We start from the raw sequence: 68,865 nt of genomic DNA on the forward strand, positions 1-68,865 counted from the left end.
GGACCAGGATGACACAGTGGCCAGAGTCTGTGGCTAAAAGAACATCATTAAAAACCTTCAGTAGTGCAGTTTCTGTGCTGTGCTGAGTTTTAAAACCTGACTGGAACACCTCAAAGATTTTCTGTTCATCTAAAAACACATTCAACTGACTAAAAACAACTTTTTCTAAAATCTTTGAGATAAAAGGGAGTTTTGAAATCGGCCTAAAATTTGAGAGGACAGAAATGTCCAGACCAGGCTTCTTGATTAAAGGCTGCACCACGGCATGCTTAAAACCATCAGGGACCGTACCATTTATCAGACTGCTGTTTATAATATTGAGCACATCTGGAGCTACTGTTGGAAAAACCTCTTTAAAGAGACAGGGTAGAAGGAGATCCTTAGGGGAACCAGAGGGCTTCATATGACCAACAATGTTCTTTAACAGAGGCAGACCAACAGGCTCAAATTGGTCTAATACAGCAGGGGGTGTGATCGGGTTTGATGGGTTAGATCACATATGTCAAAGTCAAGGCCCGCGGGCCAAATCCGGCCCGCGAATGAATTATCTATGGCCCCCGGGATGATATTTGATTAGTATTAGAACCGGCCCGCAGGCCGTAGCCACCCGCTGGTGTTTTGCATGCACCAATACTACATTTCCCACAATGCAACGGTAACCCGCAAACTCACTGCAGCGCAGCAAGCGGACTTCGGCTTCATCATTCATTAGCAGTCAGAGCAGTTGTCAACTTTCAGCTACCTCCTCCCCAAAAATTGGCTAAACGAAGGTGGATGCTGAGAACAGGGGGTTTCAAGCTCGGTGGGAGGCAGAATACATGTTCACTGAGGTAAATGGCAAACCTGTGTGTCTTCTGTGTGGAGAAAGTTTGGCTGTAATGAAAGAATACAATTTAAGAAGGCACCATGAAACGTCTAAGAAACACACAGACAAAGACAAGAATATGGACACGGAACAAAGGCTACAGAAGAAGAATGTACAGGACATGTGATGTTTCTTTGAAGGCAGTTTGTTCTTGTCTGTGTGCCTGCCGAAAAATGTTTTCCCGATTATTCATTTAATCATTAAATAATACACTGTGTTAGGTCTTGGTTCAATAGGCTACGTGCAATCATTTCAATATGTTTTAATAAACATTGAATCAGTCCGGCCCTCAGCTTATAGCCAATTTCTTCTTTTGGCCCTCTGTGTATTTGACTTTGACATCCCTGGGTTAGATAAAGGGGGGTGTATGAGGGCTCTGGTGCTCTCAACCTTGCTAATAAAAAAGTGCAAAAATGTCTCGCATAATTCATCTGAAGCTTCCAAGCAGGCTGTTTTGGGAGCATTGATAACATTGTTGATGGTTTTAAACAGAACACGGGGATTATTACAGTTGGAAGCAATAATGTCAGAGAAATATTTAGTTCTCTCAGTTTTTACAGTTTTCTGATAATTGCGCCAGCTGTCTTTTAAAATTTGAAAAGACACCTGTAGCCTGTCCTTTTTCCACTTTCTCTCCGCTTTTCTACATTCACGCCTGGCTGCGCGTGTGACGTCATTCAGCCAGGGCTCAGGACTAGGTTTTGCATGCCTAGTTTTCACCGGAGCCACAGAGTCTAAAATAGACAGGCATTTAGAATTAAAACAAGAAAAGAGTGCCTCTACGTCTGCGGTACAAGGATCAGCAGTGGAGGTTTGACTGAATGAAGCGGAGAATTGAGAAGCAGTGGAGGATGTAACAACCCGGTGGCGCTGCGCAGGAGTGCACGGCTTTTTGACCATAGGACATGGGAGCAGAAAGTCAAAGACTACAGGCATATGATCTGAAAACGATGCATCGTACACCTCTAAGTTTGCAACAGAAAAACCATGAGTCAGCACTAAGTCCAGAGTGTGTCCATGCTCTTGAGTGGGACCAACGACACGCTGTACAAGATTAAAAGAGTCAATGATATTTAAAAAGTCTTTGGCCAGTGGTTTGTCCGGACAGCAGACATGAATATTAAAATCACCAAGAATTAAAACACGATCAGTCAAGATGACTCCAAGGTTCCTCACAGTCGTAGTGGAGGCCAGAGTAATTCCATCCAGAGAGAAAGTATTATCTGATAAACTAGTTCTGAGATGTTTAGGTCCAAAAACAATGACCTCAGTCTTGTCCGAGATTAATGGTAAAAAGTTGGAGGACATCCAGTCCCTTATGTCCTTTAGACATGCCTGTAGTCTGACTAGCGACTCTGTTTCTTCAGGCTTCATGGATAAATACAGCTGGGTATCATCAGCATAACAGTGAAAGTTTATGCCGTGCTTCTGGATGATGTTTCCTAGAGGGAGCATGTAGAGGGTGAACAGGATCGGTCCGAGCACAGAACCCTGTGGAACACCGTGGTTAACCCTTGTACCTGTGGAAGAAACATCGTTAGCATGAACAAATTGAAATCTGTCAGATAAATATGATTTAAACCAGCGCAGTGCTGTTCCTGTAATCCTGATCTCATGTTCTAATCTGTGTAGCAGGATCTACGGTGTCGAAGGCAGCACTGAGATCCAGTAGAACGAGTACAGATACGAGACCCCGGTCCGATGCCATGAGGAGGTCATTGGTGACTTTAAGCAGTGCTGTTTCTGTGCTGTGATGGGCTGTGAATCCAGACTGGAAAGCATCGAGCAGACTGTTCCTATGCAGGTGGTCATTTAGCTGACTTACAACAGCTCTTTCGAGTATTTTGGAGATAAAGGTGAGGTTGGAGATCGGTCTGTAGTTTCCTAAGACGTCCGGGTCCAGTGAAGGTTTTTTAAGTATCGGAATGATCACAGCAGTTTTAAAAGCCTGCGGTACATATCCTGTTTCCAGAGTTGATCTGTCCTAATATAGACTGTCCAATCAGAGGGATAGCATCCTTAAAGAGCCGTGAAGGGATCGGATCCAGAAGACAGGTAGTAGGTTTAGACTTGCAGATGCTGGTGGTCAGCTCAGGGAGGCCGATGGGCACGAAGCAGTCCAGAGTTAGATCAGGATCCGTTTCCAGAAGTGGCGGTGTATCCTCAGCGGTCACAGAGAGATTGTGCTTGATTTGTCCTCTAATAGTGGTGATTTTAGTGGTGAATATCAACATCATTATGAGTCAAACTATTAATTGAAATACGTTTTCAGCTGTAATTCTACACAAAACTAAGAAAGCAACGGCCTACACAGGACTACATAACAACTAATTGTTCTTGGTTCAAATTCATATTAGAAGCTATTGTGGCTTTTGAGGTTCCTCCCTCGCCTGCCGTTCTGACGGAGCTGAAATGTTGCTGTGGGATCCGAGAGGGTTTTCTGACCAGGGAGCTTGAGTGTTTGATGTCCAACCTGGTTTTGACGCAGTGACATGTGGGGCTAGCACAGGCGCCAATGTCCTCTAGTCCATCTCCCTAGGAGAATGGTTCACGACATGAAGGACACCTATTTTTATTATCCAGAGCACAGGCAGTTTCTCCGCTTCGCCTTCCAAGGCCAAGCATACCAGTTTGCCGTCTTGCATTTCGGCCTGTCCTTGGCTCCTCGCATCTTCAGATGCATGAAGGCCACTTTGGCGCCGTTGGGTCTGAGGAGTAAAGATTCTTCCCTACCTCAACGACTGGTTTATTTGTGCCCCTTCATTTCAGGAGACGGAGGAGGCAACATGCACATCAATGTCTTGGAGCTCAGGACTGTCTAGTTGGCATTTCCTGCCCATTCTAAGGGACAGGCATGTGCTCATTTGGACAGACAGCGTTGGTACAGTCAGTGGTGTATCATATCAACCACCAATATTGCATCTGTCAGCCCAACATGCCTTCAGTGGTAAGCAGTGGGGTCTGGGTTGACACTGTGGCCAAATGTGGCTTTACTACTGAAGGTTCTTCCCCCTAGTTATGCTAACATGGCTATAGAGCTGGATGCATACCATCCACCTCCATTTGGATCAGAGGCGGAGGAGCCAATCTACTGTGTCTGGGTCGTGCACTGAAGCATCGATGTGACACTGAGTTTTTGACGCTCAGAGCAACTGTTTGTCTGCTGCAGTGGCACACATGAGGCATGCCCTGTCCAAGCAGCGGCCCTTCCACTGGATTGTGGAGGTCATTGAACAGGCTTACACTATGGCTGGCGTTGGCTTCTACACAATGAGGGACAGGTGGGTGTGGTTCCTTGTGAAACGACACGACAAGGACGAAATTATCTTCCTTGTCAGATCATTGTTTGTCACTGCCTGTGCCGTGCTCACCGTCAATACCTGGTTGTCTTCCATCGTGCCCGTCCTCCCCTAGATTATCTCTCATTGGTTTGTTGGTTTTGATTTTCCTTTTCTTTTGTACTTTGTGGTTTTTGAGCAGTTCTGGACTTGGTTTTAGTTTAGTTATTCTTACCTTCTGGACAGAATTGGCTTTCAATGAAGCTCACCTTTTGTTTAAACTTCACTTTTTGTCTGCGTTTAGGTCCTATTTTGCATTGCTCAAGTGTGAATGGAACTGTCTGCTAGGCTGAAACTCGGTATAGGTGAACAATAACATAGCCTACCAACTCATCAGCAACTAGGCTGCTTCACTCATTTGTTAGCCGTTCAGCCCTTTTGGCAGTTTATCTGACATCGTAATGCTACGCGATGATAGGTAGCGGGGGAGTGGTCATAAGCAAATCAATGAAAAGTGAAGGCTGGCACATGTGGGTGCTCGGCAATCTCTGTGGATGCTCTGACTCCGAAACACCCATAGAATCGGCACCTATGACGCCCATAGTAATGCATAATTTTAAGTCTGTATATAATTAAAATAAGTGGATAAAAAAATCAACCAATCATTGACTCGCTCTTGGAGCCAGCCCCTAGTGGCTGTAGTGTGAACTGCAAATATGTCTGCATTGGCTTCAAGTCTGAGCCCTGGGGGTTGCCACGTTGGTTGTTAAGAGACAGTTGGAGAGGAGGGATCACAGAAAGAGATAAATAAGCTATGCTACAAAGAGTTTTAAGCCCTGATGATGGAGGCTCAGGCTGGAGTGGCGCTCTGCTTCCCACAACTCCTCAATGCCTCCTGCAGGAAGACGATAATTCCCTGGCCTGAAGCTGTGCTGCTAAACATCGTGCTGTCGCTGGTCTCTCTGATGACTGTATCTCTCAATCTGCTCGTCATCATCTCAGTCTCCCACTTCAGGCAGAGATTACCTTCTTAGCTGAAATTTATGTCTTTATTTGATCAGCAATACTCTGATATATAAAAACTGTAAAGTTTCTACTGCTGTAGCTGCACCAGTGACATATTTTTATTCATATAGACATGATTAATGGGTAATTGATGCTTCTTGTTCTCCCTGCAGGCGGCTCCACACTCCCACTAACATCCTCCTCCTCTCTCTGGCTGTCTCAGACTTTCTCGTGGGCCTCCTGCTGATGCCGATAGAAATCTTTAGAAAAACCACTTGCTGGATTCTCAGTGATATCACGTGCTCTCTATACTATTATCTGAGCGGCAATATTGTCTGTGCTTCTATAGGAAACATCGTTCTCATATCAGCTGACCGCTATGTGGCTATCTGTGACCCTTTGCATTACTCCACCAGAGTTACTGTGACAAGAGTCAAACTGTGTGTCTGTCTGTGTTGGCTCTGTGCTGCTCTCTACAGCCTTTTCTACACAAAGGATGTCCTGATTCAACCAGGCAGGACTAAATCCTGCCATGGAGAGTGTGTGTTAGTCATTGATCACATTGCAGGAACTGTTGACCTGTTCTTATCCTTCATTTTTCCAGTGACCATCATCATAGTTCTGTATCTTAGAGTCTTTTTGGTGGCTGTGTCTCAGGCTCGTACCATGCGCTCTCACGTTACAGCTGTCAGTCTGCAGGTTTCAGTGACAACAAAGAAGTCTGAGCTGAAAGCAGCCAGGACTCTGGGTGTTCTTGTGGTTGTGTATCTAATGTGTTTCTGCCCAATTTACTGTTATGCTCTTGCTGTGGACAGTGTGGTCAATACTTCATTTGTATATTTTATGGTCTTTCTGTTTTACTTTAACTCATGTCTGAACCCTGTGATCTATGCACTGTTCTACCGCTGGTTCAGAAAAGCTGTTAAACTCATTGTGACTCTGCTAATTCTGCAGCCGGGCTCCTGTGAGGCCAACATATTGTAGAGAGGCTGAAGAGTGACAGAGACAGTGCCTGCGTCACAGCAACATGCTGCAATGGCACCATAAAACCAAAACAATCACTCTCTTTGAGCAGAGGTTGTGAAGAATCCTGCATCTTTACAGTTTGCTTCTCAAAGTATTTAACTTTGATTAAAGATGTGTCTGTTCTGACTGAATATTTCTGCATCAGATTGTGGAAGTGGACAGCCTGACTTCTGCTTCACTTAGTGCTGTACTGATGGGTCGAAGCCAGTGTTAATTTTGTTGACGAATCATTTTCGTCATAGTTTTCGTTAACGACCTTTTTTTGCTGATAAAAATGAGACGATAACTAAATAAAAACTAACGCACGGTGCCAAAAACGAAGACGAAATGTATTGACACTTTCGTCAACGAATAAAAACGAGACGAAATTATTGATGGAGACGAGATCCAATCAGAGGAAATTTTGTTTGTGGAAGGAGGGACGAATCAGGAGACGGCGGCAGAGAGCCAATCAGAAGTAATCTCTCTGCGTAAGGACGTTACCCCGCGATGCTGGAAGAAGGCGTCCTCATGCATGGTCACACAACACAGGAGAAGAACAGACACACAGACACGTTTGATGTCAAGACAAACAAGATGGTTCAAACCGTGCGGAGCGACTATCAGCGGTAAAAACACAACAAACCTGAAGCGACGTTTGCAGACGAGTCATCTTAACTTCCGCTCAAAGATACACGTGACACAATCTATAAATGAAGACATGGCTGATGGTTTTACAGCATGCGACCTGTTTCTAAGTTGTCACTGAAGTGTTTTGATGTAGTTATGGAGGATTCATGAAGAAGGTCATGACTGAACAGTGTATTCAGCAGCTCACTGTTCATTGTTCTTTTGTGAAAATATCATAGCAATTAAATAAAGAGGTGTTTGTTTCAAATAACGTTAAAGCTGTGCCTGTTTTATTGCACAATAAAACCTTAATTATTACATTAAAAAATATATATCATAGAATTTTAGTCGACTAAATCCACGGCAGATTTAGTCGACTAAAATTCTTTGATATTTAGTCGACTAAAACTAGACTAAAAGTTAAAAAATGTTGATGACTAAAATGTGACTAAAATCAAATGACATTTTAGTCACAGGACTAAAATAAAAACTAAATCAGAAATTGCTGCCAAAATTAACACTGGTCGAAGCTGTGTCCTTATTACAGGGCCTGATCCTCTGAAGGACATATTGTAGACTGATTGTGTCAAAGTGGTGCGACGATGTTGCCCAATTTTGATGGGAATTTAAATATGGCGCAGCATTCACATTAAAACAGCTACGTTAATTGAATTGTTCTTGAAATTGGTTATTTGGTGTGTTTGTAAAATCTGTGCATGTTATTACATTCTCACACTCTTTGTCCTCCCTTCCTGTGACTCCTCTATGCAGAAGCCTTTGATTTCTCTCCTTGTAAATGAACAAAGGCCTCCCATCACTCAGCAAGGTAAAACCTCAAGTCCTATGACCTTTACATGGTGACTGCTGCTCCCCGCTAGAGGCCCTACAGCACCACAATCAAATAATGCCAGGTGTAGCTGGGCCTTGATTCAAGAACACATTCTTAACTGCTGGAAACATTAGCTGCAATCTAGAGGATGACATTTGCCGGGATTTCCCACAAGTCTTGTGATTCCAGTGGGATTCCTGTGGGATGGGAATCAAATTTTATTAATCTCATGATTGGGACAGTTGAAAATCAACGGGAGTGGGCAGGAGCGGGAATGCCATTCATAGATTAGGATTTTCTGTGTTAAACGATTTCTCAATGGTGCAACCAAAAAATATCTGGGGTCGCACCAGTGCGACCAGCTGTTAGAGGGAGATTCATTCTCTGTGACTCTGAAAGTCTACCTGTCGTCCAACAACAGACACACATCAGGCCCACATCGTGGTCTAAACCAATCAGAGACAGTGAAGGGCGGGTCAGACCGAGACAGTCTATGGAAACACAGAAGAAGAAGAAGAAGAACACGGATGGTATGCACAGAGAGCTGGATGTGGTGCGCTAAAGCTTGTTACACACTCCACAAGAATCGAGGTGATAAGAACAAAGTTCTTTGAGCCAGACATACTTCACTAGAAACATCTGCAGAACTCCAAATATGGCCCTACCACTGCAGCGCACACACACGTACGGACACAGGTTGAAGACATTCTGCTGCTGAACGTCGGCAGAAACAGTTTAGTGAACATGTTTGAAGCGCAGCAGCAGCAATATGTTACTGTTGGGGATTTCACGGTTTTGCTTGGTTGCCCAAATATCTATTTACCTGAATGAGGGATGATAACGAGCTATGTTCAAAGAGGTGGACACGTACCTTCATGATATAAACAGGTCTGACAGTAGCCTACTGTTGGACCTGTGTGATTTGAAGGCTGGTAGTTTTAAGAGTTAAAATACAAGGTTAACTGACGAACCCCCATTTAAAACGTATTTTTATTATCCACTATAGTGGAGCATGGTCTGCCAGTATGATATCTGCATACACTATAGCAGCTAAAAGGGTCTTTCCACCTTTAACAGAATGAAAAGGTTCTATCAGCTGAAGCTCAGCTTTAGAAAGAGAGGAGACACAGGAGAAACTGAGACAGAGAGGATGAAGAGAATAATGTACATTAGAAATGTGTTGAAGAACACTAAAATATGAATCTCAATCACAAATATTAAATAGAGGTGTATATAATTGTAATCATTTTTTAATACACAGGGCGGATGAGATAAGTGAGAAGCGACAGCCCGGAAATACAGAGAGATAAAGGATGTAGGGAAATAAAGAATGCTGTATTCACTGGAATCTTCAGTATGGATTTATGACATGCAGACCGGGCTGGTCTGCATGTCATGCAGCGCTAATACAGGTAATTAGCAGCTGGCAGGAGTGGGATGGAAGTGGAAGTAATTTTGAGTGGGAGCAGGATGGGATCAGGAGTCAGTTCTACTGGAGTGGGACAGGACAGGATTTATTTTTTTACTCCGGCCTAGGAGTGGGATGAGACTTTTTTTCTCTGGGAGCAAGATGGGACAGGAGCGAAAATCCACTCCCGTGTCATGCTCTACCGCAATCATGTGGTAGATGAAAAGAGTGCCTGCAGATAATCTGTGAGTCATCAACAATTTGCTGTGGCATGAAAATTAAACAGATATTTAACTTTATCGGTTCTTCCTTAAGAGACGTGTCCTGCTCAAGGTTTCTTCCTCTTAAAGGGAGTTTTTCCTTGCCACAGTGCTCTTAAGGGGGTTCAGGCTCTGGGTCTCATGCTCTGAGTTTCTGTGAAGCGCTTTGAGACAATTTCTGATTGTAAAATACGCTATATAAATAAAACTGAATTGAATTGAATTGAATTGTCCAACCTGTGTGAGGTCTGATAGGCCAGACTACATATAACTGCACATAGTCTGAGCCGTGTGGTGGACGTATGGCCAGCTAGGGTAGCTGCCATGCCTCCCTGCCCCCCATGGAAAAAAAACACCCCGTACAGTTGTCACTACAAGGGAATAAATAAGTTGAGACCAGACTCAGTTTTTTGAGCCAGGCTGTAAACAGGTTTATTTCTGCTGTTAAGCTGTTAATTTTAACATGGCAGTCTATGGGGATTGAGCCCCTAGTGGCTGCAGTGTGATTTGCAAATATGTCTGCATTGGCTTTAAGTCTGAGACCTGGAGGTTGCCACGTTGATTGTAAAGAGACAGTTGGAGAGGAGGGATCACAGAAAGAGATAAATAAGCTATGCTACAAAGAGTTCTGAGTCCTGATGATGGAGGCTCAGGCTGGAGTGGCGCTCTGCTTCCCACAACTCCTCAATGCCTCCTGCAGGAAGCCGACACTTCCCTGGACTGAAGCTGTGCTGCTGAACATCATGCTGTCGCTGGTCTCTCTGATGACTGTATCTCTCAATCTGCTCGTCATCATCTCAGTCTCCCACTTCAGGCAGAGATTACCTTCTTAGCTGAAATTTATGTCTTTATGTGATCAGCAATACTTTTTGATGTATTTGAATCATAACTGTAAAGTTTCTACTGCTGTAGCTGCACCAGTGTCATGTTTTTATTCATATAGACATGATTAATGGGTAATTGATGCTTCTCTGTCTCTTGCAGGCGGCTCCACACTCCCACTAACATCCTCCTCATCTCTCTGGCCGTCTCAGACTTTCTCGTGGGCCTCCTGCTGATGCCGATAGAAATCTTTAGAAAAACCTCCTGCTGGGTTCTCGGTGATATCATGTGCTCTCTTTACCGTTATCTGACCAGCAATGTTGTCTCTGCTTCTATAGGAAACATCATTCTCATATCAGCTGACCGCTATGTAGCTATCTGTGACCCTTTGCATTACCCCACCCGAGTTACTGTGACAAGAGTCAAACTGTGTGTCTGTCTGTGTTGGCTCTGTGCTGCTCTCTACAGCTGTTTCTACATGAACAATATCCTGATTCAACCAGGCAGGACTAAATCCTGCCATGGAGAGTGTATGTTAGTCATTGATCACATTGCAGGAACTATTGACATGTTCTTATCCTTCATTTTTCCAGTGACCATCATAATAGTTCTGTATCTGAGAGTCTTTGTGGTGGCTGTGTCTCAGGCTCGTACCATGCGCTCTCACGTTACAGCTGTCAGTCTGCAGGTTTCAGTGACAACAAAGAAGTCTGAGCTGAAAGCAGCCAGGACTCTGGGTGTTCTTGTGGTTGTGTATCTAATGTGTTTCTGCCCAATTTACTGTTACACTCTTGCTGTGGACAGCGTGATCAATACTTCATTTGCATCTTTTATGCTCTTTCTGTTCTACTTTAACTCCTGTTTGAACCCTTTGATCTATGCACTGTTCTACCGCTGGTTCAGAAAAGCTGGTAAACTCATTGTGACTCTGCTGATTCTGCAGCCGGGCTCCTGTGAGGCCAATATACTGTAGAGAGTCTGAGGAGTGACAGAGACAGTGCACTGAAATATGAAAATTATTATTTAAGTGGGAATTACAACTATATGTACAATACATATGCATATATATATATATGTGTGTGTATATGTATATATATACAGGGAAGACATTAATCTTAACCTATGACTGTCACATTAATAAATATATACACAGACACACACACATAGCATAAAAAAGGGCCAGCAGATGTCAGCAGTGTGGAGGTATTTAGGGATGACTTCACATCTATACTCTTTAGTCAATTTGAATTAAAATATTGATAATTTTCCCGCTTTGTGTGGTTTATTATTTTCTAGTGTGAAAACTGCATATTGTCCCTCTACTGATGGCTCACTGGAGGACACTCAAATCCTCCTCCCTTCTCATCCTTTTGCTGCCTGGCTGTGGGATCTGATCCCATTCTGCCTCCAGACCCGTTTGGCCAGACATCACGGCTTGGGCACAAATTTTAAACAGCAATTGAGTGTGTTGAAGTGCATGTTGTTACCCGTGCATGGTTGTAGGGGATTATTTAGTTATACATACTGTATCTATCTTTATTTATTTATTTTTGTGTTTTTAATCAGTTTATATTGAGAGGCTTTCTTTATTTATACTGGGCATTGGTTTGGGTTAGGTTGTTTATTCTTTTATAAGTATTGTTTTTTTCTTTTGTTTGTTATAAGCTGCTTTAATTGGGCATTTGGTTTTGTGTAAATTTTAGTGTGACCTGCCTATAAACTGTAATTTTGGTTAGTTTGGTTTATTACCTTTTTTGTCCTTTGTTGTGATAATTTGTCTTACCCCTCCTTTCCCCTTTGCAGCTGCTGGAGGCCGATGGTGGCATCCAGTTCACAGTCCTCCCCTGGGGTTGGATTATTCAACAAGAGTGTGTCTGCCAGGTGTGTTTGGGGTGATTTAAGTATTCTTTTTTTCTTTGCAGATCCCCCCGCTCTAGCTCCTGTCTGTAGGCTCCTAATTAGGCTTCCCTGTTCCCCTCCCAGTGTTAATGAGTGTTTTTAACATTGATTTAACCAAAGAGAAGCATTGCTTAATTAAAAACCACCTCTTGTGCACTTAAAGTGTCTTTACAAAATGAATTCCCAGAGTGGTGTTGTTGAGCTTCCATTGTGAATTATATTAGTAAGCTCCGAGAGGTGGACTGAAATCAATCCGTATGCGGATTTGCGTTGTTCAGACTCAGATTTTCCCAGTGTGAGTGGGATCTAAGATTATTGCTTCCTGTCCCATCGCACAATGCCAATAACATTAACACTACATGGTTAGGTGTAAAAAAGACAGAGAGCATCAGAGGGCCTAAGGTATCAAATAAGAGTATGAAGAAGATGTAATGTGGAGAGTCAGGGAGGAGGGACAACGGAGACAGAGAGACGCCAGAGCAGTGAGGAAGTGTGTCCACAAAGAGATAAAAGTGTGTGCATGACACGCATGACCACAGCTGCAACTCTCTCTCTCTGATGTCAACATCAGCCTGTCTGTGTGTCATCGTCACTTTCATTATCTAAAAGGCATGAAACTGCATATGCTGAGCTATATTCAAGATATTATGATATTATTATGTTACTGTCGTCAACGGAGGTCGAAGTGGTGCTTTGACCAGCAACATTAGCACTCTGCAGGCAGTCAAACACATGACGTTCTTGGTACTTAATTCCATGCTGGGTTGACAAATGTTTTAGCATGTTGCTAGTATTTGCACTATTACACAATATCATAGCATGACACTGATTGCACACGACAGAATTTTCATCCAGTTTGGTGAAATGAAGCCAGGAAACAAGGAGGACAGGACTATCAAAGTAAAACAGAAAGCACAACTAACAGCACAACTAACAGTTTCACCTCATAACAAAACAAAACTAAAAAATATAGTTCACCGTCGACTAGTTAGCATACAGCATTTACGTCAGCATACAGCATTGATGGCTCAAAGCAAGCGCAAAGTACGATGTGTCCGGGGACAGAAAAGAATTGAGGATGCTAGGCCGATGCACGGCAAAGTTATAAGGCATCTGGGTAAGATTAATATGTGTACTGATTTTTGTGCACCTACGCACAACAAAAGGGGGTGCTACAGAGCTATTTTGCCCCGCCCATTTGCAATGACTACAAAATTTTCACCACACCTACTGAGGTTTCCTGAGGCAAAGGGGCTTAAAACTGCAGAATAATAATAAACATTACTATTACAATAGGGCAGGGGTGGGCAATTATTTTATTGCGAGGGCTACATAGATTTCCATAAGAAAAGCAAAGGGCCACATTTTTTCACAAATAATAATATAAATTGGAGATCACTGGCACAGTATCTACCTTTATAAATATGCTCCTGTGACATTTTCATCATTGTAAGAATCTTTTGCTGTCATTTACTGGTTACTCCTCTGTCCTCTCTGTGTGTGTCCATGTCTACTCTGAGTGTGTGCTGGTTGTATGTTGAAACACACACACAGTGCAGAGCAGCACAGATGATGTAAAGATAATTTTACCGAAGAAAACCATTAGAGTTAAAGTAAAAGTTAAAGTAGCAAATCCCAGAGTTCTAAAAGTCGGGCAAGATCTGAGCTTTTTAAGAGCAGATGACGATGAAATATGTCAGCTGCAGCACTGCGGTAACATCGGAATGCGCCATAGGGTTTCTGTGTGCTTTACCATACATTTCAGCATAGTTGCGCAGCATTTTTAAAGTGTACACAGCGCGACCTTGTCTCTCCAGAGAGTAGATGGGATTACACAGTACAGCAACGTGGAAGAGACAGGGAGGGTTGGAAGGACGTTACCGGTAATGCCGTGCTCAACAGCTGACTTTTCCTGCCTTTGTTTAATATTGTGTACATGGTCCGTGGGCCGCATTGAAGACGCAAGCAGGCTGGGTGTGGCCCGCAGGCCGTGCTTTGCCCTGGTCTGCAATAGGGCCAATAGGGCCAGCAAATAGTAGTCCTCATGATTCCCACTTCAGTTTAAAACTACTTGGTTAGACATAGGTGAAAAAGCGTTTGGATTAAACTGGATTAAACAATAAACACATTTTATTTGGAAAAAATAAAATGTGTATCTATTCAGGGTTACAGGGATGTTGTGATGTGTATACATGTATAAAGGACAGAGTTCTGGGGCATTTATGCAACAGTGTATATCACAGGCTATGCTGCTACACAACACAAAAAATGGATAAAACTGACTGACTGAACTTAATGCAGTGAAAATACATTTAGAGGAAGGAAAGAGGAAAGGTGACACAAATCGAGAGCATCAGAGGGCCTGTAATGTACAACAAGTGTGTTGAAGACGTCATGTGTACAATGAGGGCGGCAGGACAACAGAGACAGAGAGACGTCAGAGCAGTGAGGAAGTGTGTCCACAAAGAGCTAAAAAGGTGTGTGTGACAGCGTTCTGGTCAGAGAGCTGCCACAGCTGCAGTTTTCTCCAGATCTCTGATAATGGAGGTCAGTGATGGATCAGATCTCTGTTTTCCAGAGCTCCTCAACACCACGTGCACGAAGCAGAAAATTTCTTACAGTTATGTTGTGTATTTTTACTTTCTGATGTCGTTCCTGTCTGTGTTCACTGTAGCTCTCAACATCCTGGTCATCACCTCAGTCTCTCACTTCAGGTTATATCTTGTTATGATTTTTAAACAGTGACTGCTGTTTTCTAAGTTTATTTTGCTCACTATAATGTTGTTTGTGTTCTGTTTTTTTGGCTTCCAGGCGGCTCCACACACCCACCAACCTCCTCCTCCTCTCTCTGGCTGTCTCAGACTTCACCGTGGGCCTTGTGGTCTTACCTTGTGAAACGATTAGAACAATGTCATCCTGCTGGTTTCTGGGTGATTTTATGTGTTCTTGTTTCAAATATACCACCTGCATCACTCTCTCTGCTTCAGTTGGAAACATGGTGATGATATCAGCTGACCGCTATGCAGCTATTTGTGACCCTCTGCATTATGCAACCAGAATCACTGCAGCAAGGATCAAACTGTGCATTTGTCTTTGTTGGCTTTTTTCAGGTTTGTATAGTAGTTACATACTATATATTGACTCTTCGTTGCGGAAATATCATAATATGTGCCACGGAGAATGCATAATTGTAGCTGACTACTTGACAGGAACGATTGACTTTGTTTTAGTCTTTGTTGCTCCAGTTACCACCATCATAGTTCTGTACCTCAGAGTCTTTGTGGTGGCTGTGTCTCAGGCTCGTGCCATGCGCTCTCACATTACAGCTGTCAGTCTGCAGCATTCAGGGACTCTGACATCGAGGAAGTCTGAGCTGAAAGCAGCCAGGACTGATTGTGCTGTTTTACACATTACACACATTAACCCTTTGTATTGTATAATTTAGTCATAGAATATAATGCAGTGTATAACTGCTTTCTATTATATCTTTCAGATAACCTAAAATGAAAATTTTCTTGTGGTGATATATAAAATGGAAAATGAAAAAGAAAACATTAAAGAGATGAGCTCAGAGTCAGTCAGACTCGAGGACTGAATGCAGAGTAGGATGAGGACAGGTGATCTGCTACCTTTGTCCTGTGCTAGAATGAAACTTTTACTTGTTGACATGTGTCATGTTCAGTTGTGTAACAAAAAGCAATAATAGTTTCAAATGTTTAATTTATTGTACAGTGTATTGTAAACAGGATGAAAACCATGTATTCATATAGTGTCACTGCAAGATAGCTAGCACAGTCAGTCAGGCTGAAGGCCTGAACACAAAGCAGGATGAAGATAAATTACATGCTACTGTTGTCTTATCCTAACATGAAACATTTTCTTTGTACAGTGGTTACAGCTGGTTAAGTTTTATTTCTTGTAAAAGGATCATAGTTTCAAATGTTGATGATGTTCTGTTATCAAATGAAACAGACTCACACACTTTACAGTCAATGTGCCGTTGCTTTTTTTTTCTGGACACACACAAAAAAAAACATTACTTTATTGTATCAGCTATGAGCCGGGTCCTGCTCAAGGTTTCTTTCTGTTAAGGGGGAGTTTTTCCTTTCCACTGTATGCTCTTTAGGCGGTTCAGGCTCTGGGTCTCTGTTAAGTGCCTTGAATCAGTTTTCAGTAAGAAATATATTTAAAACTCATGATAGTTAAATTTGCACATGCCTCATTAATCATCATTTAATCTTTAATCTTAATCTTTAAACTGGAGATACATGAAACATGATCCTGAGCCATAACACCACAAAAGTGTGTGCCAGTGGATAGTTCCTGGTTCATGTTTCCTTAATGAAACAAAACATATTGTGCACATTAATAACGATCTAATATCATCTTATCAAACCTACAGAACAGAAAATGAGTTGGCACCACCTCATGCTTTACTTTAAAGAAGATCTAGGCTCTGAATTGCTAGTCTAGTCAGGTGAATCATCTGCTGTAATGGAAGAAAACAAGTTAAAAGCTTAATGAGTGAAACTGTGGGAAAGTGACTTGGTTGCAGCTCTGTAGCAGGAGGGACAGGAGAGCAGGTGTTTTGCTTGAAACAGGCAAAAGGAAGAGCAGGCTTGATTTCCTGCAGGTGTTTTGTGTTAGCTGATTACCCTCTCTGGTCTGCAGCAGTATGCTGCTTGAGAGAGGAAGAAGACAAGCATCACAGAGAGGTGAGCAGCAGTGTTCAGCTGGCAGGTGGAGGTGAACCGGCAACAGCTCAAACTTCTTTGAGCCCAGTCAGAGAGGCAGGCCAGTGTACTTTTTCCGCCTCCACTGGCCGGAATCTCCATCCACAAGATGGACAGCTGCAGTTGACTCCCAGTCTTTCACGGACAGGTTCGAGGCCACTGCAGGGGCTGTTTGTGAGTGTCAAGTGTTTATTATTAAAAAAAGGGAAGGATACATCATAGTACTGAACAGAAGGTAATATTCATTTATGTATTTATGTATCTATATTGACCACTGCTAATTGAAAATGTGGTAATGTGGTTTTTTGTTTTTTTATTTTAACTAAACACCGTCTGTCCCCGCCCAACGGAGTGCATTAAGGCGTACACAGGAAGTGGGAGGAGGAAGACGGTGACAGTGGAGGTTTGAATGTGCTGGCGCCAGCGAGGATCGGCAGGAGCCGGCTAGGGAAAACTCCTCTGTCCGTGTTTGTTTGGAAATGGAGTACGAAAGAGACAAACGGAGCTCGGGTTTGGGCCGCGTCACGGTGCGCTGAGGACACACCGAGATGATACTGCGCTCGTCTCCACGGATCAAGAGTTTTGCAGAGGTAAGTGGATGGTGCAGTGGATGGTGCACTGGATGGTGCAGCGGACTGCCACGTGGAAGGCCGGGTTTGCTTGTTGTGTGTTTTCCTGGAATATACCAGTGTGAAATACCTATTTTTGTGGGACTGCTGTGGGACTAAATTATACTGACCGAGTAACCAGAACTTTAGGACGGTGTTTTGCTGTATGGACAATTTATTATTGTTTTGGTTAGGGGCCACGGTGTGTAAATATGTATAGTTTTGGTGATTTCTGGGGCATGGATATATATATATTCAGTGAGTTCAGGTTTACTGTGTTTTTCTTCTTGTCTGTATGGATAGAAAACAATAGAAAGAACCCCTTGGTGTGTTAACATCAGCTACTTTCCATAGCTGATTGTTACCAAAACTCTGTGGCGGGCGGGCGGGCGGGCACTGGACCTACTTAAAGAAAGCTGTCCCCTTACTGACCTGACCCAGAACACTGTGCCTCAGATCCTGTTCGATGGTCCAAGCAGTGTCAAAAATCATTTGAGAATTGAGGTCAAACAGGCCCTCTGTGGGAAACCCCCTCTGTACACCCACAGTGTTGGGAAGATTACCTTGGAAAAGTAATTAGTTAGAAGTTACACTGTTAAAAATGTAACAGTAGTATAACTATTTCAATTACTTTATCAAAGTAATGTAACTAATTAAATTTTAATTAGATAACTATCAAACGCCCTCCACATTTTACCCTGGTATACGGGAATACAGTGCCGTGCCTTGTGCCTGCCTGAAACACGTCAAATGATGTTTTTCAGTTAATATAGTTATTGAGGCTATTTAAAAACGCATATAGCGAACTGACTTTTTAAAAATTTCATGCTGGCAGCACGTTGTGTAATTAAAAATAGTATGAGCCGGTCCAGATGTGCTTTTGTTTGTTTTTGTAATTTTATCATGTTAAGAGATTCATGATTCAAGAAGTTTATTATCAAACGCACAGCAGAGGTTACGCTGAGCAATGACAGCAGAGGTTACGCTGAGCAATTCCTTACTTTGCAAGCTCCCTTCACATGACTTTGTACACAACTAAACTAAGATAAAAAAAAACAGTAGATTTATTTTAGTTTAAGGTAGGACATTTAGAATGTGCAAATGTGTTAACAATTGCAATGTTTGCATTGTGACAATGATGTTTACATGGTAAATGTTCAGTCAGTGGTTCAGCAGCCTGATGGCCTGTGGATAGAAACTGTTTTTTAGTCTGGTTGTCCTTGCTTTCACGCTCTTGAAGCGTCTGCCTGACGGCAGGAGTGTGAACAGTGAGTGCTGTGGGTGAGTGCGGTCTTTGATGATGTTGTGGGCCCTCTTTGTGACCCGGGCATTATAGATATCCTGTAGAGGTGGGAAGGCTGCTCCACAGATGAACTGAGCCATTTTAATGACACGCTGGAGAGCCTTCCTGTCCTGAACGGTGCAGTTCCCGTACCAGACTGTGATGGAGTTTGTCAGGACGCTCTCCACTGTACATCTGTAGAAGTTGCTGAGGAGTTTGGAGGGTAATCCAAATTTCCTCAGCTTCCTGAGAAAGAAGAGTCTCTGTTGAGCCTTCTTGATGATCTGCCATGTGTTGTGAGCCCAGGTAAGATCCTCACTGATGTGGGTACCGAGGAGTTTGAAGGTTTTCACCCTCTCTACCTGGGCCTTGTTGATGAAGAGTGGGGCGTGCTGGTCTCTCCTCTTCCTTGGGTCAATAATCATCTCCTTAGTCTTCTCACAGTTTAAGGAAAGATTATTTACCTGGCACCAAGACACCAGCTGAGTCACCTCTTGCCTGTAGGCAGCCTCATCTCCTCCAGTGATCAGCCCGATGACTGTTGTGTCGTCAGCAAACTTGATGATGGACATGTCTCAGCTGAGGATCCGCGATACGTTTAGTCATTGTGCTCCTTACAACCAAACTAAGCACTGGAAGAACGTAACAGAGGTTGATTTGCACAGACATTCATTTAAATGTGGAATTGTCTGGTTTGTTTGTAATGTTTTTTTCTGCTGCTGTTCTCCAGTATGAGTGAAAACATGCACTAGCGTGTGACATATTCCAGTCACAGGTTAATTTGCACAGATGCATTTTTTTAACTTGAAATAATCACTGATGTGACTTTTCTGAACTTATTTGTTCAGTCCTGTTTAATTTTAATGTTGATATGCACTGCTCTGTGACCTTAAGATAAGTGCATTTAAAGGTCAAAGTTACTAAATGTTTGCTTCATTATTATTTTAAAGCAGTTTGCATCTGTTATCAATAAATATTTCAAACATGGCTGGTTTGTGCCTAATCACTACTTACCAGCTTAACCTGTGAATGAAGTAGTTAACTTGACTGATGATTTGTCAGTATCATTTTAGAACAATGTTGCGATTTAGAGTCAAAAACATGTAAGTGCAATTGTCATCAATTAATCGTGATTCATTTTTTTGCCAATATCGCCCAACCCTACACCTTTATATATTTAATAGTTGTGATTGCGATATATATTTTCTTTTCTTCAACACATTTCCAATGCAGCTACAGTATTTTCTTCTCATCTTCCTCACCTCTCTGCCTCAGTGTCTCCTCTCTTTCTAAAGCTGAGCTCCAGCTGACAGACTTTTCATTCTGTCTGTTACAGTTTAGCTGTATGCAGATACTGGCAGACAATGCTCCACTATAGCAGGATAAAACAATACTTTTTAAATGGGCATTCGTCATTTAACCATGTACTATAACTCCTTAAAACTAGCTGACTGCTGTCAGACTGAATCAGCCTTCATGTGTCAGGAGTATCCGAGAAACTCTGCAGGATCTTCAACAACCATGACATCCCGGTCCATTTCAAACCTATGACAACATTAAGACAGAGACTGGTTCACCCAAAGGATAAGATTCCCAGGGAGAAACACAGCAATGTGATATATGCAGTCCAGTGCAGTGAGGAATGCTCTGATCTGTACATTGGAGAAACTAAACAACCACTCCACAGAAGAATGGCTCAGCACAGGAGAGCCACCTCCTCGGGACAAGACTCAGCTGTTCACCTCCACCTCAGAGACAAAGGACACTCCTTTGAGGACAACAATGTTCTCATTTTAGACAGGGAGGAAAGGTGGTATGAAAGAGGAGTCAAGGAAGCCATCTATGTTAAGCTGGAAAAACCTTCCCTTAACAGAGGTGGTGGCCTCAGACATCATCTTTCTACCACATACAATGCAGTGATTCCATCCATTCCCAGGAAGTTTGCACATACTCGCAGCAAGAACAAAGGGCTGTCAACCAGTCCCCCTCCGGCAGTTTCATAGTCGTTAGCCAGTCGTTAGACACACCTGGCCCAGTCAACCAGACCATCACAGGTAATTATGGAAAAAATTTAATGCTATTGTTTTTTAAGTTTTACCCAGACCCACCCACATAGGTCTGCAACCACATATAAACCATGTTTCCCCACCAAAAGTCCAGACGCCTTGCTTCACTCTTCTCCATGGGATCTTCCATGGGATGGAGATGTTCTTTCTCTGTCGGCTGTTGTCACCCAATCAGCACATCTTACATGCAATACAGTGGTTTACATGACCACAGTGAGACGGTCAGTGGTTCCATTAGCTTCACATTTGAGCAGCATTTGACCCCAGCTTTTTCTTAGTAAAGTTTGACTGTTTTTGCAAGATGCCTCTGCTACACAGCCCAATTATGGATAAAACCACATTAGAAACTACCGTAAGCACAAAATGGTAGAAAATAATTTGAAGCTGAACTTAATGCAGTAAATCCTGAAGGAGGAAGGGCAGAGAAAAGGTGACAATGACAGTACGAAGAAGATATCATGTGTGCAGTGGAGGAGGAGGGACAACCGAGACATGGAAAGAGAGCGAGGAAGTGTGTCCACAAAGAGATAAAAGTGTGTGTATGACAGAGTTCTGGTCGGAGAGCAGCCACAGCTGCAGCTCTCTCCAGATCTCTGATGAAGGAGGTCAGTGATGGATCAGATCTCTGTTTTCCAGAGCTCCTCAACACCTCCTGCAGGAAGCTGACACTTTCTCAGAGTGATGTGTTTTTCCGCTTTCTGATGTCGACCATGTCTGTGTTCACTGTAGTTCTCAACTTGCTAGTCATCATCTCAGTCTCCCACTTCAGGTCATCCCGTTATCCCCAGCTGTTTTCTCAGTTTATCTTACTCATATTGATGTTTTGATGTGTTCTTTTTTGCTTCCAGGCGGCTCCACACACCCACCAACCTCCTCCTCCTCTCTCTGGCTGTCTCAGACTTCACTGTGGGCCTCGTGGTCTTGCCTTGTGAAATAATTAGAAGAACAGCCTGCTGGTTTCTTGGCAAGTTCATGTGTTCACTTTTCAAATATGTCAACATTGTTACTATTTGTGCTTCAGTAGGAAACATGGTCCTGATATCAGTTGATCGTTATGTGGCTATATGTGACCCTCTGCATTATCCAAGCAGACTCACTTTGACACGAGTTAAGGCGTGCATTTTTATGTGTTGGTTGTGTGTGGCTTTCTACTGTAGTATCTATGTAAAGGACGACTTATTACAAAAAGACACACATACTTCCTGCTATGGAGAGTGTGAGTTTGTTGTTGATGACATTACTGGAATAGTTGACCTTGTTATTCTTTTTATCACTCCAGTTACCACCATCATAGTTCTGTATCTGAGAGTCTTTGTGGTGGCTGTTTTTCAGGCTCGTGCCATGCGCTCTCACATTACAGCTGTCAGTCTGCAGCATTCAGGGACTCTGACATCAAGGAAGTCTGAGCTGAAAGCAGCCAGGACTCTAGGCATTCTTGTAGTTGTGTTTCTAACTTGTTTCTGCCCATATTATTGTGTAGCTCTTTCAGGGGCCAACTCACACAAAGTTGTAGTGTTTTTTCTGTGTCTTATCTTTTTTAACTCCTGTATGAACCCTGTGATCTATGCACTGTTCTACCCCTGGTTTAGAAAATCTGTTAAACTTATTTTGACTCTGCAGATTCTGCAGCCGGGCTCCAGGGAGGCCAACATACTGTAGAGAGGCTGTTCATGGAGCTGATTATGCCCTGTGAAAATCATTATATTAATATTACTGAGTCTTATGCTTTGCATTGTTGCTCATGTAACAAAACACATTGGAGAGAGTCTCTACGTGATCTTTGTGATTGCAAATCAAAGAACAGAAAAACATCAAAATGTTGACATGGTGTTTAACATTTTTTAATTGTTTTTCCTAAGATATTCAGTTCATAGCAACATTCAGTGAATGATCACCCATCAATATAATAATAAACAAAAGGCATTGCATCAACTTACTTTGTTTTCATGAATTGTTTGGAACATGAGTTATTACTGCTACTGCTTGTTTGCTTAAATATCTGTTTGCTGAATGGGGCATGATGATGATGTGATAATGTTCAGGGAGGTGGGTGTGTAAGGGCTCATAGTGTGATAATAAAGAAATATTACTTGTACCATTATCATTTTGGTGTAATTTTGAGTTTACAGATATATAGACTAGTACTATGAGGCTTTATAAGCTTTATAATTTCCCGAAAAAACTATGACAACATCTAAAAGGTCTTTTTTTTCTTCTATAATTGGGTTTCTTGGAAGGCCTGAAAACAGAGTAGGATGAAAACAGATTATATGCTACCTTGGTCTCATGCTAACATGAAACCTTTTCTTTGTGGATTTATGTCAGATGGCAAGTTCAATTTGATTTTAATTCCAAACAAACTAATAAATAAATCATAGTGTCAAATATGTCATTTAAGTTAACAAATGAAACACACAGACACGGAATGGGTTATTTATCTTTTTTATGGACACACAAACTTTGCTTATTCTGCTCATACAGTTCATACAACAGACATTCAAAACTCATGATTGTGTCACATGTGATCTATTACCCATCATTTAAAGGGGAGATGCTTAAAAAATATTATTGGGTCTTACTTGGCTCCAAAAGTGTCCAACAGTTAACAACAAAAAGTGAGTGTTTGGTTTTCTAAAGAGAGTTGTGGAACTAAAATCATGTGACTGTCACCTGCTGCAACCTGTACTGCATGTACACCCTCAAAACACACACACAGCCATAGCCAACAGCCATAATTGGAAGTAGCATCTAAGCTGAATCAAGGTCCTAACTCCAAAACTGATGTGTCTTTATTCTGGACTATTACTTCCTTTTAAACATAAAACACTGAAAAAACCCTGTAAGAGCTTGTGGCCTCATCAGCCAGGTTCTAACCACAAAAAAAAACACAAATACAAACTAGCAGATTATTTCTTACTCCCCACCTCAGCGGCAATGTCCTTCAAAATAAAAGCATACATTTTAAAAATAAACCTTATTGATTTATATCTACCCATAAAGCAAATACGCATCATATACTACACAGAAATAATGAGCTCATAATATAACATTGAAAATAAAACAAAACATAATAAAGGTCATTTACACTCCCACCAAATTATGAGTGGCTAAGAACAACGTTGAACAAATAATTTCTAATCTCAAATAACCTTTACTCTACACTTTCTAAACACTGTAGGTAAAATCTGCTATATGAACACAGCACAGATGTTGGTGACGTCTTCTCAGGGGCCACCTGGAGGTGGGCTCCACATGACACCACCTGTGCTAAAGGCCCTGGGTGGATTTTCTGCTGAGACTCTGGAGTTTTTGTACTTTGGTACTGTCCTGGCTCTCACTGTGACTCTGAGAAATGCCAGTTTGGACTCCGGTGGGGCCCCTTAACAGCCGCTAAGGGCTACCTGCTAAGACTCTGGGGAACCCTTCTCCCTGCCTCTGGAGTAGACTCACCTCAATCCTGATGGTCCTCCAGCTCTGATGTCCAGTTGGTACCCTGGAGGGTCCTTATCTCTGGTTTCCTGTCCTGGGCCTGGTGGGGCCTCATTTCTGGTTCCATTCCCAACCCGGGAGGACCTCCAGCTCTGGTGACCTGTTCCAACCCGGAAGGATCTTCAGCTCTAGTGATCTGTCCTTTCACTGGACGGCCCTCAGCTCTGTTTTCCTGTCCCTACCCTGGAGGGCCCTCAGCCCTGGGTTCCTGTCCCAACCCAGGAAGGGTCCTCATGTCTGTTTTCCATTCCTAACCCGGGAGGACCTCCAGCTCTGGTGAACTGTCCTGACCTGGGAGGATCTTCAGCTCTAGTGACCTGTCATGTCACTGGAGGGTCCTCAGCTGTGGTTATCTGTCCCGACCCGGGAGGGTCTCTGTCTCTGGGTTCAGTGGCTATGGGTCAGTGGTATGTCTGGAGGAGGAAGGATGAAGCACATTCTGTCTACAGTGAAGCACGGTGGTGGCTCAGTGATGCTCTGAGGTTGCTTTGCTTCCTCTGGTGCTGAAAGCGTGCAGAATCTGAAGGGCAAGATGGATTCAATCAAGTATCAGGGAATCCTGGGAGAAAATACTTCCCAGCTCTGTGGAGTGCTTCACAGGGTCTTCACCATGAGCCCAACTGTCCAGAGGGTCCCTGTGCTGTGAAAGACATCCTGCATAGTGCCGGTGCCGAAGTTGGTGCCGCCCAGTGGTTATATAAAGTGCTATTTAATATCAGTTATGTTGAGCTATTTGAATTGTTCTTGTTTGATTTGTTTATAGCAAACAGCTATTTAACACAGATGGCTTTCTTGACTTGCTAGTGCCATCCAAAGTGTGTCGCTTTTATTGGAGGTGTAGATGGACTGCTGACTCTCCTGTGCTGTTCAAGGCTCCTGGTTTGTACAGGAGCAAAAATCACATTACTTTGTCTCCCTGATACTCCTGAAACATATAGAATGACAATCTTTGCTGTCCTCTCTCCTGTTGGTTGTGGGTCTTCTTTTTTTTGGCTTTAGTCATTGCCCAGATGGTGTAGCCACATGTTTGAAGTGCTTTGTTCATCATTGCTCCTTCCGTTTTCCCTCTGTGCTAATGGATACAGTTTGTGCTCTGTTGTGTAGGGTTTGGGTGACTCCCAGCTTGTTTGCTTATTATTACAATATGGTGTTAAATCTCAATGGATATGGTCTCAATGATAGAAAATCTTATCTCTGGTAAGGTGGCAGATGCTGATCTCCATAAAAGCCATGAAGTCCTTAGATTTCTCTTAGATTAGTGCTTCCTGTCTTTTCGCAAAATGCCAATAACATTAACACTATACTTGGTTAGGTGTGGGTACAAATTGTGGTTTGCTTTAAAACAGACCATTTCAAAACATTAAACAAAATTATCCCATTTGGAAGAAAATAAAGCTTTTTTTGTAGATTCTGTGGCTTTTCATGGTAAGAACTGTCGCCACAATCAGCACATCTTACATGCAGTACATTTACATGACCACAGTGAGGCGCTCAATGACAGTCCTTTCCATTAGCTTCACATTTGACCCCAACACGTTGTTAGTAAAGTTTGACTTTTTTGCAAGATGCTGCTGCTACACAGCCCAAATATGGATAAAACCACATTAGAAACTACCGTAAGCACAAAATGCTAGAAAATAATTTGAAGCTGAACTTAATGCAGTAAAACCTGAAGGAGGAAGGGCAGCGAAAAGGTGACAAGGATGGTACGAAGAGGATGTCATGTGTGCAGTGGAGGAGGAGGGACAACCGAGACATGGAAAGAGAGCGAGGAAGTGTGTCCAGAAAGAGATAAAAGTGTTTGTATGACAGGGTTCAGGTCAGAGAGCTGCCACAGCTGCAGCTCTCTCCAGATCTCTGATGAAGGAGGTCAGTGATGGATCAGATCTCTGTTTTCCAGAGCTCCTCAACACCTCCTGCAGGAAGCCGACACTTTCTCAGAGTGATGTGTTTTTCCGCTTTCTGATGTCGACCATCTCTGTGTTCACTGTAGTTCTCAACTTGCTAGTCATCATCTCAGTCTCCCACTTCAGGTTATCCTGTTATTGTTTTTAAACTCTAACTTCTGTTTTCTCAGGTTAGCTCATATCACATATTGATGTTTTTGTGTTCCTCTCTGCTTGCAGGCGGCTCCACGAACCCACCAACCTCCTCCTCCTCTCTCTGGCTGTCTCAGACTTCACTGTGGGCCTCGTGGTCTTGCCTTGTGAATTAATCAGGAGAACAGCCTGCTGGTTTCTTGGTGAGTTCATGTGTTCCCTTTTCAAATATGTAACCACTGTCACTGTTTGTGCTTCAGTTGGAAACATGGTCCTGATATCAGCTGATCGTTATGTGGCTGTATGTGACCCTCTGCATTATCCAAGCAGACTCAATTTGACACGAGTTAAAATGTGCATTTCTCTGTGTTGGTTGTGTTTGGCTTTCTACTGTAGTATCTATGTAAAGGATGACGTATTACAAAAAGACACACATACTTCCTGCTACGGAGAGTGTGTGATTGTTGTTGACTACATTACTGAAATAGTTGACCTTGTTATAGCTTTTATCACTCCAGTTGGCATCATCATAGTTCTGTATATGAGAGTCTTTGTGGTGGCTGTGTCTCAGGCTCGTGCCATGCGCTCTCACATTACAGCTGTCAGTCTGCAGCATTCAGGGACTCTGACATCGAGGAAGTCTGAGCTGAAAGCAGCCAGGACTCTGGGTGTTCTTGTAGTTGTGTTTCTAACATGTTTCTGCCCATATTATTGTGTAGTTCTTTCAGGGGCCAACTCACATGAAGTTATCATGATTCTGCTGTGTCTTGTGTATCTAAACTCCTGTTTGAACCCTGTGATCTATGCACTGTTCTACCCCTGGTTTAGAAAATCCGTTAAACTTATTGTGACTCTGCAGATTCTGCAGCCGGGCTCCAGGGAGGCCAACATACTGTAGAGAAGCTGTGCAGTAAGCTAATTATTCTCTGTGAAAATCATTATATTAATATTACTCAGTCCTATGCTTTGCATTGTTTTTTAACAAAACACACTGGAGTCTCTGCGTCATCTTTGTGATTGTCAAAGAACAGAAAAACGTCAAAATGTTGACATGGTGTTTAACATGTTTTTTATTGTTTTTCCTAAGATATTTAGTACAAAGCAACATTCAGTGAATGATCACCCATCAATATAATAGTGAACAAATCAACTTACTTTGTTTTTATTAATTGTTTGGAATATGAGTTATTGCTGCTACTGCTTGTTTGCTCAAATATCTGTTTCCTGAATGGGGCATGATGATGATGTGATAATGTTCAAGAAGGTGGGTGTGTAAGGGCTCATAGTGTGATAATAAATGATTATTAATGTTATATACTATTAGTGTCAAATCAATAATGTCATTTAAGTTAACAAATGAAACACAGACACAGAATGGGTTATTTAACTTTTTTATGGACACAATAACATAACTCTGCTTTAAAAACGTATGCTGCCCCTACAGTTATAACAACAAACATTTAAAATTCATCATTGACTTTACCCATATTACCCATATTTTAAAGGGGAGATACATGAAAAATATTAGTGGGTCTTATTTAGCTCAAAAAGTGAGTGTTTGCTTTTCTAAAGAGAGTTGTAGAATTAAAGTGAACCTGGAAGCAACAAATCATGTGACTGTCACCTGCTGCAACCTGTACTGCAGGTACACACTCAAAACACACACACAGCCACAGTCATAAGTGCATTCAATAGTACAAAGTGTGATATTTAATTGTAGTGAATGTTCATCCCTTTCTATGAATCTTTGTAGTTTTGATTTATTTATTTATATGTTTATCTATTTTGCATTTGAGGATTGCATCTGATTTTGTTGAACTACTCTGTATTGTACAATGACAATAAATATTTTATTCCTTCTAAAACATAGCAATGGCTTTCTTGCTGCAACTCGGCCTGTCAAACCTGCAATTCAAAGTTCCACAGTTGAAAATGAGACTTGTTTACTACAAATACAAACTAGCCGATTACTCCTTACTTCTCACTTCAGAGGCAATGTCTGTCAAAATAAAAGTATACATTTCAAAATAAAGCTTATTGATTTATATCTAGGCTCTAAGAACAGCGTTGTACAAATCATTTCTAAACTCAAATGACCTTTATGCTACACTTACAAAACACTGTAGGTAGCATCATCATCATTTCTGTAAAACATGCCTTCTAGTGTCTTCTGAGCAGGGCCGCCTATATATCTTTTGAAATATTGGAATTTGTTTGCCACAGGAATGCTCTTTTTACAGAAAGGGAAGCCTTCCACTTAATGAACTGAATCGGGTCACCAGTAAATACAGATGTCTCCGACATCAGCAGCTGGACTATTTCTTTTCCTTTTAAACATATAACACTGCAAAACCAGCTTAAGAGTTTGTGGCCTCATCAGCCACATTCTAACCATAAAAAAAAACACAAATACAATATAGACGATTATTTCTTTCTCCTCACTTCAGAGGCATTGTCTTTTAAAATATAAGCATACATTTCAAAATAAACCTGATTGAGTTATATCTTCCCATTAAGCAAATACTTACCATATACTACACAAATAATCAGCTCATAATATAACGACTTTCAAAATATAACAAAACATAATGAAGTTCTTTTACAGTGAAGGAATCTGTACACACTGACACCTGACAATAATGTACATTCTGAAATGAATATTATTTTTCTGGGGGGTCACCTTACCTTTTTTTAACCTCTGGCAGTTCACCGCTTACCTTTGTACCATTTCAAACTATTCATTGGACTTAAACTGCATGAATAAAACATGGAAAAATTTGGGTGTTTTAAAACCTTTGACCGGTAGTGTATCTGAGAGAGACAACAGGGAGTCATGAAGTTTGTATGTATGGGTGTGTAATTAGTACTAGGCTGTGTAGTTTAGACTATGCTGCTACACAACCTAATAATGCATAAAAACAATGAGATTAAGAAACTGGGCAAGGAAATTATTTGTAGATAATGCAGTTAATGCAGTGAAAGAAACTAAGGAGGAAGGGCAGAGGAAAGGTCACAAAGATAGAGAGCATCAGAGAGCCTTTAAGGTATCAAATAAAAGTATGATGAAGATGTAATGTGGGGAGTCAGGGAGGAGGGACAACAGAGACCTGAGAGAGACGTCAGAGCAGTGAGGAAGTGTGTCCACAAAGAGACGAAAGTGTGTGTATGACAGGGTTCAGGTCAGAGAGCTGCCACAGCTGCAGCTCTCTCCAGTTTTCTGATGACGGAGGTCAGTGATGGATCAGATCTCTGTTTTCCAGAGCTCCTCAACACCTCCTGCAGGAAACCGACACTTTCTCAGAGTGATGTTGTGTTTCTCCACTTTCTGATGTTGACCATCTCTGTGTTCACTGTAGTTCTCAACTTGCTAGTCATCATCTCAGTCTCTCACTTCAGGTTATCCTGTTGTTGTTTTTTAAACTGTAACTGCTGTTCTCTTAGTTTATCTTATTAACTCATATTGATGTGTTGATGTGTTCTTTTTTGCTTCCAGGCGGCTCCACACACCCACCAACCTCCTCCTCCTCTCTCTGGCTGTCTCAGACTTCACTGTGGGCCTCGTGGTCTTGCCTTGTGAATTTATCAGAAGAACAGCCTGCTGGTTTCTGGGTGAGTTCATGTGTTCATTTTCCAAATATGTCAACTCTGTCACTGTTAGTTCTTCACTTGTAAACATGGTCCTGATATCAGCTGATCGTTATGTGGCTATATGTGACCCTCTGCATTATCCAAGCAGACTCACTTTGACACGAGTTAAAATGTGCATTTTTCTGTGTTGGTTGTGTGTGGCTTTCTACTGTAGTATCTATGTAAAGGATGACTTATTACAAAAAGACACACATACTTCCTGCTATGGAGAGTGTGTGTTTGTTGTTGATGACATTACTGGAATAGTTGACCTTGTTATTCCTTTTATCACTCCAGTTACCATCATCATAGTTCTGTATATGAGAGTCTTTGTGGTGGCTCTGTCTCAGGCTCGTGCCATGCGCTCTCATATTACAGCTGTCAGTCTGCAGCATTCAGGGACTCTGACATCAAGGAAGTCTGAGTTGAAAGCGGCCAGGACTCTAGGCATTCTTGTAGTTGTGTTTCTAACTTGTTTCTGCCCATATTATTGTGTAGCTTTTTCAGGGGCCAACTCACAGGAAGTTATCATGATTGTGCTGTGTCTTATCTATCTAAACTCCTGTTTGAACCCTGTGATCTATGCACTGTTCTACCCCTGGTTTAGAAACTGTGTTAAACTTATTTTGACTCTGCAGATTCTGCAGCCGGGCTCCAGGGAGGCCAACATACTGTAGAGAGGCTGTGCATGGAGCTGATTATGCTCTATGAAAATCATTATATTAATTTTACTCAGTTCTATCCTTTGCATTGTTTTTTAACAAAACACACTGGAAGAGTCTCTACATGATCTTTGTTATTGCAGATCAAAGAACAGAAAAACTCAAACTGATTTAACATGTTTTTAATTGTTTCTCCTAAGACATTGACATCACATTATCAACTTACTTTGTTTTCATTAATTGTTTGGAATATTTGTTTTTACTGCCACTGCTTGTTTGCTCAAATATCTGTTTCCTGAATGGGGCATGATGATGATGTGATAATGTTCAGGGAGGTGGGTGTGTAAGGGCTCATAGCGTGATAATAAAGAAATAATACTTGTGCCATTATTATTTTGGTGTGATTATGAGTTTACAGTAGTGATATCCCGATTAGGTTTTTTTTTTTATTTCTTTTCATAGTGAAAATAAAATCATAGTGTCAAATGTGTCATTTAAGTTAACAAATGAAACACACAGATGGGTTATTTATCTTTTTATGGACACACAGAGACATAACTCTGCTTTATCAACTTATGCTTCTCCTACAGTTATAACAACAAACATTTAAAACTCATGATTGTAAAAATGTCACATGTGATGATATGTGATCCATTACCCATCATTTAAAGGGAACATACATGAAAAATATTGGGTCTTATTTAGTTAAAAAAGTGAGTGTTTGCCTTTCTAAAGAGAGTTGTAGAATTAAAGAAAACCTGGAAGCAAAAAATCACATGACTGTCACCTGCTGCAACCTGTACTGCATGTACACCCTCAAAACACACACACACAGCCATAGCCAATGGCAATAAGTGAAGTAGAATCTCAACTGAGGCCAACCGATAGTCCTCCTCCATGGCCTCCCCGAACTCCTCCCAGGCCTGAGTTTTTGCCTCTACAACTGCCCTAGCTGCAGCACGCTTGGCCTACTTTGCTTCCTCTGGCACTGAAAGATGGTTTTAATCAAGTATCAGGAAATTCTGGAAGAAAAAGCTGCCCAGCTATGTGGAGTGCTTCACTGGGTCTTCACCATGAGCCTGTCTCCAGAGGGTCCCTGTGATGTGGAAGACATCCTGCATAGTGCTGCCACTGCATGGCCCAGTGGTTATTAAAAGTGCTACATAATATTAGTTGCGTTGAGCTAATCCCTGCTTGGGTCATGGATTTCACAGCTCTGGGGAAGAAGCTATTCTTCAGTCTGTTGGTGTGGGTTTTGATGTTCCTGTACCTCTTTCCCGAGTAAAGAGGTACAAACAGTTTGTGTCCTGGTTGGGTGAGGTCTGCAGCTATATGACCATGATCTGGCTGTTGTATATAGAGTCCAGGTGTGGGAGAGGACTCCCCGCAATCCCCTGTGCTGTCTTCACCACCCAGGCAAGTCCTTCCTGTTCTGTGCAGTGTAGCTCAGAGGCACAGAGAGCCAGACAGTCTCTCTTCTGCCAGGTGTGTCAGGCAAAGTGACATCATTGTTGATCTGCTGGTTGCTGTTCTTGTAGTCGGTTATGGTTCTAATGCCTCTCCACATATCCCTTGGGTTGTTGTCAGTGTAGTGCTCCTCAAAGCGTTGTCTGTACCGGTGTTTGGCCTGGGCCCTGCTGTAGGCCAGCCTGTCACCTGACCTGTAGGCTACATCCTGCACTGTGCTGTCTCACCCAGGTTCCTGGTTTGGTGGCTTATAATGTAGCCTAGTGCGCACACCACTCCTCTTAACCTGCTTTTGTTTACAGTATCTCCTCCATCTCCTAGGCCACAGAGGGGATGGCGAGAGCTGTGGCGGTCTATTGGATCTCTAGTGGTATTAAATCCAGCTCAGGAACAGAACAGAACAGAAAGTTTGCAGTTGTTTCCAATGTGCAATAGGTCAGCCCAAAAACATCAACAAAACAAACAAGAGCAGAGAGCCCTGAGACGCTGCATGCTATGTGCCGCCATCTTTTTCTCTCCGCCATTGGCTGGTGTTCAGCAGGAGGGTCCCCCTTTATGACCCTTGTCCTGCCCAAGGTTTTCCTATTTGTAGTTTTTGTGGCTGTCATGGCAAGAACTGTCACCACAATCAGCACATCATAAATGCAATACATTTACATGACCACAGCAAGGCACTTAGTGGCAGTCCTTACGTTATCTTCACATTTGAGCAGCATTTTCTTAGTAAAGTTTGACTGTTTCTGCAAGACGTTGCTACACAGCCCAAATATAGATAAAAAACAATTAAGAAACTCTGCACACAAGGCTAGACAATTATTTGAAGCTGAACTTGAATGGTGGCAAGCACAGTACGAAGAAGACGTCATGTGTGCAGTGGAGGAGGAGGGACAACAGAGACATGGAAAGAGAGTGAGGAAGTGTGTCCACAAAGTGATAAAAGTGTGTGTATGACAGAGTTCTGGTCAGAGAGCTGCCACGGCTGCAGCTCTCTCCAGATCTCTGATGATGGAGGTCAGTGATGGATCAGATCTCTGTTTTCCTGCGCTCCTCAACACCTCCTGCAGGAAGCCAAATTTTTCTCACACTGATGTTGTGTTTTTCCGCATAATGATGTCGGCCATCTCTGCGATTACTGTAGCTCTCAACATGCTGGTCATCACCTCAGTCTCTCACTTCAGGTTATCTTGTTTTAAAAATTTTATTAATTTGTAAAAACTAATTGTTTTCTGTTGTTCTGTTCTGTTGTTTTCTGCTGTTTTCTTAGTTTATTTAGCTCATGTTGATGTTGTTTGTGTTCTTTTTTGCTTCCAGGCGGCTCCACACACCAACTAACCTCCTTCTTCTCTCTCTGGCTGTCTCAGACTTCAATGTGGGCCTCATGGTTTTTCCTGGTAAAATAATCACAACAACATCCTGCTGGTTTCTGGGTGATTTTACATGTTCACTTTACAAATATATTACCTGCCTCACTGTCTCTGCTTCAGTTGGAAACATGGTGATGATATCAGCTGACCGCTATGCAGCTATTTGTGACCCTCTGCATTATCCAAACAGAATCACTGCAGCAAGGATCAAACTGTGCATTTGTCTTTGTTGGCTTTTTTCAGGTGTTTATAGTAGTTACATAGTTTATGTTGACTCTATGCTGAATGTCAAGTATCCTCCGTGCTATGGAGAGTGCTTGATTGCCGTTAACTACATTACAGCAGTAATTGATCTTGTTTTAGTCTTTGTTGCTCCAGTTACCATCATCATAGTTCTGTATATGGCAGTCTTTTTGGTTGCTGTGTCTCAGGCTCGTGCCATGCGCTCTCACATTACATCCATCAATCATCACCATCATTCAGGGACTCTGACATCGAGAAAGTCTGAGCTGAAAGCAGCAAGGACTCTGGGTATTCTTGTGGTTGTGTTTCTAACATGTTACTGCCCACATTATTGTGCAGCTCTTATACGAGAGGACTCTCCCACTACTTTGTTGTTTCTAGTGTGTCTTATCCTTTTAAACTCCTGTATGAACCCTGTGATCTATGCACTGTTCTACCCCTGGTTTAGAAAAGCTGTTAAACACATTGTGACTCTGCAGATTCTGCAGCCGGGCTCCAGAGAGGCCAACATACTGTAGAGAGGCTGTGCACTGAGGTCATTCTGCTGTATGGAGATCTATATGTTATTGTCATTCAGTGTGTTATCTGTCACATCCAGGAAGTGAAAACATGTTTCCCTGAGAAAAAGTCACAAGCAGATTGCACGGATTGTGCTGTTTAACACATGACACATATTAACCCTTTGTATTGCAGCATAAAAAAGAGGTTTCTCAGTCAACACTTTATGTTCATTTGTAGGCATTCTTTAGTAAAGAGGAGCATCACATGTTTCTTCAGTTTCAGACAGTCATAGAATATAATGCACTATATAACTGCTTTCTATTATATCTTTAAGATAACAGATCAGATTCTGTTATATATACAGTATTTCCTAAAATTAACATTTTCTTATAGAGATATATAAAATGTAATGATAAACATGGGACTTATTTAATGAAAAACAAAACATTAAAGAGATGAGCTTGTAAACAGGATGAAAACCATGTATTCATGTAGTGCAGGGGTTGGCAACCTTCAGCATTAAAAGAGCCATTTGGGCCGGTTTCCCACTAAATAGAGCACACTTGGAGCCACAAACCCCTAACTACTAATCTACACCTATTTGACCACTAAATTGAAGGTAATATTAATCTATATATAATATAGATAGATAGATATAGATAATATTTATCTGAACAAAAAATGCCAGTTTATATGTGCCTTAGGCTACAGTAGTCAACCTGAATTCTTTCGTCTGGTTAATGTGGTTTCTGCTATTGAACTTCACTGCACAGCATATCGTATCCATTTCAGGGCTGTAAGACGTCACTTTGATTTTCATAAAGATTGTGAGGTCTCATCTGGCTCGAGCGATGTTTACTTTTAATGTAGTTCATGATGGAAAACACCAGCTCGCACAAGTATGAGGATCCAAAGATCAACAGGAGTCCAAATGCAAACTTGTCCATGTTCATATAAATGTCAGCAGTGTCATTCCATGTAGACTATCGAACACGAGTTTGTCCGGTGTCACAGGTGCTGCATACAGGACGCGACCATGACGCATATTTTGACAAGATTTATTTTAATATCACAAGAGCATCTCAATCTCCAAAGAAATAACTATTACTATGAAAAAACTAAATGAATAGAATCAAATACATTTAAATTAAACAGCCATTATTTATTTACATTATTATTATTCTTTTTCCAAAAATGAGCTCGCCGCCTGGGAGCCACAACAGAGGGATGAAAGAGCCTCATGCGGCCCCGGAGCCACAGGTTGCCGACCCCTGATATAGTGTCACTGCAAGATAACTAATAATACACACATTTTACAGTCAGTATGTGTAGTTTTCTTTGATGTCAGACAAAAATATTACTTTGCTTCATCAACTATACTTTACAATCTTGTACTGGTTTTAACATCTCACACACACATGCAAAAACAATGAAAAGTACACTCGTAGTCCGTCAGCATGCGTTTCACTGAGATCTGCTTGGATTCTCTGCACTTCATCACGTTATTGATCCGCGTCTAAAGATCATACTTGTGGGAATAAAGCAGCGCCCACGAGAAATGATCCAGGCCTTGTGGATGCATAGAACCGCTTGGAGACCGAGAAGCGCACAGCGCGCCCTCACTGTCTGGCGTGTTCGGTCAGATCCTGCAGTAGAGGGCCTCAAAAAATCATAGACTGTTCTGTTCTGATTTACCATATGTGAAGATCAGATTTATTTTTCTGCTGGACATTTTTTTAATTTGACAAAATGTTTATTTATGCACTGGTTCTATTTAAATAAGATGTACACATAATGTACACACTAAGTTATTTTATTTTATATTGTGCATTGTATGACTGTTTGAACTGCTGGTAGTCAGGAGGATATATATGTTCATAATTTGTAATTGCTTTATTCTTTTAAACATCAATATTAAGTTGTGCATTTGCAATGCTTTGATTTTAGTGAGGTTAGTACACAGTTATAGCAATAAATGCAATGGTACTAATAATTGGCATAATAGGTTTTGTTTCGGTTTTCGGCCTTGGATTTCTCATTTTCAGTTTTCGGTTGATTCATTCGGTTCATTTCGGTGCATCCCTACTGTATACAGATTGGTTTGGTGAGTAGCCATTCTTGTCTTCCTTGTACTTCTGCCTCTGTGGACGGCCTTACTGGTTTGGGACACTGCATGGTCTTGTTGTGTTTTTGCCTAATGTCTGTCAGTACCTCTGCTTGTGAGCTGATGTGGGCCTGTTACTGAACCTCTGCTTGGACTACGTCACTGCCCTACCGTACTGTTGCCTGTTTGGACTGTTTTCCTGTGTACCGACCTCGCCTGTGTAATCATTACAAGCGTCTCTGTGAGCCTGCTTCCATGAACTGCAAATGGAGTCCTCCTCAGGCCCTCTTCACTAGCGAATGCTTCACAACACTGAGCCTTTGCTATCACAGATAGTTTCAAGGGTAGCAAAGAGGCTAAGTCATGTGACCATTAAAACTAGTATTATAATACAATTTAGAGGAGACAGCCTGTTCATTTGTTTTAAAACTTGCATTAGCTGTCCAAAGCCAAACCAACATTTTTAGAGTGAGCTTCCAGGAGTTAAAACAAATGACCACAAACAATTGTTGCCAGTGGGAATAACTGGGTTATTGTACAACATGACTAAGGCGTCCTTTGTACAGAGAGGTTGGCAGGACAACAGAGAAAGAGAGACATCAGAGCAGTGAGAAAGAGTGTCCACAAAGAGATAAAAAGGTGTGTATGACAGAGTCCCATTGTAAGGACCAGGATAGGTGAAGCAGCAGAAGTCGACAAAAACACATGAGAGGTTATAATGAGTTTGTTAAATTAAGATTCCAGTCTCCCATTGTCTGCTTGGAGAGCTTGCAGGGTTTGGTCATGGCGACCCAGAAGGCGTGAGAGCTTGCGACGGTGAGGGAGGGGATGAGCCTGCTGGATCCATTGTTGGTTATGGTTCTAATGCCTCTCCACATATCCCTTGGGTTGTTGTCAGTGTAGTGCTCCTCAAAGCATTGTCTGTACCGGTGTTTGGCCTGCTACATGCCCTTTCTCAGTTCTGTCTGGGCCCTGCTGTAGGCCAGCCTGTCACCTGACCTGTAGGCTACATCCTGCACTGTGCTGTTCCACCCAGGTTCCTGGTTTGGTGGCTTATAATGTAGCCTAGTGCGCACACCACTCCTCTTAACCTGCTTTTGTTTACAGTGTCTCCTCCATCTCCTAGGCCACAGAGGGGATGGCGAGAGCTGTGGCGGTCTATTGGATCTCTAGTGGTATTAAATCCAGCTCAGGAACAGAACAGAACAGAAAGTTTGCAGTTGTTTCCAATGTGCAATAGGTCAGCCCAAAAACATCAACAAAACAAACAAGAGCAGAGAGCCCTGAGATGCTGCATGCTATGTGCCGCCATCTTTTTCTCTCCGCCATTGGCTGGTGTTCAGCAGGAGGGTCCCCCTTTATGACCCTTGTCCTGCCCAAGGTTTTCCTATTTGTAGTTTTTGTGGCTGTCATGGCAAGAACTGTCACCACAATCAGCACATCATAAATGCAATACATTTACATGACCACAGCAAGGCACTTAGTGGCAGTCCTTACGTTATCTTCACATTTGAGCAGCATTTTCTTAGTAAAGTTTGACTGTTTCTGCAAGACGTTGCTACACAGCCCAAATATAGATAAAAAACAATTAAGAAACTCTGCACACAAGGCTAGACAATTATTTGAAGCTGAACTTGAATGGTGGCAAGCACAGTACGAAGAAGACGTCATGTGTGCAGTGGAGGAGGAGGGACAACAGAGACATGGAAAGAGAGTGAGGAAGTGTGTCCACAAAGTGATAAAAGTGTGTGTATGACAGAGTTCTGGTCAGAGAGCTGCCACGGCTGCAGCTCTCTCCAGATCTCTGATGATGGAGGTCAGTGATGGATCAGATCTCTGTTTTCCTGCGCTCCTCAACACCTCCTGCAGGAAGCCAAATTTTTCTCACACTGATGTTGTGTTTTTCCGCATAATGATGTCGGCCATCTCTGTGATTACTGTAGCTCTCAACATGCTGGTCATCACCTCAGTCTCTCACTTCAGGTTATCTTGTTTTAAAAATTTTATTAATTTGTAAAAACTAATTGTTTTCTGTTGTTCTGTTCTGTTGTTTTCTGCTGTTTTCTTAGTTTATTTAGCTCATGTTGATGTTGTTTGTGTTCTTTTTTGCTTCCAGGCGGCTCCACACACCAACTAACCTCCTCCTTCTCTCTCTGGCTGTCTCAGACTTCAATGTGGGCCTCATGGTTTTTCCTGGTAAAATAATCACAACAACATCCTGCTGGTTTCTGGGTGATTTTACATGTTCACTTTACAAATATATTTCCTGCCTCACTGTCTCTGCTTCAGTTGGAAACATGGTGATGATATCAGCTGACCGCTATGCAGCTATTTGTGTCCCTCTGCATTATCCAAACAGAATCACTGCAGCAAGGATCAAACTGTGCATTTGTCTTTGTTGGCTTTTTTCAGGTGTTTATAGTAGTTACATAGTTTATGTTGACTCTATGGTGAATGTCAAGTATCCTCCGTGCTATGGAGAGTGCTTGATTGCCGTTAACTACATTACAGCAGTAATTGATCTTGTTTTAGTCTTTGTTGCTCCAGTTACCATCATCATAGTTCTGTATATGGCAGTCTTTTTGGTTGCTGTGTCTCAGGCTCGTGCCATGCGCTCTCACATTACATCCATCAATCATCACCATCATTCAGGGACTCTGACATCGAGAACGTCTGAGCTGAAAGCAGCAAGGACTCTGGGTATTCTTGTGGTTGTGTTTCTAACATGTTACTGCCCACATTATTGTGCAGCTCTTATACGAGAGGACTCTCCCACTACTTTGTTGTTTCTAGTGTGTCTTATCCTTTTAAACTCCTGTATGAACCCTGTGATCTATGCACTGTTCTACCCCTGGTTTAGAAAAGCTGTTAAACACATTGTGACTCTGCAGATTCTGCAGCCGGGCTCCAGAGAGGCCAACATACTGTAGAGAGGCTGTGCACTGAGGTCATTCTGCTGTATGGAGATCTATATGTTATTGTCATTCAGTGTGTTATCTGTCACATCCAGGAAGTGAAAACATGTTTCCCTGAGAAAAAGTCACAAGCAGATTGCACGGATTGTGCTGTTTAACACATGACACATATTAACCCTTTGTATTGCAGCATAAAAAAGAGGTTTCTCAGTCAACACTTTATGTTCATTTGTAGGCATTCTTTAGTAAAGAGGAGCATCACATGTTTTTTCAGTTTCAGACAGTCATAGAATATAATGCACTATATAACTGCTTTCTATTATATCTTTAAGATAACAGATCAGATTCTGTTATATATACAGTATTTCCTAAAATTAACATTTTCTTATAGAGATATATAAAATGTAATGATAAACATGGGACTTATTTAATGAAAAACAAAACATTAAAGAGATGAGCTTGTAAACAGGATGAAAACCATGTATTCATGTAGTGCAGGGGTTGGCAACCTTCAGCATTAAAAGAGCCATTTGGGCCGGTTTCCCACTAAATAGAGCACACTTGGAGCCACAAACCCCTAACTACTAATCTACACCTATTTGGCCACTAAATTGAAGGTAATATTAATCTATATATAATATAGATAGATAGATATAGATAATATTTATCTGAACAAAAAATGCCAGTTTATATGTGCCTTAGGCTACAGTAGTCAACCTGAATTCTTTCGTCTGGTTAATGTGGTTTCTGCTATTGAACTTCACTGCACAGCATATCGTATCCATTTCAGGGCTGTAAGACGTCACTTTGATTTTCATAAAGATTGTGAGGTCTCATCTGGCTCGAGCGATGTTTACTTTTAATGTAGTTCATGATGGAAAACACCAGCTCGCACAAGTATGGGGATCCAAAGATCAACAGGAGTCCAAATGCATACTTTTCCATGTTCATATAAATGTCAGCAGTGTCATTCCATGTAGACTATCGAACACGAGTTTGTCCGGTGTCACAGGTGCTGCATACAGGACGCGACCATGACGCATATTTTGACAAGATTTATTTTAATATCACAAGAGCATCTCAATCTCCAAAGAAATAACTATTACTATGAAAAAACTAAATGAATAGAATCAAATACATTTAAATTAAACAGCCATTATTTATTTACATTATTATTATTCTTTTTCCAAAAATGAGCTCGCCGCCTGGGAGCCACAACAGAGGGATGAAAGAGCCTCATGCGGCCCCGGAGCCGCAGGTTGCCAACCCCTGATATAGTGTCACTGCAAGATAACTAATAATACACACATTTTACAGTCAGTATGTGTAGTTTTCTTTGATGTCAGACAAAAATATTACTTTGCTTCATCAACTATACTTTACAATCTTGTACTGGTTTTAACATCTCACACACACATGCAAAAACAATGAAAAGTACACTCGTAGTCCGTCAGCATGCGTTTCACTGAGATCTGCTTGGATTCTCTGCACTTCATCACATTATTGATCCGCGTCTAAAGATCATACTTGTGGGAATAAAGCAGCGCCCACGAGAAATGATCCAGGCCGTGTGGATGCGTAGAACCGCTTGGAGACCGAGAAGCGCACAGCGCGCCCTCACTGTCTGGCGTGTTCGGTCAGATCCTGCAGTAGAGGGCCTCAAAAAATCATAGACTGTTCTGTTCTGATTTACCATATGTGAAGATCAGATTTTTTTTTCTGCTGGACATTTTTTTAATTTGACAAAATGTTTATTTATGCACTGGTTCTATTTAAATAAGATGTACACATAAAAGTTATTTTATTTTATATTGTGCATTGTATGACTGTTTGAACTGCTGGTAGTCAGGAGGATATATATGTTCATAATTTGTAATTGCTTTATTCTTTTAAACATCAATATTAAGTTGTGCATTTGCAATGCTTTGATTTTAGTGAGGTTAGTACACAGTTATAGCAATAAATGCAATGGTACTAATAATTGGCATAATAGGTTTTGTTTCGGTTTTCGGCCTTGGATTTCTCATTTTCAGTTTTCGGTTGATTCATTCAGTTCATTTCGGTGCATCCCTACTGTATACAGATTGTTTTGGTGAGTAGCCATTCTTGTCTTCCTTGTACTTCTGCCTCTGTGGACGGCCTTACTGGTTTGGGACACTGCATGGTCTTGTTGTGTTTTTGCCTAATGTCTGTCAGTACCTCTGCTTGTGAGCTGATGTGGGCCTGTTACTGAACCTCTGCTTGGACTACGTCACTGCCCTACCATACTGTTGCCTGTTTGGACTGTTTTCCTGTGTACCGACCTCGCCTGTGTAATCATTACAAGCGTCTCTGTGAGCCTGCTTCCATGAACTGCAAATGGAGTCCTCCTCAGGCCCTCTTCACTAGCGAATGCTTCACAACACTGAGCCTTTGCTATCACAGATAGTTTCAAGGGTAGCAAAGAGGCTAAGTCATGTGACCATTAAAACTAGTTATATAATACAATTTAGAGGAGACAGCCTATTCATTTGTTTTAAAACTTGCATTAGCTGTCCAAAGCCAAACCAACATTTTTAGAGTGAGCTTCCAGGAGTTAAAACAAATGACCACAAACAATTGTTGCCAGTGGGAATAACTGGGTTATTGTACAACATGACTAAGGCGTCCTTTGTACAGAGAGGTTGGCAGGACAACAGAGAAAGAGAGGCAATAATAACATGTTTTAATAAGTGAATGGTTCTTTACAAATCAAACTTTGATTAGGACATCACTTTTTAAATGGAAGTATCTGTTTCTTTGCAAAGCATCTGGTTGGTGGACATAGCTGTTCTTGCACCGTATACATTTGGTTTAATTGCATGTTTCTTTTCTTATCTGTCCTTCGAGGAGTGCAGATGTTTTTCTGACTGCTCCCGCTCTACTCTCTGCCTGCTCGTTCTTTCTCTTGACTTGCCCTGTGATGTTTGTGGCTTTTTTCTTCTTGAACCCCCTGCTCTGCTATGCTATAATTTTTAGACATGGAGCTAATAAGGAAAACATCACCAGGAGAACCACTCTGCCCTGAAGGGACTTTCGCTGTGGGATATGTCCGTGATGCCTGTAACTCCTGTTGTCGGGTATGTCTTGAAATGGTCACAGGACCACGGCTGACAGATTTACATCAGATGATGGGCCAGATTGAACATTTCTGTCCACTCCAGGGATCAATGGAAATGGATGGACAGCATCGAAAGACAGTCCAAACACCTGATGATATCGGTGGAAGGAATATCGTTCAAGCTGGAGGAGATGTCGAACGTGCACCTGCAAGGGATGAAAAGCACTGAGGCCATACTGATGGATTGATCACTGATCTGGGCAAATTTTTTGTTTGTTTGTTTATATTATTGTTATTTTGGTTGCTCTCATACGCTCTGCCAGGCTTTGTGGTGCAGTGTTGTTTATTGTGTCTTATCAGTCACATGTGCAGTGAAGCAAATTGGTGTCTTAAAAAGACTCAAAGTTTGTAGAGTTCACATATCGTGCAGTGTTTATCCTTGTCCTGGCAGCTGTCTCTGGAAGTGGGGTGGGGTGGTGGATGCGGGTATATTGACTTTGTTTGGTATATTAATCAAAATAATTGTTCTCCACAAATATATTGATTTGATCTTTCCCACCTTCTTATCACTTTATGAGCTGGTCCATGGCCTGTGTAACAAACATAACCGTATGTTGAAGACACAGTGTTTACACTGAGGGAGGAGGGGCAACAGAAACACAGAGAGACATCAGAGCAGTGAGGAAGTGTGTCCACAATGAGATATAAAAGTGTGTGTATGACAGAGTTCTGGTCAGAGAGCTGCCACAGCTGCAGCTCTCTCCAGATCTCTGATAATGGAGGTCAGTGATAGATCAGATCTCTGTTTTCCAGAGCTCCTCAACACCTCCTGCAGGAAGCCGACACTTTCTCACTCTGATGTTGTGTTTCTGCATTTTCTGATGTTCATATCTGTGCCTACTGTAGCTCTCAACCTGCTTGTGATCATCTCAGTCTCTCACTTCAGGTACGTTTTGAAATGTTTTGAAATGCTTACCACAAGTGATGTTGAAGGGATTGTACAGATATTTAACCAAATGTGAAATCAATTATTATCTGTATCTGTTTAAATATGTAAATCTTTCATTTAATGTTTTAAACAAAAATTTTGAATTATGTTCTATGTTTTCAGGCGGCTCCACACACCCACCAACCTCCTCCTCCTCTCTCTGGCTGTCTCAGACTTCACTGTGGGCCTCATGGTCTTGCCGAGTGAAATCATTAAAACTACAGCCTGCTGGTTTCTAGGTGACATTATGTGTTCATTTTCCAAATATGTCAACACTGTCGCCGCTGGTTCTTCAGTTGGAAACATGGTCCTGATATCAGTTGATCGTTATGTGGCTATATGTGACCCTCTGCATTATCCAAGCAGACTCACTTTGACACGAGTTAAAATGTGCATTTCTCTGTGTTGGTTGTGTGTGGCTTTTTACTGTAGTATCTATGTAAAGGATGACTTATTACAAAAAGACACACATACTTCCTGCTATGGAGAGTGTGTGATTGTAATTGACTACATTACAGGAATTGTTGACTTTGTTTTAGTCTTTGTTGCTTCAATTACCATCATCATAGTTCTGTATATGAGAGTCTTTGTGGTGGCTGTGTCTCAGGCTCGTGCCATGCGCTCTCACATTACAGCCATCAGTCTGCAGCATTCAGGGACTCTGACATCAAGGAAGTCTGAGCTGAAAGCAGCCAGGACTCTGGGTGTTCTTGTACTTGTGTTTCTAACATGTTTCTGCCCATATTATTGTGTAGCTCTTTCAGGAGAGAACTCTAACACTACTATGGTGTTTCTGCTGTGTCTTGGGTTTTCAAACTCCTGTCTGAACCCTTTGATCTATGCACTGTTCTACCCCTGGTTTAGAAAATCTGTTAAACTCATTGTGACTCTGCAGATTCTGCAGCCGGGCTCCAGGGAGGCCAACGTACTGTAGAGGCTGTGCACTGAGGTCACTCTGCTGTATGGAGATTAATATGTTATTGTCATTCATTGTGTTATCTGTCACATCCAGGAAGTGAAAACATGTTGCCCTGAGGAAAAGTCACAAGCACCATGAACTGATTGTGCTGTTTCACACATGACACACATTAATCCTTTGTATTGCAGCAGGAATCATTTCCATATAAAAGAACTCAAGCTTCTCCATCTTGTCTGTGATTTATGTCCATTTGTGGACGTACTTTAGTAAAGTGCATGGCTTATTGTCTGGTTGTCACTCTCTTCCTGCTCTGCAGGCACCAGAGAGGTCCGTGCATGATGGCCGAAGTCACAGACCGCAGCTCTTCTTCAGGTAATGCTCGTCCATGTGAGAACGGGGCATGTGCTTACTTTCAAAATCTGGCTGACTCTCACTGAGTTTTCAAAATCTTCTACCCTACCTTTAAAGCTTTAGTTTCAGACAAACATAGAATGTCATGTAGTGAATAACTGATTTTTATTGCATCTTTAAGATAACAGATCAGATTCTGTTATCTTAAATATTCAGTATTTGTTAATATGAACATTTTCTCACAGTGACATTAATAATGTAATGATAAACATGGGACATATTAATAAAATAGCACTAACGAGATGAGCTCAGTCTAACTTGTTGCAACGAACCCACCATCCCACTTGGGAACCAGAAAATAGTGGGAGAAGAAACCAGTTCTCTCTCAAAAGTTCCCGCTTTCCACTTCCCTGATAGTCCCCTTCTCCAGGAGAGCAGAAATGTCAAAGTGTAGGACCTCTGCATGATGAAGGCTAGACACTACTGTGAAGGAGGCACAACATGTAACCGCGGGTCTTTGTTGAGGCGACCCACAGATCCACCCCGAGAGCCAACCATGCTGCCCTGAAATCCATCAAGGGAGGGGGCTGGCTGAGCAGTCGACAATAGTCAGGAAGCAGGGGGTTGCCTTTTGTAGGGTCCCCAACCTGCTTCCTTTTTGGTGGGCTGCCTACGCTGTCCCCTACACTGCTGGCGAAGGGCCTCTGGCTGAGACCTTGAGTCCCCTACATCCTAGCTTGGGGCCTGAGCAGGTGGAGGTGTGGATGCACCAACCCTCCTCCAGGAGGTGGGAGGGAGATGGGGAGGCACCTGAATCTGCAGGGGCAAGTACTCCCAGCACCTCGGCAGCCCTGCCAATGATGCCCGCAAACCGGCTGGCTAGCTCCCATCACATAGAACCACTGGTTCATATAAGAGTCTATGTTTACCATTTCATCCGCCATTCATTTTGTGTTCTGTTCATTGTATGTCTGTTATGTCATGTCAATTTAGCCTTACTTTAGTTTATTTACTTAATTTTATCTTAGTTTTATCTCATTTCATGTTAATTATTATTTTATGTTCTTTGTATGCACCAATCACTAAGGCAAATTCCTAGTAATGTGAACCCCCTTCACTTACATGGCAATAAACACGATTCTGATTCTGATTCTGATTCTGGTTGTTGCCCAGAAACCATCTTATAATCATCCTCCACCTCTGCTCCCACCTCCAGACTTGGAGTGAGATGGGGTACGGAACTGAGGCGAGAGCCTGTCAACAAAGAAGCCCTATGGTCTGATTGCCCTGGCTGCCCTGGACAGGTCTCGATATGATAGAGAACCTTTTCTCTGTAAAATGAGGACAGATTTGTTTCTATTAAAATAAAACAGGATCAAATTCATGTGTTCAGGTAAGATGGACTATGAGTGACGTTAACAAATGCAACAAAGACATCTTCAGTGAAACTCCCATTTTAAAAAACAAACTTTTCCTCATCAACTACAGTTTACATTTTTTGCCAGAGTTATACCAACATAGAATCGAAGCTTGTGATTGCAAAAGGGACACATGATTTAATAATCATCCTTTACATAAAAGAAACATTAAAAATGTTATTGGCCTTTTAGTAAAAAGCATTTGTTTGCTTTTATAAATGGGGCTTATTATGTTATGTTTTTCTCAATACAAGTCATCAAGTCCTTTTTTTAGTGCTTCCTGCCCCATCGTACAATGACAATAATATTAAATCTACCTTAGGTGTATACAAATTGTGATTTAGATTAAAACAGACACTTGGCAACATTAAACACATTTTAAAATATCACAGTATTAAGTGTGGCCACAACTAGCACATCTTAAGTACAGTACACTCACACAACCACAGTGAGGTGCTCAGTTCCAGATAGAGAGCATCAGAGGGCCTTTAATGTTCAACATAACAGTATGATGAAGACATAATGAGGGAGGAGGGACAACAGATACATAGAGACGTCAGAGTAGTGAGGAAGTGTGTCCACAAAGAGATATAAAAAGTGTGTGTATGACAGAGTTCTGGTCAGAGAGCTGCCACAGCTGCAGCTCTCTCCAGATCTCTGATGATGGAGGTCAGTGATGGATCAGATCTCTGTTTTCCAGAGTTCATCAACACCTCCTGCAGGAAGCCGACACTTTCTCACACTGATATTGTGTTTCTACATTTTCTGATGTTCATATCAGTGCCCACTGTAGCTCTCAACCTGCTTGTGATCATCTCAGTCTCTTACTTTAAGTACGTTTTGAAATGTGCAGCTTACCACAAATGATGTTGAAGGGATTGTACAGATATTTAACCAAATGTGAAGCCAACCATGTTTTCATTTTAGGTGTTTTATTCTTATATAGCATGTTTGTTATTATCAGTATCTGTTTAAATATGTAAATGTTTAATTTGATGTTTTAAACAAACATTTTTAATTATGTTCTATGTCTCCAGGCGGCTCCACACACCCACCAACCTCCTCCTCCTCTCTCTGGCTGTCTCAGACTTCACTGTGGGCCTCATTGTGTTGCCGAGTGAAATCATGAAAACTACAGCCTGCTGGTTTTTAGGTAAATTCATGTGTTCACTTTCCACATATATCAACTCTGTCACTGTCAGTTCTTCAGTTGGAAACATGGTCATGATATCAGTTGATCGTTATGTGGCTATATGTGACCCTCTGCATTATCCAAGCAGACTCACTTTGACACGAGTTAAAATGTGCATTTTTCTGTGTTGGTTGTGTGTTGCTTTCTACTGTAGTATCTATGTAAAGGATGACTTATTACAAAAAGACACACATACTTCCTGCTATGGAGAGTGTGTGTTTTTCATGGACTACATTACAGGAATTGTCGACTTTGCTTTAGTCTTTGTTGCTCCAGTTACCACCATCATAGTTCTGTATATGAGAGTCTTTGTGGTGGCTGTGTCTCAGGCTCGTGCCATGCGCTCTCACATTACAGCTGTTAGTCTGCAGCATTCAGGGACTCTGACATCAAGGAAGTCTGAGCTGAAAGCAGCCAGGACTCTGGGTGTTCTTGTAGTTGTGTTTCTAACATGTTTCTGCCCATTTTATTGTGTATATCTTTCAGGAGAGGACTCTCCCACTACTGTGGTATTTCTGTTGTGTCTTGTCTTTTCAAACTCCTGTCTGAACCCTGTGATCTATGCACTGTTCTACCCCTGGTTTAGAAAATCTATCAAACTCATTGTGACTCTGCAGATTCTGCAGCCGGGCTCCAGGGAGGCCAACATACTGTAGAGAAGCTGTGCACTGAGGTCACTCTGCTGTATGGAGATCAATATGTTATTGTCATTCAGTGTGTTATCTGTCACATCCAGGAAGAAAAAACATGTTTCCCTGAGGAAAAGTCACAAGCACCATAAACTGATTGTGCTGTTTAACACATGACACACATTAACCCTTTGTATTGTAGTAGAAATCATTTCAATATAAAAGAACTGTAGCTTCTCCATGTTGCCTGTGATTTATATGCATTTGTGAGTGTACTTTAGTAAGGAGGAGCATCACATGTTCACCATTTAAAGCTTCAGTTTTAGACAAACATAGAATGTGATGTAGCGAATAACTAATTTTTATTGCATCTTTAAGATGACAGATAAGATTCTGTTGTATTCAGTATATGTGTTAATATGAACATTTTTCCACAGTGACATTCACACACAAGAGAAACACTAAAAATTTTATTGGGCCTTTTAACAAAAGCATGTGTTTGCTTTTCTAAAGGGGGCTGTATGAATGAAAGTGAACCTGGAAGCATAAATCCATGTCACTATTACTATTATTATTAGTAATGCAAACTGTACTGTATGCACAACCACACACACACAAAAAACAGCTTTCTCTCATTTTACTGTCGAAAACTGACAGTCAGGTGAACAAAACTAGATTCTTTGTTGATCCGTTAACAGGAATGTTTAGATGAAGGAGAACATGCTGCACATTGAGTTACATCTGCTCTAATAAAAGAAAAATACAGACAGTAAAACAGATGATGCAAATGTTTTTCTCTATAAAAGTCATCAAGTCCTTATTTGTCTCTTTAGTGCATCCTGTCCCATCGTACATTGACAATAACATAGAAACTACATGAGGTGTATACATACAAATCGTGATTTACATTAAAATAGACCATTAGCAACATTAAACACATTTTTATTCAGCAATCTTTGCCTTTTTGGAAGGAAATTAAACCTTGTCTGTAGCTATCATAGTATCAACGGTGGCCACAAGTAGCACATCTTAGGTGTACTACATGCACACAACCACAGTGAGGAGCTCAGTGGAGGTCATTTTAATCGGCTTCAGATTTGATTTTCTGCTGTTGTCAATATATTTAACTTGTGAGACATGAAGTTTGTATGAATGGGTGTATGACAGGGTACTGGAGATTTTTTTGTGGAACACTGTAACACAGGCAGTGATGTTACTCAATCAAAAAATACCTCAACAACAGTGGGGCTGAATTTAGTTCAGTAAGAGCAGAGGGAAAGTAACAAGGATAGAGAGCATCAGAGGGCCTTTAATGTTCAATATAAGAGTATAATGAAGACATAATGTGTATACTGAGGGAGGAGGGACAACAGAGACACACCTCCTCAACACCTCCTGCAGGAAGCCGACACTTTCTCAGAGTAATATTGTGTTTCTGCCCTTTTTGATGTTCATATCAGTGCCCACTGTGGCTCTCAACCTGCTTGTGATCATCTCAGTCTCTCACTTCAGGTACATAGTGAAGCTTAGCACAAATGATGTTGAAGGGATTATACAGACATTTAACCAAATGTGAAGCCAACAGTTTCTTCATTTTAAGTGTTTTATTGTCAATAAGCTTAACTTTTTGTTATTTGACCCACAATTGTATTTTTATATTTTAGTTAAACATTTAAAATGTACATTTTGACTTTAAATCCTTTAAAACAAACATTTTTAATTATGTTCTATGTCTCCAGGCGGCTCCACACACCCACCAACCTCCTCCTCCTCTCTCTGGCTGTCTCAGACTTCAGTGTGGGCCTCATGGTCTTACCGAGTGAAATCATGAGAGCTACAGCCTGCTGGTTTCTGGGTAAATTCATGTGTTCATTTTACATATATATCAACTCTGTCACTATTTGTTCTTCAGTTGGAAACATGGTCCTAATATCAGCTGATCGTTATATGGCTATATGTGACCCCAAGATACACAAACTCCTCCACTTGTGGAATGAGCTCTCCTCCCACCCAGAGAGAACAAGCCACCTTTATCCAATTGAGAACCATGGCCTCCGACGTCTGGTCCCAGTCTGGAACCAGATGGACCTCCAGCTCTGGATTCTTGTCCTGACCCTGGTTGGTCCCCAGCTTTGGGTTCCAGCCTAAAGCATGTGGGACATTTCAGCCCGCTGCAGGGATAGATTGAAATGGATGGACATCGGAAGACATTTTGAACACCTGATGATATCTGTGGAAGGAATATGTGTCAAGCTGGAGGAGTTGTCGAAGGTTCTCCATGCACCTGCAAGGGATGAAGACCACTGAGGCCAGACCGACTGACTGATCAATGATCGGGGCAAATTAATCATCGATCGAATTTTGGCTGTTTTTCGTCTGCCCCCCTCTCCCGGCCTTTAAGAATAGCTCAGCAGCTGTGTTCCTATCTAACCATGCAACTCATATCTCCCTTCAAGGACAATTGATAAACTGCCTTGTAAACAGCTTGGCGGTCTCGGTCATATAATCGCAAACACTCTTCATGAACTGACGCACATACATTCCCCTTCCCCTCACATTTCACCCTCACCCTCTGTGTCCATGAAAAAATTCCATCATGTTACCACGTGTACTGTGTTCAAGTGTCATGTCATTATGTTTGTGTTGATTTGTATGTAACTTTCAGGAGAGCGAGGACAGGCGTGCTCCAACTTGCTAAATCTCACTGTGTGCTTGTATATCTGTACTTGTATCACATGTGACAATAAATGCTATTCATTATCATTGTCTAGTCCACTCCGGGAAGTGAGCCGGTGTCCGGCACAAAAGATCTGGAGGGTGCCTTTGGAGGGGACTAGTTTTGTTGTTTTCTTTCGTATTTGTTTGTTTATATTATTGTTGTTTCGGTCGCTCTCATACGCTCTGCCAGGCTTTGCGGTGCAGTGTCGTTTATTGCAGTGTCTCATTAGTCATGTGCAGTGAAGCCAATTGGTGTCATAAAAAGACTCAAAGTTTGTAATGTTCACATGTTATGAAGTCTTTATCTTTGTCCTGGCAGCTGTCTCTGGAACTGGGGTGGGGTGGGGTGGTGGAGGTGGGTATATTAATTTTGTTTGGTATATTAACCAAAATAATTGTTCTCCACAAATAAATTGATTTGATCTTTCCCACCTTCTTTTCACTTTATGAGCTGGTCCATGGCCTGTGTAACAAACATAACAGTATGTGAAATACACAGTGTGTACACTGAGGGAGGAGGGGCAACAGAAACACAGAGAGACGTCAGAGTAGTGAGGAAGTGTGTCCACAAAGAGAGATAAAAGTGTGTGTATGACAGAGTTCTGGTCAGAGAACTGTCACAGCTACAGCTCTCTCCAGATCTCTGATGATGGAGGTCAGTGATGGATCAGATCTCTGTTTTCCGGAGCTCTTCAACACCTCCTGCAAGAAGCCGACACTTTCTCACACTGATGCAGTGTTTCTTCATTTTCTGATGTTCTTATCTGTGCCCACTGTAGCTCTCAACCTGCTTGTGATCATCTCAGTCTCTTACTTCAGGTATGTATTGAAGCTTAGCACAAGTGATGTTGAAGGGATTATGCCGACATTTAACCAAATGTAAAGTCTACAATTTCTTCGTTTTATGTGTTTTATTCTTAAAATGTATGTTTTTTTTAAACACAAAAAACACACAAAAATTGCATTTTTGTATGTTTAATTTAAACAAGTTTTATTTGAGTTCTAAACATTTTGTTCTATGTTTTCAGGCGGCTCCACACACCCACCAACCTCCTCCTCCTCTCTCTGGCTGTCTCAGACTTCACTGTGGGCCTTGTAGTCTTGCCGAGTGAAATCATGAGAGCTACAGCCTGCTGGTTTCTGGGTAACTTTATGTGTTCATTTTCCATATATGTCAACATTGTCACTGTTGGTTCTTCAGTTGGAAACATGGTCATGATATCAGTTGATCGTTATGTGGCTATATGTGACCCTATGCATTATCCAAGCAGACTCACTTTGACACGAGTTAAGACCTGCATTTTTCTGTGTTGGTTGTGTGTGGCTTTTTACTGTAGTATCTATGTAAAGGACGACTTATTACAAAAAGACACACATACTTCCTGCTATGGAGAGTGTGTGTTTTTCATGGACTACATTACAGGAGTTGTTGACTTTGTTTTAGTCTTTGTTGCTCCAGTTACCACCATCATAGTTCTGTATATGAGAGTCTTTGTGGTGGCTGTGTCTCAGGCTCGTGCCATGCGCTCTCACATTACAGCTGTCAGTCTGCAGCATTCAGGGACTCTGACATCAAGGAAGTCTGAGCTGAAAGCAGCCAGGACTCTGGGTATTCTTGTAGTTGTGTTTCTAACATGTTTCTGCCCATTTTATTGTGTATATCTTTCAGGAGAGAACTCTCCCACTACTGTGGTGTTTCTGCTGTGTCTTATCTTTTTAAACTCCTGTATGAACCCTGTGATATATGCACTGTTCTACCCCTGGTTTAGAAAATCTGTTAAACACATTGTGACTCTGCAGATTCTGCAGCCGGGCTCCAGGGAGGCCAACATACTGTAGAGAGGCTGTGCACTGAGGTCATTCTGCTGTATGGAGATCCATATGTTATTGTCTTTCATTGAGTTTATCTGTCACATCCAGGAAGTGAAAACATGTTTCCCTGAGAAAAAGTCATAAGCACCATGAACCGATTGTGCTGTTTCACACCTGACACACATGTTCAAAACTCAAAGCTTTCACATGATTATAGAATGTGATATGCAGCATAGATACTTTCTACTGTATGTTTAAGAAAGCAGATCAGATTCTGTTATATCCAGTATGTCTTTATATGAACATTTTCCCATGGTGGAATTTAAAATGTAAGGATAAACATGAGACCAGTTCATAAAATACCAACATTAAATGAATGTGCTCACAGTATAATTTGCTTTCTGTTCATCATGAAGCTTTGGAATTTTATCCAATCTTTAAGTGTCAGTCACATATTTTATTAGGAAAGGTGAGACAGGCTTGTTAACTGTCACTGGGCAGTACCCTGGGGTCGTGGCAAAGGAATGCATCACAGAGTCAGACCAACATGTCAGACTCAAAAGTGATTTTGTAATTTCTGTGAACAAATGAAACAGACAGACTTATACATATTACAGTCAGTGGGGTATTCCTGTTGTTTTTTTTTTAGAGGATTCAAAGAAACTTTTACTTTTCTTCATCATCTTTAGTTTCAATTACGTCTGTGGATGCTCTCAATCATCCAGCTCATGTTATGTCCAAGAGTTTAAATTAGGACAAATGAAGAAGTTTTGTTCTGAGAAGCTTCCAGCTCTGTACAACTGAAACAATGGACTCTAGTTTAAACACTTGGATATACTTAACTTTCCTGATACTCTCAGATTTAAAGATCATGATTTTTAGACTGACACATGTGTGATCTAATAATCATCCTCTGAAGGGGAGAATGTTTAGCTTACAGTTATCAAAACAGGTGTTTTCTACAGAGGGTTGTATGAGTGGGAGTGAACCTGGAAGCATGAACCTAACTGTACAACATCAAACACACACACAGACACACACACAATGTGTACAGAGAGTGAGGAGGGGCAACAGAGACGTCAGAGCAGTGAGGAAGTGTGTCCACAAAGAGAGATAAAAGTGTGTGTATGACAGAGTTCTGGTCAGAGAGCTGCCACAGCTGCAGCTCTCTCCAGATCTCTGATGAAGGAGGTCAGTGATGGATCAGATCTCTGTTTTCCAGAGCTCCTCAACACCTCCTGCAGGAAGCCGACACTTTCTCAGAGTTATGTTGTGTTTATCTGCTTTCTGATGTGTGTATCTGTGCTCATTGTATCTCTCAACCTGCTGGTCATCATCTCAGTCTCTCACTTCAGGTAAATTTTTGAAATGTGCAGCTTACCACCATAAATAATGTTGACATGAATATATTTGAATATTTAACAATCTGTGAATGTTACAATTGCTCCATATTAATGAATTTTCTGTCAGGTTCTGCTGTTGTTTGTTCCCTTTCCTGAGTGCTTGTATTTTTATTCATGTTTTTTGCTTCCAGACAGCTTCAAACACCCACCAACCTCCTCCTCCTCTCTCTGGCTCTCTCAGATTTCAATGTGGGCCTTTTGTGCCTACCTGGTGTGATCATCTCAAAGACAGCATGTTGGTTTCTTGGTGATTTAATGTGTTCACTGCACCTATATGTATCTGTCCTTACGTTTTGTGCTTCAGTTGGTAACATGGTGATGATATCAGCTGACCGTTATGTGGCTATTTGTGACCCTCTGCATTATCCAACCAGAATCACAATCTCAAGACTCAGACTGTGTATTTGTCTTTGTTGGCTCTGTTCAAGTTTGTATGGTAGTTACTTTGTGAAGATGGACTTGTTACAAAAAAATAACTATCCTTCCTGCTATGGAGAGTGTTTAATTATCATTGATTACATTACAGGAGTTTTTGATGTTGTTTTAAACTTTATCACTCCAGTTAGCATCATCATAGTTCTGTATATGAGAATCTTTGTGGTGGCTGTGTCTCAGGCTCGTGCCATGCGCTCTCACATTACAGCTGTCAGTCTGCAGCATTCAGTGACTCTGACATCGAGGAAGTCTGAGCTGAAAGCAGCCAGGACTCTGGGTGTTCTTGTCATTGTATTTCTGTTGTGTTTCTGTCCATCTTATTTTGTAACTCTTTCAGGAAAGAACTCTCCCACTGCTGTGATGTTTTTTATTTGTCTTCTCTTTTTAAACTCCTGTCTGAACCCTTTGATCTATGCACTGTTCTACCCCTGGTTTCGAAAATCTGTTAAACACATTGTGACTCTGCAGATTCTGCAGCCGGGCTCCAGAGAGGCCAACATACTGTAGAGAGGCTGTGCACTGAGGTCATTCTGCTGTATGGAGATCAATACGTTATTGTTAATCAGTGTGTTATCTGTCACATCCAGGAAGTGAAAACATGTTTCCCTGAGAAAAAGTCACAAGCACATTGAACTGATTGTTCTGTTTCACACATGACACACATTAACCCTACGGTAACAGGAAATGTTTCAGTGCAAAAAAGAACTGAAGCTAAAAATTCAATAGAAAATATTTTCAGTCCTTATTCATGTTATCATATAAACATAGTAAGTATTAAAATATAATAAAGTTCACATATTTATAAATTAGTGTCTTCATTATTATTATTATTATTATTTTAAAAGTGCTCTATAATTATAATAATAATAATAGAGCAATTTTTGGGTGTTATTGTTTGCTATGGCTGCAATTATACAATAAAGACATACATTAAATAAAACAAATAAAATCGGCCCTCAGACAGACAACTGAAGCACACTATTTCACAACAGAGAAGGCACAACAGAAGTTACACACAGACATACAGCATCTTCTATTAGATAAGATGTAAACCTATCTAAGGGGGAGTGAGTAGTTATGGTTGTGGTAGTGGAGGTGTTGATGGAGGGGGGGACTGTCTAGTGGACTGCCTAGCGGATAATGTTTTTGTTCTCCTACAGCACAGGCCAAGGCATAAGCTTGATAATGGCATTCCCAAAATAAACAGAGTATATCTCAGCAACCCACAAGGTGTATTTGAATACTTTTGCAGTCATAATAAAGGGAACACCTAGGAGATTTGCTCAGATGTGTAAGTATTAGTTTGTATGCCTCTGGCTCTTTGTAAATTAAGATGGCACACAGCAAAAATGAACATATTCCTCTTGAAATGATGCAGTTGTAGCACCAAAGTTATATTAAGCTGTAGCTAAGCTTGTGGACATTGTATGCATCCTTTCTGTATTATCTGGCCCATTTTAACTCCTGTATGAACCCTTGTACTGTTCTACTGCTGGTTTAGAAAATATATAAATAATATATTATAAGAGCCAATGACAAATGCTTAGCTGCATTATAGGAAAACAACATCTACTGTCACTTCCTAACAAAAAGAAAATCTCCCACTGTAGACATAACGACATGATTTGTGATACTAGGCCAGACAGACACTGCTATCTTATCTGCAGCAATGTTCCATTCATTTGCTGATGCCAATGTTGATCTTGATTATATCCCTGGATATGGATGACTTCCACAAAAGTCCATGATGGGTGAAGGTAGCACAATCGCACCATATTTTTAACAAGTATGCAACGATGATTCACTTTAAAACAAACAGCATTTTTCCACTAAAGTTTTTCATTGCCTATTTTCACTTTGTCTCAGGCTTTTAGATCACTTTTGATCTAAAAGGCATGGGTACATTTCCAGGAAAGATAATAATTATTGTGTTTTGCTTAAAAAAACAAACAACATCCTGGTTTGACCACCAACACTAGAAAGTCTGATGTTGCAGCTTCCTCTCTAATTGGATGATACACTGGCTAACTAGTACATCTAGTGGTTGTAAGTGGTATTACTAAAAGATACAGCCTAGTGCCAGCTGCCACACTTCAACACAACACAAAGATGCCTCAGGTTTACTGGCCCAGCTGTTGTTTCTTCGTGAGCCTTTAAAAACTGCATATGCTAATTTACTGCAGTGCATCACTGTGTGGCCATATAGATATACTGCAGTATTCAAATTCATATTTCCACAAAATCCATTACCTGCCTTACACTTGAATCCCACTCCAATATCACTGAATTCCCCTGGTCCAGATTGGACGTCACCAACAGACAACAGTTTATCAGCATCAGTAACTGCACTTCCTGGGTTGTTCCTTTGTCCCAGGGCATAACTCAGGATTAGGTTCTTGGTCTTAATCTTAAGTTTTACTGATGGTATTCAAATTTCCACAAAATCCATCACCTGCTCCTCTTTGTGTCAGGAACTCACATCATGGCGGCTGGTCTCTTCCAGGGCATCCACGGTGTCCCTGCGGATTCCCGCTGTTGGGGGTTAGCCATGCCCCTTACTCCTATGACTCCCTGAGAACTTTGGACTATTTGTATGGCGTCCGCACAGCACATCTTTGCCAAATCATCTTGGAATTGCTTCCTAGCATTCCAGCGATTATCTCAGACTACTTACCTTACTAAACTTTGTTTGCTCGGACTGCTTTTGCCTTTGTCCCACAGACTTACCTCTTGGCTTCGAACTCGGACTGGACTACGTCACTGCCTTTGTCACACTGATTGTTTGCTTGGAGGACTGATTTCCTGTGTGCCGACCTGTGTTTGAACTGAGTTACTCTCTGCCTGACTGACTGAAAGTCCTGACCTGAATCCAATTGAGATGCGTGGCATGCTTGAAAATGATGTTCAGTAAAAGTGTGTGAAGTAAAAAGGAAAAAAGAAGAGGGTGAAAATTACTAGAAGTTAAAACAGTTAAAACAGAGAAGAAGTAGACTACAAAGGAGATGTAATGTGTACAGAGAGGGAGGAGGAACAACAGAGACGTCAGAGCAGTGAGAGTGTGTCAATGAAGATATAAAAGTGTGTGTGTGACAGAGTTCTGGTCAGAGAGCTGCCACAGCTGCAGCTCTCTCCAGATCTTGGATGATGGTGGTCACAGAAGGATCAGATCTCTGTTTTCCAGAGCTCCTCAACACCTCCTGCAGGAAGCCGACACTTTCTCAGAGTGATGTTGTGTTTCTGCACTTTCTGATGTCAACCATGTCTGTGCTCACTGTAACTCTCAACCTGTTTGTCATCATCTCAGTCTCTCACTTCAGGTAAATGTTTTGAAATGTGCAGCTTACCACCATAAAGGATGTTGAAGGGATTATACAAATATTTAACCAAATGTGAACCTACAACTATTCTGTAACTATTCTATAAGTGCTTCATTCTCAAATTGTATGTTTATTCTTCTTCCATGATTGTATTCTTACATTTTTAACTATCTTCTATGTTTTCAGGCGGCTCCACACACCCACCAACCTCCTCCTCCTCTCTCTGGCTGTCTCAGACTTCACTGTGGGCCTTGTGGTCTTGCCGAGTGAAATCAAGAAAACTACAGCCTGCTGGTTTCTGGGTAAATTCATGTGTTCACTTTCCATATATATCAACTCTGTCACTGTTTGTGCTTCAGTTGGAAACATGGTCATGATATCAGTTGATCGTTATGTGGCTATATGTGACCCTATGCATTATCCAAGCAGACTCACTTTGACACGAGTTAAAATGTGCATTTCTCTGTGCTGGCTCTATGTGGCCCTCTGCTGCTGTGTCTATGTAAGGGATGACTTATTACAAAAAGACACACATACTTCCTGCTATGGAGAGTGTGTATTTGTTGTTGACTACATTACTGGAATAGTTGATGTTGTTTTAAACTTCATTGCTCCAGTTAGCACCATCATCGTTCTGTATATGAGAGTCTTTCTGGTGGCTGTGTCTCAGGCTCGTGCCATGCGCTCTCACATTACAGCTGTCAGTCTGCAGCATTCAGGGACTCTGACATTGAGGAAGTCTGAGCTGAAAGCAGCCAGGACTCTGGGTGTTCTTGTAGTTGTGTATCTAACGTGTTGTATCCCATATTACTCTGTTGCTTTTACAGGGAATGTGTCATCTACTACTTTGGCGATTTTAGTCTCTTGTGCCTATCTAAACTCCTGTCTGAACCCTGTGATCTATGCACTGTTCTACCCCTGGTTTAGAAAAGCTGTTAAACACATTGTGACTCTGCAGATTCTGCGGCCTGGTTCCAGGGAGGCCAACATACTGTAGAGAGGCTGTGCACTGAGGTCATTTTGCTCTTTAGATATTAATATTATAATTAATGTTGTTTATTGTTTTTATGTTAACTGTCACACCCACAAAGTAATATTATGCTTTTCTCTATTTACAACAAAATTGTTGAATCTTTATTAAGATTCACATTTTGATAGAAAATATATTCAGTCCTTATATATGTTATCATATAAACATAGTAACTTTTAAAATATAATAAAATATCACATATTTAAAGAATAGTGTCTTTTTATTATACTTCACAACAGAGAAAGCACAAAAGAAGTTACACACAGACATACATGAGATGCAAACGTAAATCTAAAACTGTACCAGGACTGAGCACAGAGAGGCTGTGCACTAAGATCATTCTTCTCTATAAAGATCAATATGTTATTGTCATTCATTGACATTCATTGTAATCTGTCACATCCAGGACGTGAAAGCATGTTTCCCTGAGGAAAAATTCACAAGCACCATGTACTGATTGTGCTGTTTCACACACGACACACATTAACCCTTTGTATTGCAGCATGAAAAAAGAACTGAAGTTTCTCAATCAGCTCTATGCTTTATGTTTGTGTGCATTCTTTAGACAAGAGGAGCATCACATGTCACTGATTTTCAAGACTAACTCATTTTAGGAAGGAATATATGAGTTGGGCTTACTGGGAAACCACAAGTGGAAGGATGGAAGTGAGAGGTCAATCTGTCTGACTCAATACTTCAAGGCCTGATCACAGAGTAGGATGAGGGCAGATTATTTGCTACCTCAGTCCTGTGCTAGCATGAAACCTTTTTTTTTGTAAGACAGCAGGCTAAGTATTGGCAAGGAATAGTAACAACCCTTTTATAGCATTTTTTTATTTTCTGGTCCTGAGTGTTAAGGATCAAAATGATCACACTTGTAAAGTGACCAAGAAACAGTGATAACTTATGGCACTATAGCTTCTTATTCTGACATGACATGAAGTCCATCTTAAACAGTAATTAATTTATGAAATCTGGTGTCTAAGTAGTACACCCAAATATGTGCAACCACATTTAGTATTAAAGTAATACATATTAGGTTAAAGGGGAGCAAACCAGAGGGAGGACAATGAGTGGCTTTGCCGTGGGAGCAGGCTGTACAGTTGCAGATGAACTCTCTGACATCTCACTCCAGAGATGGCCACCAAAGATGACATTGGAGCAGTTCCACTGAACGTCGAGTCCCAAGGTGACAAGCCTAGCAAGCCCACTGCAGAACTTGAGAGCAGGCTGAAGATGGAACAAACAGACCATTAGCGGACTGTTACCTGGATCTGGTTCAGAGTTTTTGGCGTCCCCGATCAATCTCCCAGGTGACAGCGTGAGTGAAGAAGGAAGAATGGGTTCTGGTTCCGAAGGCGGGAGAGAGCATCCGGTTTGGTGTTCCTGCTGCCGCGTCTGTAGGAGGAGAAGAATAGTTGCCAGTGGGAGTTCAGCCTCTTGGCGGACTGGATGTATGCAAAGTTCTTATGATCAGTCCACACAATGAATGGCTGTTCAGCTCCCTCCAACTAGTGTCTCCAGCCAGTGACTCCACTCATCCAGCGTCAGTTTGACAGCTAATAGTTCCCGATCGCCCACATCATAATTCCTCTTAGTAGGTAAGAGCTAGCGAGAGAAGAAGGCGCATGGGTGGAGTCTGCCGCCCTTCACTGACTGCTGGGACAGGACAGAGGCATCCACCTCCACAATAATCTGACTTTCTGGATCTGGATGTTCTAAGATTGGTGCAGAGGTAAAACAGGCCTTGAGTGTGGTGAAGGCTTCCTCAGCTCGTGGTGACCAGCTAAACACCCTAACAGTGGAAGTGAGTTGGGGGAGAGGAGCAGCTTCTGCATCTGAGTTAGCTAGTTAGGAATAAATCATCAATAGAAATTAAAGGTGCAATCAGCAATGACGGGCCCTTGCACTCCTTGCGGTCCGTAGGACTCATAGCCGCCGCCTCCCCTATCGTCACACGAACTCGTTCCCCGATACCGGTCTGCAGGGCAGAAGAGAACACCAAAGCACACACATATACAAAAGACAGGTCCTCCGACCAGTAGGTGGCGCAGTGACTGTAGGATATCAGCATATTAATGCATGCAGAGTCAGATGTTCAGCATGACTGTAAAGTTTCATTGACATATGATGAAGTTTGAGGGAGATGCCTTGGTGAAGGGTCAAATTCATGGCGACACCACAACCAGATCGTATGACGTGCTGCGTTTTTGATGACTTTCCCTTTCCTCCCTTTTCCTAATACTTTAAAAGCAACCAGATCAATTTTCAGCTGGATTAGACAAATCCCCTAGGAGTTCGTAAAAGTGCGGGGAGTGAAAAATGCAAAATGGTGCAGTTTTTTCAAAATGGCGGACTTCCTGTGTGTTTTAGAACAGCGGTCCCCAACCTTTTTTGCACCACGGACCGGTATCATGTAAAACAATACTTTCACGGACCGGCACAGAAAAAAAAAAAAAAAAAAAAAAAAACAAAGTGCATAAACAGACTCTTACTCTTATGCTTAATTAGTGGGAGCCTTTGAGCTTTCCCAGCAATAAGGCGGTCCCATCTGGGGATAATGGGAGACATGACACCCGAAGTGTGTTTCTTATGTCCGGTCCACTCCGTAATTTTGTTTTGGCCGTCATTAATTGCTTCAGTCGTTCTTGTTCATGTTTTCTTCCATGGCTCGTCTTTTAATGCAGGGTGCTCGGTCTCGCAGTTTTGAAGGCTCCGTTGCCTCATTTGCGAGTCTGTCGCCACATATCACTCAGAGCGGACTTGGTGTGTGAGAATCACCTGTTGCAATAAATCCGTATTTTAAATAGGACTCCTGATATAGTCTTTTAAATGCGGGTTTCTTTTTCTTTGAAGGGGTAGGCTCCTCTTCTTCTGTCTCCTCGTTAGGCCTTTTCCCCTTTCCGAAGAAGCTCTCCAAAGACGTTTGTTTTTTATTTATTTTTGCTGCTTGTGGGCTTAATTTTGGGGTTCCGTATCCCGTGACCGAGACAAGCGTCTGGGCAGGTGCTTAAAGGCACAGGCGGATGAATCTGATCGATTTATAAATGAAACAGCTGTCAGACTCAGATAATGAATAATATATGTTTTGCTCAGTCTTTCTGTGCGGCCCGGTACCAAATGACCCACGGACCGGTACCGGTCCCCGGCCCGGTGGTTGGGGACCACTGTTTTAGAAGATACCCCCAAGAGACTTTTTTCCTTGCGTAGAGCTGATACATATGCGTACCGATTTTCATGTCTGTAGGTCAAACGACTCAGATCTCATTCTAGGGGGCACTGCTGAGCACGCCCACATATGACGATAAGGTGATATGAAAAGGTGCACAGGGGCTGATGACATGAATGAGTAAGAGGCAGGTAGGATTAATAAATCAAGAAACACAGCAGCTTTCTCTATGGCTGCAAAGGGTCACCTTCATGGTGTTGCCCCGCCCACACTGTGTAACTTTGATCTGCACTTTTGATAACTTTTGCTCAGCCATGCATTCAGAACCATGTGACAAACTCTCAGGTCTATCAGAATATTACCGTAGGAGGAGTTCGTTCAAATACGAGGTGTGAAGCATGGAAAATCAGCCTGAACACAATTCATACTGCCAGCAGGTGGCGCTATGAGTATATCAGCTCATTAGCATATCAATCTGTTCAGAATGATTTTTTTCATTCAACATTAGATGAAGTGTATGGGAGATACAGGCACAAATACATGCATTTCCTGTGCGTTGGCGAAGGGTCAAATTTGTGGTGGCACCACAGCCAGACTGTATGACGAGGTGCTGCGTTTTTGATAACTTTTGGTCCCTAACCCCTTTAGGGCGAGCGCACCAATTCTCAGCCCTATCAAGCAATTCCCCTAGGAGGAGTTCGCAAAAGGGGGGGGAGTGCAAATTGGAACATAGCATGGTTTTTTCAAAATGGCAGACTTCCTGTACGTCCTGGAATTTTTGCCCAACAGGCTTTTTTGCTCATTGCGAGGCGATACATAGGTGTACCCATCCCTAGAACACCTCACCAGGGAGGCATCCAGGTGGCATCCAAAACAGATGCGCCTCAGCTGACTCATCTTGTGAAGGAGCAGTGGCTCTACTCCAAGCTTCTCTCGGGTGACTGAGCTCCTCACTCTATCTCTAAGGAAGCGCCCAGCCACCCTTCAAAGAAAGCTCATTTCCGCTGCTTGTATTCGCGATCTCATTCTTTCAGTCACTACCCAAAGCTCATGACCATAGGTGATAGTTGGAACATAGATTGACAGGTAAATCGAGAGCTTTGCCTTATGGCTCAGGGCAGATCTCAGTCACCCCTGGTGCCTTGCCGCCGGGGAGCTTTTTGACTACCTCAGCAACTTCAGCCGGGTGAAAAACGAGTCCACCACTGAGTTCTCAGCCTCTGCTTCCGTAATGGAAGGCATGTTGGTGGGATTAAAGAGATCCTCTAAGTACTCCTTCCACTGTCCAACAACATCCCCAGTCGTGGTCAACAGCTCCCCACCCCCCACTGTAAACAGTGTTGGTGGATTACTGATCCCCTTCCTGAGGCACAGAATGGTTAGCCAGAATCTCTTTGAGGCCGACCAATATTCCTCCTCCATGGCCTCTCCAAACTCCTCTGGGTTTTTGCCTCCTCAACTGCCCTAGATGCAGCACGCTTGGCCTGCCGATACCCAGCTGCTTCAGGAGACCAACGAGCCAACCAGGCTCGATAGGACTCCTTCTTCAGCTTGTGGGCATCCCTGAGTTCTGGTGTCCACCACCATGTCCCGTGATTGCTGCCACGGCAGGCTTTGCGGCCACAGCTTCGGACAGCCTCATCGAAGCTCTCCCAGAGGTGGGAGTTTTTTTAAGAGTTTTTTAAGAGTTGAAGATCTCTATGCTAGAGGTTTCCGGCAAATGTTACCAACAGACCCGCACAATACTTTTGGGCCTGCCAGGTCTGTCCAGCCTCTTCCCCCGCCAACGGATCCAACTCACCACCAAATCTTGATCAGTTGACAACTCAGCCCCTCTCTGTGTCCAGTGATCGGGTCGCTGAGGCCGCTGCTTTCAATCGCTACAAGATGCTCTTTGCACCATCCCTTATAACTTAAGCTAGCAGTCTCTGATTCTCTGCTTGGAGAGCTTGCAGGGTTTGGTCATGCTGACCCAGAAGAATTTCCTGATGAGTGAGAGCTTGCGTCGTTGAGGGAGGTGAAGAGCCTGCTGGATCCATTGTTGGCCAGTTCTTCTGTTATGTAAAGAAGGTCCAAATGCATGCTGAAGGTAAAAGAGTCTTTATTTGTTAACAAAAGATTTAAAAAAAAATTCCACTTGGGAGAAAAAACATCGAGTTCAGGTGCTCTGATAGAAGGATGTAATGTGGAATGAAAGAGGGGGCAAAACAAAGGTCCAGGTCCGGAGCGAGGATCAGCTGGGCGGTGGGGCTGGAAGCCTGACACAGAAAGAGCAAGTAAAGTTAACAATCACACAGCACAGAAAAGGTACAGGGCTGGTATCTTACGTACGTGAAGAACTGGCACTGAAGTCAAAGGAAGGGGTGTTTAAGTATCTGAACGGAGAAAGAAGATTGGACGAGGTAGATTGAGTCAGCAGCAGCTCCACCCAGCAGATCTCACACACCTGGAGGAAAAAGCACAGGAGACAAGCAGGGCAAACAAAACAGAAAGGAACCACTAGGGGCATCAGCCAGTGTTCGGCACAAAAGATCTGCGGGGTGCCTTTGGTGGGGACTAGTTGTTTTGTTTTCTTTCATATTTGTTTGTTTATATTATTATTTTGGTTGCTCCCATACAGTCTGCCAGGCTTTGTGGAGTGATCATTTATTGCAGTGCCTTATTAGTCACATGTGCAGAGAAGCCAATTGGTGTCTTCAAAAAACTAAAAGTTTGTAGTGTTCACATGTTGTCAAGTGTTTATCCTTGTCCTGGCAGCTGTCTCTGGAAGTGGGTGGGTATATTAATTTTGTTTGCTATATTAACCAAATTGTTCACCATGAATAAATTGATTTGAACTTCCCCACCTTCTTATCGCTTTAGGAGCTGGTCCATGGCCTGTGTAACAAGTGTGTGTGTACACTGAGGGAGGAGCAACAGAAACACAGAGAGATGTCAGAGCAGTGAGGAAGTGTGTCCACAAAGGAGATATAAATGTGTGTGTGTATGACAGAGTTCTGGTCAGAGAGCTGCCACAGCTCTCTCCAGATCTCTTATAATGGAGGTCAGAGAAGGATCAGATCTCTGTTTTCCAGAGCTCCACAATACCTCCTGCAGGAAGCCGACACTTTCTCCGAGTAATGTTGTGTTTCTGTGCTTTCTAATGTCGACCATGTCTGTGCTCACTGTAACTCTCAACCTGCTCGTCATCATCTCAGTCTCTCACTTCAGGTAAAGTTTTGAAATGTGCAGCTTACCACCACAAATGATGATGATTATACAGATGTTTAACCAAATGTTAACCTAGAACTGTTCTAAGCACTTTAATCTCAAATTGTATGTTTATTCTCCTTCCATGATTGTATTCTTACATTTTTAATTATCTTCTATGTCTCCAGGCGGCTCCACACACCCACCAACCTCCTCCTCCTCTCTCTGGCTGTCTCAGACTTCACTGTGGGCCTCGTGGTCTTACCGAGTGAAATCATGAGAACTACAGCCTGCTGGTTTCTGGGTGAGTTCATGTGTTCATTTTCCATATATGTCAACACTGTCACTGTTGGTTCTTCAGTTGGAAACATGGTGATGATATCAGCTGATCGTTATGTGGCTATATGTGACCCTCTGCATTATCCAAGCAGACTCACTTTGACGCGAGTTAAAACATGCATTTCTCTGTGTTGGTTGTGTTTGGCTTTCTACTGTAGTATCTATGTAAAGGATGACTTACGAAAAGACACACATACTTCCTGCTATGGAGAGTGTGTGTTTGCCATTGACTACATTACAGGGATTACAGACCTTGTTTTAAACTTCATTGTTCCAGTTAGCACCATCATAGTTCTGTACCTCAGAGTCTTTGTGGTGGCTGTGTCTCAGGCTCGTGCCATGCGCTCTCACATTACAGGTGTCAGTCTGCAGCAGTCAGGGACTGTGACATCGAAGAAGTCTGAGCTGAAAGCAGCCAGGACTCTGGGTGTTCTTGTAGTTGTGTTTCTAACATGTTTCTGCCCATATTATTGTGCTGCTTTATCAGGAGCGAACTCTCCCACTACTATGGCTTTTCTGTTGTGTCTTCTCTTTTCAAACTCCTGTATGAATCCTGTGATCTATGCACTGTTCTACCCCTGGTTTAGAAAATGTGTTAAACACATTGTGACTCTGCAGATTCTGCAGCCGGGATCCAGGGAGGCCAACATACTGTAGGGAGGCTGTTCACTGAGGTCATTCTGCTGTATGGAGATCAATGTGTTATTGTCATTCAGTGTGTTATCTGTCACATCCAGGAAGTGAGAACATGTTTCCCTGAGGAAACATCACAAGCACCGTGAACTGATTGTGCTATTTCCCACATGACATACATTAACCCTTTGTATTGTAAAAATAAATGTTTCAATAAAACAGAAGTCTATTTATGTCTGTTTGTGGGCATACTTTAGTAAAAAGATCATCAAGGCTTAATAATAATAATAATAGTAATTATAATTATAATAATGTGAATGTCAGTTTGTAACATGAGCTTCCTGCTTCAGCAAAGGCCCAACACCTTACCAGTGTTGGGAAGATTACTTTGGAAATGTGATTGGTTACAATTACAAGTTAAAAATGTTAAAAATGTAATAGTAGTGTAACTATTTCATCAGGCAGACTGGATGTGCTCAACAGGACCCTTGGGTGTTTCCTCTAAAAAAGTGGATAGAAATGATGATTAGATCATTATAATTATTATACTTTTTCTTCTACAAAACAAAACAGATAAATGTGTTGCATTAAGTGTGTGTAATATAATAGAAAGTATGATACTATGTTGACCTGATGATAAAAGTGCACAATTCAGCCAGTAGCCTTCTGTTTAATATAATCGTCTCAAATAACTAATAACGATTACACCACTAGGAGGTGCTTGCGATTAACATTTAACATATACTGGTTAGGCTAAATCTTAATAACACTCACAACACAACCTTTATGATACTAAAGCTGATTTTATCACATACTCTGTTTCTGAAAGTCACGGAGCAGCTGGACCACTACATAAACAAACTGGGTTGACAGAGCAATGGCACAGACTAGGCTTTGGTTAGCAAGCTAGCTACTAACTAGCTATACCCCCTCCCCTCCCCTATACCAAACTCTTATGACTTTGAATCATGTTATGTGTTCAACACAATGCAGGAAAGATGCTGGCTCTGCTCACATTTTATTTAGCCTAATGTGAGTATCTTCAGTACTATGCTGTATTACAGCTGTAGGCTATAGATATATATATATATATATATATATATAGATATATAGATGTGGATGGATACATACCCGTAGATGCATCTTCAAGTCAGACTATTTAGATGTCAACAGCATCATAACTGCTGGCAAACACTCCTTGCACTGCACAATAATGTGGCCTTTATCTGCGGTTTGGGTCAAATGTCTTCTGAATCTCAAACACACGAACGCTCACTTCATCACCATTGTTCCTGTCAAAAATGTACACTTCCACAGTGAGGCTCCTGTCCTCCTCAATATGTACTGTGTAGTCCAACTTCCTTCAACTCAGCTTCCAAATTGTTGTCAATAGTCCTGGGTGTGTCAGACTGTAAGTGCATTGTTTTTACCTGTGACAGGTATTTGTGACATTGTTCACCTTTTTCAATATTGTCAACAGGACAATGGTGAGAAACACTCTAGCAAGTCCCCCACTGAATGGCTTAGCAAAAACAAAATGAAGACTTTAGAGTGGTCTAGTCAAAGTCCTGACCTGAATCCAATTGAGATGCTGTAATGTTAAGTTAAAGTGTGTGAAGTAAAAAGGAAAAAGAAGAGGGTGGATAATACCAGAAGTTAAAACAGAAAAGAAGTGGAATTCAATGAAGATGTAATGTGTTCAGAGAGGGAGGAGGGACGACAGAGACGTCAGAGCAGTGAGTGTGTCAATGAAGATATAAAAGTGTGTGTATGACAGAGTTCTGGTCAGAGAGCTGCCACAGCTGCAGCTCTCTCCAGATGTCTGATGATGGAGGTCAGTGAAGAATCAGATCTCTGTTTTCCAGAGCTCCTCAACACCTCCTGCAGGAAGCCGACACTTTCTCCGAGTTATGTTGTGTTTTTCCGTTTTCTGATGTTGACCATGTCTGTGCTCACTGTAGTTCTCAACCTACTCATCATCATCTCAGTCTCTCACTTCAGGTAAACTTTTTGAAATGTGCAGCTTACCACCACAAATAATGTTGAAGGGATTATACAGATATTTAACCAAATGAACCAAATTTGGTTAATGAAAAATAACCAAACCAAACTGCAACTGTTCTGTGTTTCATTCTCAAATTGTATGTTCATTCTCTTTCCATGATTGTATTCTTACATTTTTAACTATCTTCTATGTCTCCAGGCGGCTCCACACACCCACCAACCTCCTCCTCCTCTCTCTGGCTGTCTCAGACTTCACTGTGGGCCTCGTGGTCTTGCCGAGTGAAATCATGAAATCTACAGCCTGCTGGTTTCTGGGTAAATTCATGTGTTCACTTACCATATATATCAACTCTGTGACTGTTGGTTCTTCAATTGGAAACATGGTTCTGATATCAGTTGATCGTTATGTGGCTATATGTGACCCTCTGCATTATCCAAGCAGACTCACTTTGACACGAGTTAAAATGTGCATTTCTCTGTGTTGGCTGTATGTGGCCCTCTGCTGCTGTGTCTATGTAAAGGACAACTTAAAAAAAGACACACATATTTCTTGCTATGGAGAGTGTGTGTTTGTTGTTGACTACATTACTGGAGTTGTTGATGTTGTTTTAAACTTCATTGTTCCAGTTAGCACAATCATCATTCTGTATATGAGAGTCTTTTTAGTGGCTGTGTCTCAGGCTCGTGCCATGCGTTCTCACATTACAGCTGTCAGTCTGCAGCATCCAGGGACTCTGACAAGGAAGTCTGAGCTGAAAGCAGCCAGGACTCTGGGTGTTCTTGTAGTTGTGTATCTAATGTGTTGTATTCCATATTACTCTGTTACTTTTAGAGGGAATGTGTCATCCACTACTTTGGTGATTGTGTTATTTTGTGCCTGTTTAAACTCCTGTCTGAACCCCGTGATCTATGCATTGTTCTACCCCTGGTTTAGAAAAGCTGTTAAACTCATTGTGACTCTGCAGATTCTGCAGCCGGGCTCCGGGGAGGCCAACATACTGTAGAGAGGCTGTGCACCGAGGTCATTCTGCTCTTTGGATATTAATATATTGATGTTGTTTGTTGTCACACCCACAAAGTAATATCATGCTTTTCTCTATTTACAAAGAAATTGTGCAGGAAAAACAATAGTTTTTATT

General features: G+C 41.9%; 12 protein-coding genes across 12 annotated transcripts; all 12 read left to right on the top strand.

Annotated features, from left to right (window-relative positions):
- The first annotated feature begins 4,982 nt into the window (after positions 1 to 4,982).
- LOC114426320 (trace amine-associated receptor 5-like) lies at positions 4,983 to 6,132 on the top strand. The gene is made up of 2 exons (XM_028393656.1): positions 4,983 to 5,158; positions 5,322 to 6,132. Exons 1-2 carry the CDS (start codon positions 4,983 to 4,985, stop codon positions 6,130 to 6,132), a joined length of 987 nt encoding a protein of 328 aa, XP_028249457.1.
- Positions 6,133 to 9,918: 3,786 nt separating this feature from the next.
- LOC114426487 (trace amine-associated receptor 5-like) lies at positions 9,919 to 11,075 on the top strand. Its single transcript, XM_028393920.1, has 2 exons — positions 9,919 to 10,094; positions 10,265 to 11,075. Exons 1-2 carry the CDS (start codon positions 9,919 to 9,921, stop codon positions 11,073 to 11,075), a joined length of 987 nt encoding a protein of 328 aa, XP_028249721.1.
- A 10,211-nt stretch (positions 11,076 to 21,286) lies between these two features.
- On the top strand, positions 21,287 to 22,349 carry LOC114426366 (trace amine-associated receptor 13c-like). Its single transcript, XM_028393734.1, has 2 exons — positions 21,287 to 21,459; positions 21,539 to 22,349. Exons 1-2 carry the CDS (start codon positions 21,287 to 21,289, stop codon positions 22,347 to 22,349), a joined length of 984 nt encoding a protein of 327 aa, XP_028249535.1.
- Positions 22,350 to 26,039: 3,690 nt separating this feature from the next.
- Positions 26,040 to 27,116, top strand: LOC114426583 (trace amine-associated receptor 13c-like). Its single transcript, XM_028394091.1, has 2 exons — positions 26,040 to 26,212; positions 26,306 to 27,116. Exons 1-2 carry the CDS (start codon positions 26,040 to 26,042, stop codon positions 27,114 to 27,116), a joined length of 984 nt encoding a protein of 327 aa, XP_028249892.1.
- Positions 27,117 to 29,438: 2,322 nt separating this feature from the next.
- On the top strand, positions 29,439 to 30,522 carry LOC114426897 (trace amine-associated receptor 13c-like). Its single transcript, XM_028394579.1, has 2 exons — positions 29,439 to 29,614; positions 29,712 to 30,522. The coding sequence occupies exons 1-2, from the start codon at positions 29,439 to 29,441 to the stop codon at positions 30,520 to 30,522; spliced, it is 987 nt and encodes a 328-aa protein (XP_028250380.1).
- Positions 30,523 to 33,084: 2,562 nt separating this feature from the next.
- LOC114426898 (trace amine-associated receptor 13c-like) lies at positions 33,085 to 34,099 on the top strand. The gene is made up of 2 exons (XM_028394581.1): positions 33,085 to 33,152; positions 33,286 to 34,099. Exons 1-2 carry the CDS (start codon positions 33,085 to 33,087, stop codon positions 34,097 to 34,099), a joined length of 882 nt encoding a protein of 293 aa, XP_028250382.1.
- Positions 34,100 to 42,956: 8,857 nt separating this feature from the next.
- Positions 42,957 to 44,102, top strand: LOC114426135 (trace amine-associated receptor 13c-like). The gene is made up of 2 exons (XM_028393324.1): positions 42,957 to 43,126; positions 43,292 to 44,102. The coding sequence occupies exons 1-2, from the start codon at positions 42,957 to 42,959 to the stop codon at positions 44,100 to 44,102; spliced, it is 981 nt and encodes a 326-aa protein (XP_028249125.1).
- Positions 44,103 to 45,666: 1,564 nt separating this feature from the next.
- LOC114426899 (trace amine-associated receptor 13c-like) lies at positions 45,667 to 47,704 on the top strand. The gene is made up of 3 exons (XM_028394582.1): positions 45,667 to 45,671; positions 45,787 to 45,831; positions 46,894 to 47,704. The coding sequence occupies exons 1-3, from the start codon at positions 45,667 to 45,669 to the stop codon at positions 47,702 to 47,704; spliced, it is 861 nt and encodes a 286-aa protein (XP_028250383.1).
- A 1,420-nt stretch (positions 47,705 to 49,124) lies between these two features.
- LOC114426900 (trace amine-associated receptor 1-like) lies at positions 49,125 to 52,234 on the top strand. The gene is made up of 3 exons (XM_028394583.1): positions 49,125 to 49,189; positions 51,424 to 51,531; positions 51,733 to 52,234. Exons 1-3 carry the CDS (start codon positions 49,125 to 49,127, stop codon positions 52,232 to 52,234), a joined length of 675 nt encoding a protein of 224 aa, XP_028250384.1.
- Positions 52,235 to 53,389: 1,155 nt separating this feature from the next.
- LOC114426901 (trace amine-associated receptor 13c-like) lies at positions 53,390 to 54,552 on the top strand. Its single transcript, XM_028394584.1, has 2 exons — positions 53,390 to 53,562; positions 53,742 to 54,552. Exons 1-2 carry the CDS (start codon positions 53,390 to 53,392, stop codon positions 54,550 to 54,552), a joined length of 984 nt encoding a protein of 327 aa, XP_028250385.1.
- Positions 54,553 to 57,189: 2,637 nt separating this feature from the next.
- LOC114426902 (trace amine-associated receptor 6-like) lies at positions 57,190 to 58,359 on the top strand. Its single transcript, XM_028394585.1, has 2 exons — positions 57,190 to 57,362; positions 57,549 to 58,359. Exons 1-2 carry the CDS (start codon positions 57,190 to 57,192, stop codon positions 58,357 to 58,359), a joined length of 984 nt encoding a protein of 327 aa, XP_028250386.1.
- Positions 58,360 to 64,598: 6,239 nt separating this feature from the next.
- On the top strand, positions 64,599 to 65,746 carry LOC114426551 (trace amine-associated receptor 6-like). Its single transcript, XM_028394039.1, has 2 exons — positions 64,599 to 64,771; positions 64,939 to 65,746. Exons 1-2 carry the CDS (start codon positions 64,599 to 64,601, stop codon positions 65,744 to 65,746), a joined length of 981 nt encoding a protein of 326 aa, XP_028249840.1.
- The last annotated feature ends 3,119 nt before the right edge of the window (positions 65,747 to 68,865 follow it).

Source organism: Parambassis ranga, chromosome 21 (genome assembly GCF_900634625.1).
Source record: "Parambassis ranga chromosome 21, fParRan2.1, whole genome shotgun sequence".
In the NCBI taxonomy this organism is placed as follows: domain Eukaryota; kingdom Metazoa; phylum Chordata; class Actinopteri; family Ambassidae; genus Parambassis; species Parambassis ranga.

Bases quoted from the DNA above. Each gene is read 5' to 3' on its own strand.
- LOC114426320 (XM_028393656.1), top strand. From the start codon at position 4,983: ATGATGGAGGCTCAGGCTGGAGTGGCGCTCTGCTTCCCACAACTCCTC. The intron at 5,159-5,321 runs GCAGAGATTACC...TTCTCCCTGCAG, and splicing joins ATCTCAGTCTCCCACTTCAG to GCGGCTCCACACTCCCACTA.
- LOC114426487 (XM_028393920.1), top strand. From the start codon at position 9,919: ATGATGGAGGCTCAGGCTGGAGTGGCGCTCTGCTTCCCACAACTCCTC. The intron at 10,095-10,264 runs GCAGAGATTACC...TGTCTCTTGCAG, and splicing joins ATCTCAGTCTCCCACTTCAG to GCGGCTCCACACTCCCACTA.
- LOC114426366 (XM_028393734.1), top strand. From the start codon at position 21,287: ATGAAGGAGGTCAGTGATGGATCAGATCTCTGTTTTCCAGAGCTCCTC. The intron at 21,460-21,538 runs GTCATCCCGTTA...TTTTGCTTCCAG, and splicing joins ATCTCAGTCTCCCACTTCAG to GCGGCTCCACACACCCACCA.
- LOC114426583 (XM_028394091.1), top strand. From the start codon at position 26,040: ATGAAGGAGGTCAGTGATGGATCAGATCTCTGTTTTCCAGAGCTCCTC. The intron at 26,213-26,305 runs GTTATCCTGTTA...CTCTGCTTGCAG, and splicing joins ATCTCAGTCTCCCACTTCAG to GCGGCTCCACGAACCCACCA.
- LOC114426897 (XM_028394579.1), top strand. From the start codon at position 29,439: ATGACGGAGGTCAGTGATGGATCAGATCTCTGTTTTCCAGAGCTCCTC. The intron at 29,615-29,711 runs GTTATCCTGTTG...TTTTGCTTCCAG, and splicing joins ATCTCAGTCTCTCACTTCAG to GCGGCTCCACACACCCACCA.
- LOC114426898 (XM_028394581.1), top strand. From the start codon at position 33,085: ATGTCGGCCATCTCTGCGATTACTGTAGCTCTCAACATGCTGGTCATC. The intron at 33,153-33,285 runs GTTATCTTGTTT...TTTTGCTTCCAG, and splicing joins ACCTCAGTCTCTCACTTCAG to GCGGCTCCACACACCAACTA.
- LOC114426135 (XM_028393324.1), top strand. From the start codon at position 42,957: ATGGAGGTCAGTGATAGATCAGATCTCTGTTTTCCAGAGCTCCTCAAC. The intron at 43,127-43,291 runs GTACGTTTTGAA...CTATGTTTTCAG, and splicing joins ATCTCAGTCTCTCACTTCAG to GCGGCTCCACACACCCACCA.
- LOC114426899 (XM_028394582.1), top strand. The intron at 45,832-46,893 runs GTAAGATGGACT...CTATGTCTCCAG, and splicing joins GATCAAATTCATGTGTTCAG to GCGGCTCCACACACCCACCA.
- LOC114426900 (XM_028394583.1), top strand. From the start codon at position 49,125: ATGTTCATATCAGTGCCCACTGTGGCTCTCAACCTGCTTGTGATCATC. The intron at 49,190-51,423 runs GTACATAGTGAA...CTATGTTTTCAG, and splicing joins ATCTCAGTCTCTCACTTCAG to GCGGCTCCACACACCCACCA. The intron at 51,532-51,732 runs GTTTCTGGGTAA...TTTTTACTGTAG, and splicing joins ATGAGAGCTACAGCCTGCTG to TATCTATGTAAAGGACGACT.
- LOC114426901 (XM_028394584.1), top strand. From the start codon at position 53,390: ATGAAGGAGGTCAGTGATGGATCAGATCTCTGTTTTCCAGAGCTCCTC. The intron at 53,563-53,741 runs GTAAATTTTTGA...TTTTGCTTCCAG, and splicing joins ATCTCAGTCTCTCACTTCAG to ACAGCTTCAAACACCCACCA.
- LOC114426902 (XM_028394585.1), top strand. From the start codon at position 57,190: ATGGTGGTCACAGAAGGATCAGATCTCTGTTTTCCAGAGCTCCTCAAC. The intron at 57,363-57,548 runs GTAAATGTTTTG...CTATGTTTTCAG, and splicing joins ATCTCAGTCTCTCACTTCAG to GCGGCTCCACACACCCACCA.
- LOC114426551 (XM_028394039.1), top strand. From the start codon at position 64,599: ATGGAGGTCAGAGAAGGATCAGATCTCTGTTTTCCAGAGCTCCACAAT. The intron at 64,772-64,938 runs GTAAAGTTTTGA...CTATGTCTCCAG, and splicing joins ATCTCAGTCTCTCACTTCAG to GCGGCTCCACACACCCACCA.